General features: G+C 34.1%; 1 protein-coding gene and 1 long non-coding RNA gene across 9 annotated transcripts; one reads left to right on the top strand and one right to left on the bottom strand.

Annotated features, from left to right (window-relative positions):
- Window positions 1-32,458: 32,458 nt before the first annotated feature.
- On the top strand, window positions 32,459-52,606 carry LOC114396394 (chromatin modification-related protein EAF1 B-like). Of its 8 annotated transcripts, XM_028358337.1 has the most exons (25): window positions 32,460-32,976; window positions 33,559-33,616; window positions 33,767-33,815; window positions 34,926-35,114; window positions 35,199-35,253; window positions 35,342-35,439; window positions 35,576-36,977; window positions 37,069-37,188; window positions 37,322-37,594; window positions 38,383-38,574; window positions 39,135-39,215; window positions 39,390-39,447; window positions 39,548-40,059; window positions 40,162-40,215; window positions 41,415-41,472; window positions 41,597-41,793; window positions 41,893-41,946; window positions 42,058-42,138; window positions 43,456-43,593; window positions 43,936-44,055; window positions 46,097-46,188; window positions 46,400-46,612; window positions 46,706-47,081; window positions 47,358-49,097; window positions 52,111-52,606. In XM_028358337.1, the coding sequence occupies exons 4-24, from the start codon at window positions 34,972-34,974 to the stop codon at window positions 49,014-49,016; spliced, it is 5,976 nt and encodes a 1,991-aa protein (XP_028214138.1). In that variant the 5' UTR covers window positions 32,460-32,976; window positions 33,559-33,616; window positions 33,767-33,815; window positions 34,926-34,971; the 3' UTR covers window positions 49,017-49,097; window positions 52,111-52,606. The 8 variants fall into 8 exon arrangements, with proteins under 8 accessions (XP_028214144.1, XP_028214138.1, XP_028214137.1 ...); XM_028358336.1 differs by lacking the exon at window positions 33,767-33,815; XM_028358338.1 differs by lacking the exon at window positions 33,559-33,616.
- A 12,797-nt stretch (window positions 52,607-65,403) lies between these two features.
- Window positions 65,404-69,657, bottom strand: LOC114396245. The gene is made up of 4 exons (XR_003663262.1): window positions 69,094-69,657; window positions 68,299-68,388; window positions 68,111-68,197; window positions 65,404-65,986 (listed from the first exon to the last, which is right to left on the bottom strand). It is a non-coding gene; the product is annotated as an uncharacterized LOC114396245 (long non-coding RNA).
- Between the last annotated feature and the right edge of the window lie 2,432 nt (window positions 69,658-72,089).

Raw genomic sequence — 72,089 nt, forward strand, 5'->3', positions numbered from 1 at the left:
TGTCTGTTTGTGTACTGGGCTGGCTTTATTACAAAAGCAAAGGAGACACTCTCTTGTTTTGTCACTGCCTTTTCTCTCACTCTGGTGTGTTACAGATGAAAATGTATGTTTCTACCATTTTTGTTTGTTTTCAAAATTAATACACTAATTTCAATTGAACCTTTCTCTTTTATATTGGGATATGATTGATGTTTAATAGCTTTGTCACAGCTTAGAGGGCAATGCTGGTGCACTCACAAATTTTTGAGGTCCTTGCTTCAAATTTTGAGAGCATCAATGAGTTCTTGACAAGTGTTAAACAGCATGACCTGGCAAAAGCTGAGGTTCTAAACATATTAAACATTGGGCCAGCTGCTGATTTTGAACTATACCCAGTAAGTATCAAAATTTTGATTTTCCAATTTATGTTACACCTAAGCATTTAGTTAGAAGTTTTAGCTCTGCAATTTTTTAGCTGTGACCACATTGTCAACAAATTATTTAAATAAATACATATGTCTGTATGTCTATCAAATTGTTATTGTGAATGTATGTATACATGATTTTGATGATGTCAAAAGAAGAATCAAACAAGGCTCATTTTGCTTCAAGATTAATACAAGATTGTTTCAACAAACAAAGCTTTGATTCAAGATTTCTTCAAGATCAAGCCTTGCCTCACAATGAAAGGTTTCAAGTCATTCAAGGCACATGTAATCGATTACCAATACATGTAATCGATTACCAATGGTTTGAAAGTGTGTAATCGATTACACATCATATGTAATCAATTACCAGAGACTCTGAACGTTGGGAATTCAAATTTTAAATGAAGGGTCACAACTGTTCAAGAAAAACAACTGTGTAATCGATTACACTAATTTTGTAATCGATTACTAGAGAGGATTTTCAAGGAATATCGCCAACAGTCACATCTTATCATTTGAATTTTGAATGGCCATCAAAGGCCTATATATATGTGTGACTTGGGATGAAATTGAAGAGAGAGTTTTGCTTGGCAAAAATGTCTTATCCTCTCAAAAGACAATGAGAGAGATTCCAAAATAACTTCATTGTCAAATGCTCTCTCAAAAGAAATCCTTGGTCAAACACTTGCAAAATCTATAAGGATTCCTACATGATCTTTATTGTAATATTCTTCTCTTGAAGAGAGAATTCTTCTTCCATTCTTCTTATTCAATGAGATTGGTTAAGAGACTGTGAGTCTCTTGTTGTAAAGGATTCCTGAACACAAGGGATGGGTTGTCCCTGTGTGGTTCAGACTTTGTAATGGATTTTACAAAGATAGTGGAAATCTCAAGTGGGTTGCTTGAGTACTGGATGTAGGCACGGGAAGTGGCCGAACCAGTATAAAACCGTGTTTGCATTCTCTCTTCCCTTATCTTATTTATTTTGTTGCAATCAATTGTGTCTTGCATGTTTATAGAACATTATTAAATTGATTGTTGTTGCTTCTTCTTCATTCTAAGCCTATCCCTCTTAAGATTATTGAGGTATCAAGGTCCAACAAGTGGTATCAGAGCAGGATTCTTGTATAAAGTTTAAAAACTTCAAGAATAGATATGGCCTCATCCAAATTTCCATTTTCTGAGGGAAATTCTATCAATAGGCTCTTATGTTCAATGGTGAGGGTTATCATTATTGGAAAACCCGAATGCAGATCTTTATAGAAGCCATAGATCTAAAGATATGGGAAGCCATTGAATTTGATTCCTTTATTCCTACAATGGTAGAGAGAAATGCAACTATATAAAAAAAAAACTAGAGAAGAAAGAAGATGATGATGAAAGAAGAAAGAAGAAGATTCCTCTTTAGCCCCAAAATGCTAAGTGCGATCAAATTGGGCACATGAGATTCAATTGTCCTGTGTTTAAAAGAAGAATGGAAAAATCCGACAAGATGAATTTCAAAGGGAAGAAAGGATACATCACTTGGGAAGATAATGTCGTAAATTATTCAAGTGATTCAGAGTAGAAAATCATAAGTCTGGGTATCATGATAAAAGACTATGAAAACGGAGAAGAGCAAAGTCAATACATTGATAGCAATTTCTCCAAACACATGGCATGCATCAAAGTTTATTCATATTTCTCCCCAAGATAAATGAATATGTGATTTATGGAGACTACAAACGAAGGCTTCATTTGTCCCTAAGAAAAGTGAATATGCGATTTATGGAGACAACGAACAAAGGCCACTTGATCAACAAGCCCAACAAGTGATATCAAATGATACCAACAAGTCACTTGTCTTTGATTAATTACTTTTGATGCTTGTTTGCTACTTGAGTTTAGATTTTCCTTGATGATTGTGTTTGAAGATTGATTGATTGTGTTTTTTGATTAATGTGTTTGTTTTTGCTTGTTTGATATTTAATGTTTGTTAGTTTAATTGATTGATTATATTTTATATTTGATTAATTGTTTTTGATGATTGTTTGTGATTGAGTTCTTGATGGTTGTTCCTGATTGAGTTATTGATTGTCTTTAAAGAATCTATTGATATTTTCAAATTAGTTTCATATTTTAAGAAAACTATTTCAAATTTAGAAAAGGAAATTTTGAAATTGAAAATTGAAATTTGAAATTTCAATTTGAAAATTGAAATTTGAAAAGTTAAATTTGAAAATTGAAAATTAAAATTTGAAATTTGAAATTTGAAATTAAAATTTGGAAGTTGGAAGTAGAAGTTATTGGAAGTTGAAAGTTAAAAATGGAAATTGGAAGTTGGAAATGAAAGTTATTGGAAGTTGAAAGTTGAAAATACAGGTTGGAAGTTTGGAAGGGGAAGTTACTAAAAGTTGAAGTTGGAAGTTGGAATTTAAAATTTAAAATTTGAAATTTGAATTTTGAATTTTGAATTTTTTTAATAGAAATTATTGTGTATAGTTAGTTGATTGTTAATTTAATTAATTTGATTTGATATATTTGATGATTGATTGTATTTGATTGTGTTTAATTGATGTGTTATTGTACTTGTTTTTGCTTGATTAATATTGAATGATTGTTTTAATGCCTTTTGGTATCACTTGATTCTCATACTAACAAGTGGTAATATCTTTCTCCTCTCTATTCATGATTTGTTTTTGATGTTGACAAAGGGGGAGAGAAAGATAAAAGATAAAATAGTAAGAAAAATTATCTATTGTTTATGAGACAATTTGTTTACATATGAAAAATATGAAATCTTCAACTGTCTCATATAAGCAATCATTGCAAAACCAAGGGGGAGTAAACTATATGCAAATAGATATTTTTTCTTTGTTGTTGTTCCTAACCTACAGGTGGTTGTCATCATCAAAAAGGGGGAGAATGTAAATCATGAAGATTTTGATGATGTCAAGAAGAATTAAGAATTTGCTTGAGAAAGGGGGAGAATGTAAATCATGCAAGCTTTGATGGTGTTGAGAAGAAATCACATGTTTGTCATCATCAAAAAGGGGGAGAATGTGAATGTATGTATACATGATTTTGATGATGTCAAAAGAAGAATCAAACAAGGCTCATTTTGCTTCAAGATTAATACAAGATTGTTTCAACAAACAAAGCTTTGATTCAAGATTTCTTCAAGATCAAGCCTTGCCTCACAATGAAAGGTTTCAGGTCATTCAAGGCACATGTAATCGATTACCAATACATGTAATCGATTACCAATGGTTTGAAAGTGTGTAATCGATTACACATCATATGTAATCGATTACCAGAGAGGATTTTCAAGGAATATCGCCAACAGTCACATCTTATCATTTGAATTTTGAATGGCCATCAAAGGCCTATATATATGTGTGACTTGGGACGAAATTGAAGAGAGAGTTTTGCTTGGCAAAAATGTCTTATCCTCTCAAAAGACAATGAGAGAGATTCCAAAAGAACTTCATTGTCAAATGCTCTCTCAAAAGAAATCTTTGGCCAAACACTTGTAAAATCTATAAGGATTCCTATGTAACATCCCATTTTTTTCATAAATAAATTTAAGAATTTTTTAGTAAAAATAATAAAAATAAATAAATAGAGTAAATAATAGGTCGTAAATGCCCCTAGCTATAAATAACAACATGCTAGGTTTTTCAGACTGACTCCTGAGCCTTCTCTACCTCTCATTTTCGTTTTTCCCCTTCTCCTCTCAAAATCCTTTCTTTTTCCCGCAGCCCACAAAACTTGTCTCAGAAAAATAATGATCTCGGACTCATTCACCGTTGGATCGACGTGAAATTTGAGCACCACATTCGAAACCCAATTTCGAGCATTTTCACCGTTGGGAATTGTAAAATCTTGTCTGAGCTTAGAGGAAAACCCTTCGCATTGTAGCTTTTTATTTTTCCGCAGAAATCCAAAACTATCTCGGTAAAACTACGATCCCGGTTTCTTTAACCGTTGGATTTTCAAGAAATTTGGATATATTTCTCGAAATTCAATTTCGCACACTCTCACCGTTGGTATTTGCGAGATAATATTCGTGGTGGGTGAAAAAGGAATCGCATGAAGACAGTACAAGCGGAGGTTTCAATCTCTTCTCCGTTTCTCTGACGTTCAAGAATTCTATCGGAGCAGTCGGAAGAAAAACTTGAGGAATCTCAGGGAACCGCTATAGATGCCGCTATCGTTGTCGTCGGAAGACACGTTAGTCCGCTTAGAGGTAAGGGATGAGTTATTCACAATTGGGAACTAGTGAGAACATGTGTAGGGATCCTTAGAGATATCAATTGGAATGGGTTTTTGGGTGTTTTTGCAATTTCATTTTATCCTTATAATTATTACAGTGAATTATATATGTTTGACAAACCAATTGTTGTGAAATTGATATGCTATTGTGTTGAGCGTGAACCCTATAAATTGAGTACTTTTTCTAATTAATATGAATTGATAAAATAAAGTAAGGAGAAATTTAGAGAGAGATATTGATTTTGTATTTTCTCTTTTTCTTACTATTTAGGTTTTTATATATAATTAAAAAAATTAATATCATAATTGAAACTGACCAAAATGTTCATATAATTATTTAGAATTTGTGCATTGAAAGCTTACTTTGAAATTTGTGATTTAATATGATGTATGCTTGTTTATATATATAGAGGTAGTTATTTATATTAATAATTTACGTAAATAATATTGTAGAGTGTTATAGTATGATTCCAAAAATTATTAAGTGTTGGAATTTGAGAATATTATGGTTAAATTTTATGAACATGTGTATGTTGTACCTTATGAATATCATTGGGAATGTTATGAGATGGTTGATGTGATGTTATGAGATGTTAAAGTGTGGACATGATATTCGATTGTGAATAAGTGGATGTGTTAACATTTGATGTTACATTAATTATATCGTGAGCTATGAATTATACAATAACCTGACCAGTGTTTATGCGCAGTGTTAAAGAGAAAGTGTAGGTTCCTAGTTAGGAACCAGTGTTAAATTGTAGCGCAAATGCGTTAAACATGTTTGAAACATGAGTGTGAGGTCGTGGTATTGTATAATTCATGAGCAGTGCTCATAAATGAAATATGTGATGAATTGTGGAAGGATATGTTGCCTTGAGATTATAATATTGTTATTGAGATTGAGTAAAAGTGTAAAGTAGAACAGGTGTTGAATTGTGAGATATGTGAAAACATGTGATGGTGGATTGTGACATGAGATGTGAAATTGTGAATGGGTTTTGGTTGTGAATAAGTGTGTGGTTAACTCTTGATGTGACATTATTTGTGTTGTAAGTTGTGAATTGTACAATAACCCGACCAGTGTTATCTTGAGAAAAGTGTAAATGCGCAGTGTTAAAGAGAAAATGTAGGTTTCCTATTTAGGAACCAGTGTTAAAGAGAAAGTGTAGGTTCCTATTTAGGAACCAGTGTTAAATTGTAGCGCAATATGTTGTACGTGCTTAAGACACGAGTGTGAGGTCGTGGGTATTGTATAATTCACTAGCAGTGTCTGTGTGCTAAAATGATTTTAGGGGTTGGACCTGAATCAGGAGGCAGAGGCCCTGACGGACTCTTCGGAGTGTAGGCCTTGGGGGTCACCGGGTTTGAGTGCTCCTTTAAGCCTATGTTGATCCCATATGGTTGGAGCATTCTCGCAAAACATCGTGACCCTGACTGGTCTCCCTATGATCTTACTTAGTGAGAGTGACCTGACAAACCCATTGTGTGGTGTGTCTTGTTATGTACTCCTAAGCGCCCCAGGGTGGTTTTCCACTGACATGGTACCACATTGCATATAGGCTTGAGTCTTAGCATAACTGTCTCATGCGCTTGCTAATTGTTTATTATGAAATTGATGTGTTATTATGTCTTGATCAGAGAATGTGATTTTTGTGTAATGTGATTGATGATTGAAAAGTGTGATTGATGGATGAAAAGTGAACTTTGAATGACAAAGTGGTGGAATTACGTGAATTACGTGTAAGTAAATTTTATTTAGTTTATATGATATGTATATCTAGTTGTCTTGTTTCTCCATTAATTAGGAATGTGATAACTCACTCCCCGTGTGTTGTTTGTGTTTGGATCCTGTGATGATCTTGAACTTTGTGTTCGGGGGAGCAGATGACTAGGTGAATTGATTTAAGGAACCTTGTTCTGAAGGACGTCGAGACACAACACTCTGATAGGATGTGGCATTGGGGTATAGGGTTTTATATTAATTGTATGAAGTCTTAGACGGTCTTGCTTAAACCGAGATAACTTTATTATTTATTTGGACAAGTTTGAATATGTTGTAGAAGAAAGTGAATGTGAGCCTTTTTTCCCTTTGAAAAACTTGTATTTACAAATGTATAAAAAAAATACTATTAATTAATATTGGATTTTTATTCCTTTATCAGTATATATGTGAGGGGTAGAGGGTGTCACATCCTACATGATCTTTATTGTAATATTCTTCTCTTGAAGAGAGAATTCTTCTTCCATTCTTCTTATTCAATGAGATTGGTTAAGAGACTGTGAGTCTCTTGTTGTAAAGGATTCCTGAACACAAGGGATGGGTTGTCCCTGTGTGGTTCAGACTTTGTAATGGATTTTACAAAGATAGTGGAAATCTCAAGTGGGTTGCTTGAGTACTGGATGTAGGCACGGGAAGTGGCCGAACCAGTATAAAACCGTGTTTGCATTCTCTCTTCCCTTATCCTATTTATTTTGTTGCAATCAATTGTGTCTTGCATGTTTATAAAACATTATTAAATTGATTGTTGTTGCTTCTTCTGCATTCTAAGCCTATCCCTCTTAAGATTATTGAGGTATCAAGGTCCAACAGTTATAATGTATCAAACTTTAAAATTCAAAATTCAAATTTAAATTGAGATATACTAAATTTAAACAATAGGGAGAAATAAAAAATTTAAAAATAAATTAGTGTGACATACTTGATATAGGAGAAGTTATGTAGCTTATCATGAAAAAGAGTGAGTAGTTCCTAATATTCTCTTGTTCAAGAGTGCATACTTTTATAAGGGTGAATTTATACATCACAATATAACATGCTGGTCCCGAGTAAAATGTTAAAGTGAAGCTTCATCATCTTTGCATTCCAACATTGAAACGGTTGGGCTGGCCCATGCATTCCAGCTTCAAAATATTTATTATTTCCTATTAAAAATATCTATTATTAAAATTAAAAAATTAATATTTATCATAATTTATGATTTAATAATAATAATAAAATATACTCTCAGTATATATACATATTATTTTCTATTACTTTTTTAATACAAAGCTATATAAAAAGGCATAGATATTGTATTAGTTGGTACTTAGTATTTATATCTTTCCCCGCTATTGTTGGTTTCTATTCAATGTTCTGTTTGTTCCAGCATATCACAAGTAAAGTAAATTATATTGCTTAAAGGTTCTTGTGACAAGTCACTTGCTTCTTTCCCTCGAGGTGAGTTTCTTTTTGTTCCAGCATATCACAATCCTTAGCATTTTGACAACTATTTGTTCCAAGTGATCCCAGATTGGATCATTTCCTCCCTCCCCTTCAAGATGATGATAATTCATAATATGAGGATTTTTACATTGGCGTTGTCTATGTTCTGTTTCTTTTTGTTCCCCATGATTGTAAGTATTCCCTCACTATTGACATTGTTATTCTGTAAATTGTACAAGATGTTTCTACTCTACAACAGTTGGAGGATTGAGATGCTATGAGAATCCAAAGAATAAGATTACTGCAGTACCTGCTTAGGAAGAGGAAATCTGGGGTGGATTCTTCAAGGTAACGAGATGACATGAGTTTAAATATAATTACCGGTGCTGCTCTCAGTTCTCTTTGTAGAATATTCTTTTCATCTGTTTAGAACAGAGAATCAGTGATCAGTCCCAACAGTAATATAAGGTTAATGTTAGTTGAGACTGCATTAGGTACAAAGGGAAAATGTGAGGCCAGAGACAATAGAATAGGAGTTCATAAAAAGCCCACACATACAGCGGAAATTTCACTAAACGGAAAGCGTAGTGTCCAAAATGAATTGGTTAGACTAATTTAAACTTAAATCTTCATATCACTTTTGAAGGTAATCTTAGAGCTTAAGAATTTAGAGTTGAACATCCATTATGTAGCTAGGATTGCCAGTTGCAACTAAATTTCACCGAGGTAATAACATTGTAAGTTCCTAAGAGCAAAATTATAATCTAAGCACACTACTAAGAAAACTGCGTTTTACATTGGTGAAATAAGCATTTTAAAGACAGTGGACGCCCGTCTTTGAAACTAACGACGTTGTATAGCACGGATCCTTCAACGACGGTCGTTACAGGACCGTTTTAGAAAGACGCCCCTAAGCAAGTCGTTGCAAAGAACAGGATCGTAGTAGAAAAACTACTTTCTACATCGGTTGTTTAATAATGTTACATTCTAGATCGGTTATTAAACGACCGATGTAGAAAGTAGTTATTTCTAAAATAATTTTTATATATAAATTTAATATTATAAATTGATAATAAAAATAATTATTTATATTTATTAAGATTATATAAAATGCTGCTTAGTTAGATTAATAATATAATATTAAATTAACTAAAACCTATGTATAAGTTGAAAATTTAAAATTTATTATTGTCAAGTAATTATGATAAGGTCAAAGTTTTAAAATTATATAATAATATTAAATTATATAATAAGCTGAAAATTATGTATATAATATTAAAAATATAAAAATTATGTATAAGCTGAAAGTTATGTATATAATATTAAATTATATAATATAAGAATTATATAATATTAAATATTAAATTATGTATATAATAAAACCATAATATAACCTGAAAATTTAAAAATTATTTGACTTTTAATTTTTTACTAATTATCATAAGTACATATAATTAAGCATCATAAAAATAAATTAATATTATATACTTAAGTACATATGAAGCAAGCAGAACTCACACTAGGAAAACAAGTGAAGATATCGAACAATGATGAGACCACCAACTCTATTATGTAGACCAGCTTCACGGAATAAATCACCTTTTGTCTATATCCTGCAAGAAAATAAATCTCCTTAAAATTCAAGATACCTTTTTGACCAAGTATTAGTCCTTCAAAACAGATGGACATATGAATAGTTTTGCATGAAAAGCATGCTCAGACCAATATTTGGCACATTGTCATGATTGATGGATGAAGTAAATAATTATGTCTAAGTTGCCAAACCCAAATGCAAATTTAAGCACACGGGATTTACCATCTCAAGGTTCATTGTACAACAAGGAAAATTATATCTATTGAGAAGCAAAATTGGTTAGAGTGTGTTTGTTTTAGCCAAATCCTAATTTCCAATGCTCATTGAACTCAATCGTTCTCTCAACTTGGATTGGCGTCCAATAGGAAGGAGTGTTGATTTGTGCAATTCATGCTATAAAATGCAGCCAATTTTGTTACTAGGGTCTTATCTTACCTGTGAACATTCGAGTTTTTATTGAAGATAGATTCTAGAAAGCCATGAGTGCTGATGCCATCACTTTCTTCTTGTGAGTGCAAGCACTCCATGTGTCCAACAACCATGATTTGAAGCCCTCAGCTGCATAACAAAAAAATTCTACTATTAAGCACTAAAAAGTTGACAGACATATGAAGTTTCCAGCAATTAGGTAGCCATACTTCACTCCTAGTAGAAGAAAAGGAACTACCTGAAACAACAAAAAACCAACCACTGTACAAATTCATTCATAGTATATAAATGGTTAAAATAATTAATTAAAAAAAATTCCATTGTGAGACATTGGCTGTTATCAAACAAGGATTCACCAAATTCATGAACATGAAGGCTAGGCAGTGATTAGAATCATCATCATCAGCAGTGATTAGAAACAAAATATGAAAACCACTCCTAAAAGATCATCCAAGATATGATAAGATGTAGTCAATACATTCTCTTTCTTTTTTTAATATTTCTAGTCTATAAATAATTAATGTTAAAATATTTTAAATTGAATCTTATAAAAAATAACAAGTATCATTTTAAATTTGAATCTTATACATAGGAATATAGGAACAAAGGGAGTTTCAGTCATTATATATATTTTTTTTCTTCTCTTTTCTCTCTGAAGATGTTACATGTCTACCTATTATTTTCCATAATTTTCTAACAAACTTGTCATTGCACAAAGCAGAAAAACTGCACCTACATGATCACCATAGAAACCACATGCACAAGGGGAGCTGAAACCTCGAACATTGTGAGCCTAAGGTTTGGGGACACAAACTCAAATGTCATATTGGTGAGGCACCTAAACTCCAAGCACCTAAGGAAAGTTGATCTATTGGAACAAGAGGTTCTCGATGACATGCCAAGAAAACCATTCCAAGCATGCATGGTGGACCAATTTGAGGTCACAGTACCATGTGTAAACTCCCCAATTTGTTACTTGTACCTCAAGCTAATTGGAAACGATGATTGGAGACCAGGTTTTGCACAAATTCAGGTTCTTGAAGGCTCACATCTTAACACCGATTACTTCTATTTTAGAAGATAGATTCCAGAAAGCCATGAGTGCTGATGCCATCACTTTCTTCTTGTGAGTGCAAGCACTCCATGTGTCCAACAACCATGATTTGAAGCCCTCAGCTGCATAACAAAAAATTTCAACTATTAAGCACTAAAAAGTGGACAGACATATTAAGTTTCCAGCAATTAGGTGGCCATACTCCACTCCTAGTAGAAGAAAAGGAACTACCTGAAACAACAAAAAATCAACCACTGTACAAATTCATTCATAGTATATAAATGGTTAAAATAATTAATTAAAAAAATTCCATCGTGAGACATTGGCTGTTATCAAACAAGGATTCACCAAATTCATGAACATGAAGGCTAGGCAATGATTAGAATCATCATCAGCAGCAGTTATTTTTTTATAATAAAGGGAAGATAGAAAGAAAGGTGAAGGCAGAAAGTTCTAGGAATTAACATGTTGGCAGTTTAACTTTATGGAATCGTTATGTGTTTCGAAAGATTAGTGCTCAGTTACTAGTGGCATGGTAAAGATGGCACCATTATCTGACGTGGCCTTTGACTTATTCACCTCTAAAATAAGAGGAAAGAGTTAGAAGAACATGTATGGGCAATAAATGTCTGTTGATAACTACAAGCAAATGGAGCAATTCTCGCGTAAGCATACACACATAATAACAATGTATCAAGTAGGCAAAATGAATTACCTCGAGGATGTACCTTAAAGCCCAGATATGATCACCAGCCTCAATACCTACACTAACCAACTTTGTACTCCCACTGCAATATACATAGCAGGAAAAATGAGGAAAAATGAATATTCATAAGCCTTAAAACAAAGGGAACTGCAAGAGAATTGGTATAATTTGTGTGCAGAGAATTGGTATATTTTAGAATTAACTTTCATTTTTCTTAATCTAGACCTGTCTTGCAAATGAAATCAATTTGCATTGTCACAGTGTTGTTTAGCTTAAATGGGTTGCTCGTGTTATGTCTAATTTATTTGCAGGAACTGACTCAAAGGCCAGAGATTTTAACGCACACTGTCCATGTTTAATTGCCATGGAAATTAAATTCTCACAACTGTATATTACTTTTTTTAAAAGAGCTCTGCATTTCTATTTTTGTAAAAGATATGTATACTATAGATTTGCCACAACTAACAAAGCAAATATTATTATTTAAATTTCATATAAAAACCATATTAATACATAAAATAAGAGTTTGGTGACAATGAGAAAATAATTTACCTGGCAAGGGTTTGGCTGCATCCGTTTCTGTTCTAAAGCAAGTCTTGTCCCTCCATTCACAACTTCTACACCAATGGTAGGATTATACTTCAGCAGTTTATTGGCCTCTGCAGCCACCTGAATGTTTTGTGTTGTCTAAATCTTTGTCTTTTCAGAGTGCTTTAATTTTTCAACTCTTAAGAATCTGGGTGCTTTGTGACTAGACCAATAATCAGTTTACAGGAAAGTTAGCTATAAATTTAATAAGAGAAATTCAAATTCAATAAGTTGATCTTGATCATGCATGCAAAAAGTAAACCAAACCCTGATCCTCTGCCACCAATATCCTACAACATCTAAACCCTTCATTGATCACTGTACAACAATTAAAGAGAATATAATGAATGCTTTTGATTTTAGCTGAAGAGAAAAACTAATGGTATGTTGAAGCCTTCCCTACCATTGTGATCATGTTGAACAATTACTAGCCAACACCTTATTATCACCCCTTCATGCTAGAGGAATCATGAAAGTTGACAAATAGAATAGAACCTGCATAGCCTTATTGAGACTTTCCTCTAATAAAGTAAAATCTTCCAAAGAGAGTCTCACTCATTTAAAGGGAAGAGCTTCCCTTCCATTCTACCTCAAGCCTTCATTTCTATTCACTCCCCTTGAAAATGGCCAATGAAAGTTCTCCCAAGAATTCATGAATAACACTTTGTACTCCAAGTGCAGATTTGGATTCAATTGAAATGCATAATAACAAGAACAATGTATGCATATTATTAAAGAGTAAATCTTTAACTTTCTCAAATCTGCAAGACCTCTAGCTTTTACAAAAACCCCAACCATAGAAGGATAAAACATGCATGGCCACAAGGAATTTAAAATCAACCACCTGTTAACTCTTCTATATGCTCCACCGAGAGAAAAATCCCAGCCATCGAAGTCCTGCCATGTGCACAAATTTATTGGTACCTCATACAAAATTTCCTAATGAGATTCCCCCTAGTCATCAGGGGAGGGTTCAGAACTCTCAACAGCCAATTATATGGTGCATACCCCCAGACAAGTTAAAAAAAAAAAGCAAAAACATTTCAAATCTCAAAACCTAACATATTCGAAATGAACAACACAAGGGAGTACCAAGGTAGAATCTACCCCCACCAGGTTCTTGCCATGGGAGGATGTTGACACAAACTCTGAAAATAAAAACATCCACAAGCTTACCTTTAAGAGTAGTTGTAGGGCGCGAAAACTCTGAAAAGGGCTTTGTAGCTTGCGGAGGAGCGACACACGCGATGCAGAGAAGACGGACGCGCAACAATGTATGCTACCTTCCTTCGATGGAGGACACGGTGGTGTGACGGAGATGCAGGCAAGCACTCGACGAGGGGTTGACAGCACAATTTTCAGACAAACTTGGAGATAGCTCGAGCGAGGTAGCTATTAGCGCGCAAAAGGGGCATATATATTGAAGCTTAATGTTAACAATGGTGGGCGTGCATAAACGTCTTTGATAATCACAATTTCTACCACGATGATTCCAAATACACCGATGTAGATAACCTACGTTGTATCCTACTAAGACGGTCCGCCAAATAAACGTTGTTGTATCAGTCACATGCCATGCACATGACTTTTAAAAGTGTCAAATATTTACGACAATGCCACCGATTACCCTACTACGACGGGTTTATTACGACCAATGTAAAATGTGCGTCGTAAAAGGCTTTTTTTTTAGTAGTGGCAAGTTCGGTTAGGCTCTCAAGTGGTTGACAAGTCTCGTTTAGGTAGTCTTTTTGGCCTTGGTTAACAAGAAAATCGAGTGTTAGGTACAAAAATTGGAAAGCTCCACTACACATAATAGTGGTATTATTTATTTCAATATTTGTTTCTGCATTCATGGTTAGTTTGCTTATTTTGACCGTGTGGCTCTCTCCATTTATGAAATTTGAGACTTATATCTTATGATATATTTTGTCTATTTGATGCGATGAACAATCAGGTGGAAGGGTCAGCAGTCCTTGCAGGCACAGAGTAAAAGATCCATTTTCAAATAGAGTGTTGTGTGATGCATTAATGGAGTAATGTGTTTATGTGCTTGTGACGGTAAGGCTTACATGCGAGGCCATGTAAATAACTTTAATGATAACTATGAGAAGAGTGCGCTGGTAGTAGAGTTTATTATGGTGTTCATTAGCTAGGATTTTCTCTGTTTCTCTTGCATAGTTGCACTTTCTAATGTAATAAAAGATATGCTTCTGGCTTGAGATTCTCTAATATTGATTCTATGCAAAGTGTGTCCGTATATGATGATTGGTAAGCTTCCAGCTAGTAATAATTTAAGGAAAAATAGTACATGGACACTCATGTTATAGCAAGGCAAGGTTGAGGAGGGCAGATTGCAATGCCAAGGTGCATCCCTAGTTACCAAACAGGTCATAGCCTTTCTAGTTAGGCTCTCAAATTGGCACCCTAGAATTGTCTTCTTATTAGAGGTGTTCATGTTAAACATATTTACCTACAGTTGAAGATGATAGGTACATATTAAAGACATTTACCTACAGATAGGAGATGTGAGTAGAAGTTAATGACTTTTACCTACACACTATACATAGTAGGTAAAACCTATAGTGACAGACAATTAGTCGTCATTATACGCCTCCTCAAAGTTGACGGAAGAAACGTCCGTAGGACAAAGTCTATCATGCATTTACCTACGGATTTTTTTAATTTATAGTGACAGTTTTGTCCGTAGGTATTATAGATCATTTTTCTTGTAGTAAGGCAAAATAACAAATAACAAATGTGAAACCAAGGCAATAATGTACCCAAGGCATTAAAAATTACAAGATCATGTCATATTTTCTTTTTAGGCTGAACATTTGTACATGTAATTTTGCTAGTATAAGAAATAAGTAAAACATATTAACAAATGCTAAAGATTTGGTTTATAAGAATAATTTGTTCAACAGTGACCAAATTTTGCTATCTTTATCATTTCTTAGTCACTATCTCCAGTCTATTGATTCTCTATTCAAGATCCATTAACCCCTCAATAAATTGCCTTGATTCATTTTTCCCATTTCCATCTCCAAAGCCTCCATCTCTTGGGTCAGTAGTGTCTTGAGAAGGATTTCCAAATTGAACAGTTTTCAAAGGAGAAAATTCAGGTGCAACATCAGCATCATTACCATTTGTATTTGCTTTTGATACATGAGGTCCATGATGACAGAGTAGCTTTAGACTGCTTTTTTGTCAAGTAATATTGTTTGCAATTTTTTTAAGTAATTTTGGGTATGCAGTAATTTTTAAATGCAATAGCTTTGGTGCCAGAGAATGCAATCACACAATCTAAAACTTCTTGATGCATTCCAAATTGCATAGCCACTCTCTATGTGGTAGACACTTTTGTATAATACATTGTTGCAAACAAGGATCGAAATACTCATGCATATAACAACCAAAACTATTTTCATTTATCCAAATTACTCTCACATGGTAACCAAGTTTCCTTTTTTGGATTAAAAGACCTAAACTTACCAACAAATTGAACATGATTAAGGGTGCCAAGGAAAATTGCCCCTAGTAGAGTCCAGGGAAAATCTCACACCGTTAATTTTCAATTGATTAAGCTTGTTCCACCTCAATAGCATAGGTTCTTCATTGGTAATCAGCCTAGGCTATGGATGCTAATTTGTTAATCTCTTCCACACCCAAGTTTGGACCAAGTAGTAAAAGGGTGACCAAAGAGTCAACTACAATTCCAATTCTTGATTACCAGTCAAACAAATTATTGTTTTCTTCGATAGACCAAAATCATTTTATATGTTGGATAAAACTGTTGGTCACAAAGCTGATTCTCTCCAGCAAGATGAACAACAATAAGGAAAACAAACTTTCTCACCAAGCCACTAGGAGAGAAGCCAATCATTGCTAAGCAAGTTGCAAGGGATGTTTCATGCTCAATTTCACTCCCACTATTGACAAAAATTCATCCATGCTAATGTTTATATAAACCCCACTCTTTTTACTCCTTGGAGATTCTTGTTGTCTCCACTCTTTTTACTCCTTGGAGATTTTGTTGTCCTGTTCTATGTATCAAATTCTTCTCCACCTTCATAATTTCCTAGCTTTGAAATGGGGTCAAGACAGGATCACCAACAATTGCAAAACCCTCCAACACCATCACATCCTCCAAGGTGACATTTTTCTCACCCTAGGAACACAAAAAGGTATTTGTCTTAGGACACAACTTCTCAACAACCCAAAACACATGTTTTCAACCCAAGTGCTTCATAGTAAAAAATGAAAACATGTGTTTTGGGGTTGTTGAGAAGTGGTGTCCTGATACAAATACCTTTTTGTTACCCTAAGGTGAGAAAAAAAACACCTTGGAGGATGTGATGGTGTTGGAGAATTTTCCAATAGTTCATGATCCCGTCTACACCCCATTTCAAAGCTAGGAAACGATAAAAGTGGAGAAGAAATTGATACATACGATAGGAAAACAAACTACAAGGAATAACAAGGATGGGGTTTATACATTAGCAAGGGTGGATATTCGTCGATAATGAGAATGAAATGGAGCATGAAACATTCCTTGCAACTTGGTTGGAAGAGATTGATTTATCTCCCAATGGCTTGGTGAGCAAGTTTATTTTCCTTGATGTAGATAATCAACTTTGCGACCAATATTTTAAGCCAACATATAAAATGATTTAAATCTGTTGATGAAAACAATAGTTAGTTTGGCTGATGATAAGAGGTAACTCTTTAGTCACCCTTTTACTACTTGGTTCATATTTGGGTGTGGGAGAGATTCTCAAATTTGCAACCACAGCCTAAGTTGATCAACCATGAAAAACCTATGCTATGTAGGTGGCACAAGCTTAATCCCTTGAAAATTAAGGGTAGGAGATTTGTCCTGGATTCAGCTAGGGACTACTTTCCTTAGCACCCTTATGTTCAATATGTTGGATAAATAAAAATAGTTTTTTTTTGCTATATGCATGAGAGTTTCAATGCTAGTTGTCACACAAATGTATTACACAAAAGTACCTATCACATAAAGAGTGGCTATGCAATTTAGAATGCATCAAGAAGTTTTAGATTGTGTGGCTACATTCTTTGGAACCAAAGGCATTGCATGGAAAAATTACTACATACCCATATCTAACGGGAATTTCTATTTTCCTGCTTGGCTTTTTTGAGGGAGATGTCACCACACGTTATGCAGGATGGTCGAAGCAGTCAATATTGTATCATCATCGTGATTTTGCAAAGAATATTACTCGGTGAAAGAGCAGTCTATGCAATGATGCTGGTGTTTCCACCTGAATTTTCTCCTTTGAAAACTATTTTATTTGGAAATCCTTCTCAACACACCGTTGAACCACTGATGGAGGCTTTGGAGGAAGATTATAAAGATGGAAATGAGATAAATGAATCAAGGCAGTTTATTGGAGGAGTATTGGATCTTGAAAAGAGAATCAATAGACTAGATACATTGACTTAGAAATTAAATATAACTAAATTTTGTCATTGTTGAACAAATTATTAGCTTATAAACCAAATCTTTACCATTTGTTAATATGTCTTACATATTTTTGATACAAGCATAATTAAATGACATGAATGTTCAAAAAATCAAACTACAATTTGATCTTGTAGGATTTAGCAATATGTTTGTTTATGTATGAAAGGTATGTATTTTGATAATATCTTTAGACATCAACCTATGCTTCAAAATGGTATGCATGGACACATGCACGAGCAAAATTTATATATTATGTTAGTTGAAATTGGAGGTGATGACTCCACAAAAGTTAAGGAATACCAAAGAAAACAACTAGCGATGATAGTTTCCTTATTTCCCTATGTGCATAAGGGAAGAAAGGAAAGGGCACGGTTACAAAGAATCTAGTGATTTTCTGCATTCAAGGCCCTTGGTGAAGAGTCGCATGTCATGACTCTTGGTGAAGAGTCACATCTCATGTTTGTTGCGCATCTATTCATACTTTCACTTCATATGAGTGGACACAAAATCTCATGAAAGGATACAATCTTTAAATAATTTTGAAAATTTCACATAATCACCCACCATTTTCAAAATATATCTGAACCAAATGGTTTTAGATTAAAGATACTCAAGTTAGTGCACAAATCACGTTCATCAATTAATCATTCAACTTAATGAAAAAAATATCTCTCACCTTTTTTAACAAAACAACCAAATCTCATGATTCTGAAAATCACATGGTTTTAGATAAAAGTGAGTATTGGTTAAACAACCAAAACAACAACAAACATACAAATAGAGAATCAAGAAGATGAAAGTATAAAAAAATTGTAGATAGTACAAACTAAATATCTCTCACCACAAGCAACCAATAAACAAACCAAAGATTTAGATTTAAGAATTATGTATCTTGAATTGGCTCACAAAATTCCAACTCAATCCAACATTTAATGAAGTCGTAAATGCAATTTTACTATGGTTGCACGTGAAACTACAGGAATAACAAAATTCCACTTCCTACTCTTAGAGAACTTGTTCAATGTACCTTCCTCCATTACTCACACCATTTGTTGAACATATGTACCTTTGGTATCATTTTATTACCTCAGTTGCTCAAGAGAAATTGGATTGATCTTTTAGATGTTACAACGACGGTTTTTGAACCGTCGTAAAAAGTAACATTTTCTAAGACGGTTATCCAACAACCGTCTTAGAATCTAATTGATACGAAGGTGGTTCTACGTGCTAAACCTGCATAATATAGTGTAGTCAACATGCGAATTCTAAGATGGTTATTGAATAACCGTCTTAGAAAGTTTAACATTCTAAGACGGTTTTAAAAGAATCGTCGTAGTATGTCTTAAAAACTAAGACGATAATTTTTACAACCGCCTTAGTTTCTAAAACATACTACAATGGTTCTTTTAGAATCATCTTAGTTTCTACTTTATTGGAGGATTCACAAACAGACCAAATAAATCAACGATCTAAATTCTCCTATATAGATTTGCAAAAAATTACATAATCAAATAAAGACCAGAAGGGATACTAACTCACTTCTCATTATCTTAAATATAAATAAAAAATGAAAATTTAAAGCAAAATGTCAGCCTTGAATTAAAACTTAGAATGGGATTGTTATCAAAGATGGATGAGAGATAATATAGACAAAGGTAAAGTTTAGAAAAAATAAAATTCACATACCCACCCAAACCAAACGTCCTTGCACAATTGATACAATAACACCATCTTCCAAACCTTAAAAAGTGGTGATCTAAAGGACATACATGCAAAGGAAACAAACTTTCATGGTAAAGCATAAGTTGCATTGATTGTTTAATTGGTATCCCATCCATTCATATATAAATCATACTGTGAATTACTTAGCACCACAATGAAATAACATATTAAGGAAAGTACTATAGCCTCCAACTCTATTTTTGCATGAAAATATGTAGATGTTGCAATAAACATGCCTTTCAATTATGCCAACGAATTAAATTAATAAGCAAACACAAGGCACTCACTATGTGCAAGTGATGTAAATTTCCTTTAATTTTGAGTCTCAACTTCTCGATCCAGTTGCTGCTTCCAGGATTCTAGTAGAGCCTCATCCTATACCAGGAAATATATTATGAATAGCCTCATCTTATACAAGGAAATATACTATGAATACAGTATAAGGAGAGGAAAATACCCTACAAATATTCCCCTGTATATACCTGTGGCATGTGAATTGTAATTTTATTTGGGAAAAACTTAGTCAAAGTTCTATTTTGTTTTCGGGCTTCCTTCCCCCCTGTCATGCAATCGTCCAAAACTATCCTAAAAAGATTGAAGAGAGATAACATTTATTTCACTTAGATAGCTTGAAAGAAATAATATAAGGTTGAATGTAAGAAGCATATTGTAGATATACCATCCAAGAAGCTCAAATGACTACATATGCAAAAAAAAGCCTCATAACTATATATGTAATGTTTTATAATATAATTAAAATGGAATAATGTGTGCATATGCATATATATACTTTGGTGAAATGGAATCATATGCCCATAGACATATGTAATTGTAGCCAACAGACTGCACCAGAAATTGGATAAAATCAGTTCTAGCGGCTACAAAGAGAGAAAAGACACTTTCCATGGGGTGCATGGTCCTTGATGCTAATGCTTTTGCATCATGATCATGAGATAGAAGAGAATATGTTTCGTGTCCCTAGTAAAATCAGCTTGCAACAAGCACGCGCACTGACAACAATGTGTGACGTCATGCAGGTTATGCCCTGAGGTAAAAGCAGTGTGTGATTTTTTTTCACTTCTATTTTACAGCCTTACAAGAAGACTTCAGATAATTTTTTTTTAATGAATGAATGTTAGAAACAGAATGCAGAAAGTGTCACTATCAAATGGATATAATTTGGTTGATTAAGTGGAGCTTATGAGTTATTATAAAAATTTTGATACTTTTTTTTATTTTTTATGCATAAAAAGTGTAGCTAACATTTTTCACATTGTAACATTTTTTTAGTTTCAAAAAAAAAAATATGTTTGCACACTAGGCCATTGGATTGGGTTATACAACCATGTAAAAAAACTCAATCAGGTAAGTAAATATTTATTGCTTATTGCATCTTCCAAAAGCCATGAATGAACACCCAATGGAGAAATTTGAGAAATTCTGCAGAGAGAAAAAACACATAGCAAAGAGAGATAGAAAATGAAGTACCTGAACAACAAATTGTCCAGTTCCTCCTGCCGCAGTAGTAAATCTTTTTCTTGAGTGTTCCTGCGCCTCTCCTCATTAAGCTTCATGATGGTTACCTCAGCCTGCAGAAATTATAACTATATTGATTGCTTCCAACATTAAAGTTTTCTTTAAAGAAAAAATAGGTAAAAAGATGCAACTTTAGGAACTAACTCCAGGTACCATAAGGTGGGATAACATCTTCATATGCTACACCGACATGGCATAAGCAAATTACAACCTTTATTGCCAACTTATGGAACTAGAATGCAGGAAAAAAATGCTAACATGGCCTTTAACGTCAATGATACTGAAGAGGATAGAGTTTGACAATATTCCTTTTTTTTTGGCTCTATGAGAACTAAAACAAAATGGTATTACCGTGGCCTTATTTCTTAAAATTAGTAACATGCTCAGTTAATCAAATATTAGATACCTTGAAAACAAACATTATAATTATTTTCTCCATCAATTCCCATTTAAAATAGTTGAGTAATGACTTTCAGATATTTTGGCAGCAAAGTATAATCTAAATAACAAAGTTGAATTAGCATCTAACGTAAATATAATATTATGTTATAATTTTTATATTATAAATATTTAAACACACTATCAGATTTAAACACACTATCCTACAAATGTAAAAACAGAGACATTCCATTTCTCTATTTTTGAAAGACTAGTATGTATCATGTATTTTATAAGTGAAGTAGCATGTGACCAGTAGGCGTATATATTTAATTATCTTTAATAAAAAATTTAATTTAAATTTTGAGTATAAAAAAACATAAGTGAAAGAAAAAAAACACATTAAAATAATCAGTTAAATTTTTCAATCAAAATTAATTAGCAACAAAATTAATCAATACTCCATATCAATAACATAATAAATAAATAAATAATACCATAGTGTAGGTACCGAAAATAGGAACATGTGAAAGTTGAAATTTGATGTCTTAACGTTTAGACAATACCAAATAAACTACTTTAATTATTACTATGTTATTTAATAACTACTTATTAAATAATTTTATTGTAAAAGCTACAATTTGATTATATATATAATCAAAATTATTATATTATTCTAAACAAACTAGTTGTAAGCTTGTATAGTGTGCAGAAAGATATAGATAAAGGGAAAGCATACCTTTAATGCTAAATAGTATGATGAAATGGTACCACGTACATTTCCTATAATAGCTGTTAAAGTATCCTTGATACTATGTGTGCCACGAATCAATAACAAAAGGCATTTCATCTCGTGATCAGCTATTATTGTAAAAGCTGGTTTCAAAATCTGTACAACAAGTTAATTAAGTGTAATCAAATAAAATTAAAAAGTATTCATTTAAAAGAAGAAATGAGTATATATATATTGTTAATTAAAAAGTATCCATTTTAAATATAAAATGTTTAAAATATTTAGACTAATTAATCTTTTTGGCTAAGAAGTATCCATTTTATATATACTGCATCCCATGTATGAAGTACTGAAGTAGTTAACTTCATTGAACTTGAAGGCCTCTGTTTTGAGTATAGAGATAATAAGACAAGCTATTATCAGCCCAATGCATGAAATAATTTATAATTAGGCAGTTTATTTAATATCACCCGTGATATATAGCTGATTAATAATTTTACTGCTACCAGTGATTTCTTTACTAGAAGACTATTAAGCTTCATAGATTAACAAAGGTTTTGAATGAAAAATAAAAGGCCATAAGCTGAATTAATCTGTTCATTCGTAGAAAACAAAAAAACGTACATGAACCTTACAATTCCACCATTTGTGTTTCTTCCCCCCTTCCAATCCTACATTGGATCTCATGACAACCTTGAGACATCTTACATGACATTCACACCATGTTTCAGAATATAATGCTTCAGCTATATTCAAATTTCGAAAGCATAACTTGTGGATTACCTCTTTGTAAACATCAATTGGAAGAGGCAATCTAAGATATGCAATCCATTCTTTAGTAAATTTTAGCTTCATCTTTTTGGCAACTTTGGCTGCTGACAATACCTATACATGTAAAATGAAAATTAAGTAGACAATAACAAAAAGAAAAACTACACAAACAATTGCAAGAGTTTTTAAATGAGAAGGGCCTTCAATATATAAATTCATTAAAATGAAGATAAGAAGACTACTAGGGAATTGGAGGGCAAAAGTTCCTTAATAATGAAAAAACAAAAATGGAGAGTAATATTTAACTTAATAATTCAGTAACTTAATAAACGTAAAAAGGGACTATGCACTAAGTGGTAATCCACAAGTACCAAGTAACTTAATAATTCAGTAACTTAATAAACTCTTTTTTAGACTTATAAATGTAAAATAACTGCACCATGTAACTTAATAATTCAGTAAACCAACTAAACTCCATAACCAACATGAGCTATGCACTAAACACTCATGGACATAAAATCGTGTCAGTGAAACAAGGAGTAACATATTCATCCTCATAACACTTACTGCATAAATTCAGCCTTTCCAAAAAAGGGGCTAATAGTAAAAAAAAAAATCAGTATATGCCATAAACCGTGATAATACCAAAGATTCCATATAATTACTAGAATAGCCATTTGAAGATCCCTCGTCAAGATACTTCGAATTCGAAGTGGAAAATCTCACATTTTCCATATCAGCTCGTGGCTTTCTCCAAAACCCTTCCATCTCACTTCTCTCTCATTCGGCCAATTAGAGAATTTGGACCCATTCTCACGACCAATTTGAGACTTCGGAGGTTCCTCCTGTTCTCTTCCTATTGTTTTACCTAGTTCATCTTTATTCCTGTCGACATCAACATCATCGTCAATTACCTTTTTCTCACCAGTATCCTTTGGTTGGTTCTGAAACACCTCGCCATGTTATCTACTTTAGCATCAACATCTGAAGCGTCATTGCGATCAACTAAGCCTTTCTCCAAAGAACTTTCTGATTAACCAGAATCTCCTCCTAGTCCAACCTTCCCCTCATCCGACAAGCTACCACTCACATAACCTTTATGCTTCACTGCAAATTAAAAGCAAATGGAAACTAAAATTAGAAACTAAAACAATGCAACAAGATCAAGAGAAGAAAAGAAGGTACCTCAAAGAACGGCACCACAACCACCACATTGATAGACAGAGTAATCAGCGAGATCGAGAAGAATATTTTGACACTTTGGGCAACGCACCAATCGCAACTTGTTGGCTGAGTCCGACATGAAGAAACATTCGTTTGAAGGGAAAGGAGAGGAAAGGAAAGGGAGCAGCGGAGGCGGAGGCGAAGGAGGAAGGGAGCTTGGGGGAGAGGGAGGAAGAAGGAGAGGAGTGACGAGGGGAAGAAGGGGAAACGAAGGTGAAGGTGAGGAGAAGAGGCAGATTATTGATATGCGAGTTGGAAGAGAGAAGTTGAGGTGCGGCATGAAGCTAGGGTTAGTATTATAAAAGAAAGAATAGGAAGGCGGTTCTGTTTTGAAACCCGTCGTCGTTCAAATTTTAAATGATTACAAAAATGTCATCCTATCACATTCTAAGACGGTCTTTCATAACCGCTTTAAAATATATGTCATAAAAACAAAATATAATGATTTTAATTACAAAAATGTCACCACATCACATTCTAAGACAGTTTTCTTATAACCGCCTTAGAATGTGCGTTGTAAAAAACAAGTTTTTTAGTAGTGGAGGCAGCAGTCTCAACCAAATAATCATAAACCTGCTAGATATACAACACATTCATCTACCAATAAAACTTACAAGTATTCCCATTTATTAGAAAAATCAAATCTAACCTTGTATTCAGACTGCGCTACTTTGGCAATAACTTTTGTTGGATCCTTTGAAGCTCCTTTAGCTCGTAAGAAATCAAGGACCTCAAAATTTGTGAGTGCACCGACATTGCCCTCTAAGCTGTGACAAAGCTATTAAACATCAATCATATCCCAATATAAAAGAGAAAGGTTCGATTGAAATTAGTGTATTAATTTTGAAAACAAACAAAAATGGTAGAAACATACATTTTCATCTGTAAGACACTAGAGTGAGAGAAAAGGCAGTAACAAAACAAGAGAGTGTCTCCTTTGCTTCTACAATAAAGCCAGCCCAGTACACAAACAGACAATTACAAAATTAAATTCCCAGTTTTTACAAAATATAACAAGAATAATTGGGTTGGGGTGGACATCAAAAGCAAAACAAAATTGAGTTGGGTGTGTTTTCCCCTAAAAAGAAAAATAGCAATGTTAAAAAATTAGAAAAATGCATTTAATTTGAGCAACCAAACAAGAATAAAATAGTGAAGACAGAAACTAGTTATGAAGCTTCTAGCGGTTGAATTGTGAGTCCAAAGAATCTTTTGGTTTAGCCTTGGAAAAACTGGAATCAGCAATAGGCTTTGCATTGTTATGCTGAGTTAATCCAGCCACTGCCTTCATTCATGTGATTATCAATGTTTACTCCTGCTGCACTCACTTCCTCACCTTCTGGTTTGTGATTCTTGACATCAAGAAAAATTAAATGCTTGATTACAATCAACATCCCTATAATTTAAGTGTGAAATAACTACTATCTTCCATTCATTTCCATAAATTATCATGAAATTCATCCCTCTCTATTCCTTTTAATACATGTTAAAATCAAAAGATAAAGATTAAACCATCCTATAAGATTTAAAAGATAAATTCACTAGAAATTACCCTTACCTTTCGTTAAGTTATCATGTATTAGTCATGAGAGTGAACACTAAATAAAAACGATTGCAATATAAATATATACATGAAGAGTTGGGTCAATAAAAAAAAGTACCTCCATTGAGCCATAAGAGAACGGGTTTTTGTTCTGGTTTGTGAGTGGCCTCGGAAAACCAATAGAACAGTGCTCTTCCTTGAGTTTCATTGACAGTGATATAACCACCATATTGTTGAACTTCACCGGAGGCTGCACAGGTAATCCATGCACTGTATCAGCTTCTTGCTCTGCTAGTATCTCCTGGCTAAGGTAACTAGCTACTGAAGGCTTTGCCACACCTAACGCTTCTATGGTCAAACAAACAAAAAGTAGAAGATGAAGATTGAGAAAAACTTAACACAAAGCCATTACTGATATATATCTCCGGTGTAGGTGTGTTTGTGTAGGTGTGCGATATATATCCACGCATTGAATTGGCTTCCAAGATCAAGTCCAAGATTCTCCACTAAGTGTGCTTAGGTGTCATGAGGCATGTAAAGCATGAAGGACATGCACAAAGTGTGACTATATGATGTGGCAATGGAGTGTAGCAAGCAAATGCTCACCTCCCCCTCTAAAATTTAATTGGATTGGGCTTCTCCCAATTCAATTAAATTTATTTACCAACACACACATCAAATATTCACTCGATGCATATGAAATTACAAAACTACCCATAATACAAAAACTAGTCTAGGTGCTCTAAAATACAAGGGCTGAAAAGTCCTACATTTCAAGGGTACCTTACCTACATTATGGAACCCTAAATACAAGGCCCAAAAATAATGAAACATTAATCTAATATGTACATAGATAAATGGGCTCATACTTAGCCCATGGGCCCAAAATCTACCTTAAGGCTCATGAGAACCCTAGGGCCTTCTCTTGCATCTCTGGCCCAATCTTTTTGGAGTCTTCTATCCAATGCCCTTGGGGGGTAAGATTGCATTAGATCGCCTCACCCCTTCCCTTCCAAGTAAAATTGAGATACAAAAGTTGTTCCATTTTTATTTAGTTTTGTTATATAGCTTGTATTGTGTTCTTTTAGCAACCAACTGCACCATCATATTCGTTGCATATCTTTAATATTTATTTTGTTCTTGAAAGATTTTCAGAGATGGAATCTACACTTGTGGAAATGCTTGTTGATTGGTATTGCCAACATGATCTATGGACCATGAATTCAACACTGAGGGCATTTGGCAACATTAGAGAAGTGTTATGAGAAGTTCCAAACTATTGGAATCCAACCTAATGTTCAGACATTCAACATTCTCTTGGATTCTTATGGCAAGGCTCAGGATTACAAGAAAATAAGTATTGTGATGGAATGCATGCAGAAGTACCATTACTCTTGGACAATTGTGCCCTTCAATATTGTGTTGATGCTTTTGAAAAAGCTAGGGATCTCAAACAGATGGAGTACTTGTTTAGACTAATGCGGTCAGAAAGAATAAAACCTAGTTGTATTACATTGTGCTCACTTGTGAGGGCTTATGCATGTGTAGGTAAACCTAAAAAAATTGGTGGTGTCCTTCATTTTGTTGAGAATTCAGATGTATTATTGGACTTTGTATTCTTCAATTGCTTAGTGGATGCTTATGTGAGGTTAGGGTGTTTAGTTGAGATAAAGGGAATGCTTGAGATGATGAAATAATATGGTTGTAAACTCGATATCATTACTTATAGAACCATGATTAAAGCTTATACATTCAATGGCATGGATAGCCATGCTAAGGAGCTTAGAGAGCTTCTTCCAATAGTGAATAGGTCTTCATTGAAAAGGGATAAGCCTAACTTCTGATAAAAAAATCTACTAATATGTTTGCTCCAATTTTTTTGGTTGTCAATAATATGTTTATTTGTGCATGCTTGTAGTTACCTACTACTTTGGAGCAGGTTGTTTCTAAAAAAGTTCATCTTTTAGAAGGGAATAAATATTAGCAACACATTATTTTTAATATATATATATATATATATATATATATATATAGAGAGAGAGAGAGAGAGAGAGAGAGAGAGAGAGAAAGAAGAGATCAAATTGAATTGATGTAACTTTGATAACTTGTACACCATTCTATAACTTCAATTGAATAATGTTTTCTTAAAACTCATTGTTGGATAGAAAGTTCCTTTCACATAGATAACATAAGCAAAATTTTATATTAATCCAAAATCATTTGTTACGTTGTTCATATAGATTAAAATCTACATAATATAAACATTTCAAAATATATTGAAATATAGATCATTTGATTACCTTCATGTTGGTATTCAATTTTGACAAATTTTGTCACAAACAATCTTGGAAATATGTAAATATAATTCAACAATTATATCAATAAAAATCATAGTCTATATTAAGTTATAAAAATGATGTAACAATTGTCAAAGTTACATCGGTGTAATTTGATCTCTCCTTATATATATATATATATATATATGTATGTATGTATGTATATTATTGTTCGACAAACTATTTTTTAGAAGTGTTAAGAACAAAACAATTTTTTGAAAAATATGTGGGATTTTCTTTGCAAAATTTCATTTGAAGTCCATAAACCATTAGGAAGGTTATTGCCATGGATTTTATTTCTTCTCCTTTTATTAAAAATTTGGGTATGAAAAAAGATGTATTTTTATCTCCTAATTTAACCCATTGTTCTTGTGATTTTTTTATATTAATGAACTTTCTGAAATAAAATATGATTATATTTATGTTGAAAAGTATCTTTTAGATGGATATGAGTTACGAATAAACCTTTTTTAAGGTATGCTAGATTCCCTTGATATTTGCCTTAATTTTTTTTTCTCTCTTCATGAATGATCACAAAAACTTATTTATTAAAATTTAGGGTTAACTAAGTTTTTAGTCCTAAACTTTTTTAAATTCAGTTTTTAGTCCCTAAGCAAAAGTTTGACTGATTAAGGTCCCTTAACTTTTTTCCATTAAGGTTTTTAGTTCCTAAACTTTTATTTGAGGTTCCTAAACTTTTAGAAATTTCAATTTTTAGTCCCTAAATAAAAGTTTGAACTCATTATTTTATTTATTTAATTGAATTTTAGGGACTAAAAATCAAATTTTTCAAAAGTTTAAGGACTAAAAGCTTGAATGAAAAAAGTTGATGGACATTGACTAGTCAAACTTTTGTTTAAGGACTAAAAATCAAATTTTGAAATAGTTGAACGACTTTAATCTGTCAAACTTTTGTTTAAGGACTAAAAATCAATTTCGTAAAACTTTAAGGACTAAAAGCTTAGTTAACCCATAAAATTAAGGAGTTATCCCTAACTTTATTCCTAGCTAGAAGAGGTTGGCCATTTGTCTCCCTCTATGCATTTTTCCTAACCTTATGATAATGGTCATTGACAATCCAGAAAATTTTAACTTTAAAGGGTTTGGGGACTCTTAATTGATGTTAATCCCCAGGTAAAAGATAGATACGGTTATGATAAAAATGATGATGAGTAAGCACTTTAACAAAAACTTCAATGAAAGCTATTCTCTATTACACTTTTTCAAAAGTCATGTTGTGTTTTTTTGTTGCTAGAACACAATTCCTTGATAAAAGATTGAAATTTGAGATCTAGGCACTCTAATTAAAGATAAAATTAGAGCAAAAATTGTCCCAGAATTTTAACAATTCTTATAAAGAAAACCCTATCAAAACAACTTCATAACTACATAATAGTTGCTCCTAAAAGCTTAACAATTGCCTACCATCTTACCATGAATAAAATAACTACTCCTAAAATACATAGTTGACACTAATAAAACAATACACATAATTAATAATAAGTAATCATTTTTAATTCCTGCCAATAATTGTCACAACTACCCCTAATTCCACCAATTACCGCCTCCTAAAAATCAACCTTTTTGCAAGGCTAAATGCATGAAATTGGTTCTTCCTCGTTATTTTTGTTCACTTCAATAGCAATTACATTGTCATCTTTGTTTAGGGTTTCATTATATCCCAAAATTCCCAATCTTAATTGTTTATCTACATATTAATGTAAGGGGTGAAACTTTTCTCCACTCCTAAAATACAACCCTTAATTTATTCTTTCCATCACTTCTTGATATGTTAGATGTTGCAAGCCTTTGTTTTTTTTTTTATTGTAGAATTCAAATCTTTTACTCTTTTTCTCAATGTGGACATTGTAGAAGATAACCCAATTATGGTTCTATAAAGAGTTAACCAAATGTGACCCATAATTGTTTTGATTTAGTCCATTGCTCCAACCTCTGTGCGATTTAGAATAAGCACCTTTGGTATTTGGACTCCCATCCTGATGAAGTGTCACTTTTTTGCAAGCCTTAATGCACCATTTTGTTGCCAATTATTATTTTGGTCTTATATGTGTTGTCTATCTGCAATTGAACCAACTCTCTTCTATGTCTTTTACCAATTGCATGGCTTTAATGTGAGATTGGGGACGAAAAATATGTATCTGACATTTAATCTCCGATTGAAGTCCACCAAGGAAGTACCCTAAATGTTTGTCTTTTGGTAATCATTGTACTTGAGAGGAAACCAATTCAAAGGCTTCAATGTATTCCTCCATGAAACTATCTTCTTTAGTTTTGTTAACCTCTTAAATAGATTCCTTTGTCTTCTTCCTCCAAATCCAGCAACCAAGGCTTCTTAAATTTATCCTAACTGAGACGCTCTTCTATTTCTCTTAGCGGGTGAAACAATTATATAGTTGAACTTTCAATTGACTTGGCTAACTTGATCCTTACACCCTCCATAGTATTTTGCACCTCAAAATAAATTTTTGCTCTTGTAATCTATTCTATGAGATTATCTCCATTAAAGGCAAGTGATTTTTTCCTTTTAATAGTCATTCGACACTCATTCTAGGAATAATGATAGTTTGATTTAGATCCATCTATAATAGTCCATTTATAATGATGATTTGAACTTCCATCTATCTTATCCACACATTTACCCATCATTTTCCTCATTTTTGCGAAAAAATTCTCAGAACTTCACTCCAATCTAGCCATTTTTTCAACCAAATTTTCTATTATGGTTCCAATTTGATCTACTTTTTCTCTGATGTATCCACTCGAACAAACATTTTTGCAATTTGATCTACTTTCTATGGGTGACTACCATTTAATTCCCATGGATGTTTGTTTCCATACTCTTAGAAATTTCCATATTTATAGGTGGATTTGTCTCAATATTAATTATTTGAGTTTAAGCTTTTGTCATCGCACCATGGTCCTCCACTTTTAGTTGAGAGTTTTCCTTCTTCAATGTTAGATAAAGGATAATGGTGTAATAATGCACCAAATGCCCATATCAACCACAAGATGAGTATATTATGTGAATCTCCTCGTAAGAAACTTTATACCAATTTTCATCCAACCACATCTATCCAACCAAGAGTTTCATTAAATTGATCTCCATGTAAATGCTTGCAAACCTACGTCTTTGATTTGTTAAATTATTGTTGTCAACCTTGATAGGTTGACTCACAACCAAGACCATAAGTAGAAGAAAACTTTCATCAGTACACCAAATTAAGACCAAGAAAACTAAATAATGATCTTTGGGATTTAGTGGGTCACTTCTAAATAATGATAAAAACTCATTAAAGAGTCTTACAAAACTTACATTGTCTCTATCCTCTAGCAACTCAAATTTGGCCATGTAAAAACCATGATCAACATCCATAAATAAAACCTATGTTCAAGTGCCATATTTTCTTAAGTTACTCCCTCATGATATTGTAACCAATTTTTTCCTAACAATTTGATCACAAAAGCATCCTTCTGTTGACTACAAAGGTCTTAAAACACTTTCTTATCCTAATACAACTTTTTGAAGTAAGAGATTTTCATCCTCATGCTCTATTTGGATAAACATTTTGCCATAAGATCACTTTTTCCCATCATAGGGATGGCCTTTTGGTTTTCCAATACCTTATCATGAAAAGACATTATTGATGTCGTGTTATTATTGACAAGTACTTTCGCCAAGGGAAAAAACTACGATGAGAGAGTAAAGGAAGAAATCAAGGAGAAATATACCTAATATAAGTTGTAAAAAAAATGATAGCAAATACAACACAATGATAACAAAAGTTATGATATTTGGTGAACAATGAAGGAAACCAGGGAAACTAGTGACGATGATAGTAAAAACAACCATCATGTTTTTTCATTTATTCCCATTTCCATTTTTCCATAGAACATTTGAAAGACTCCAAGTCCTTGATACAATGTCTTCTTTCTATCTTTCTCACTTTAAAAATCCTCACTTTTACACCCATTGTAAGATTGAGAATTTGGTGAAGGCATGGAACATTGTCTCTATCAATGCAAAAGAAGAGGTGACACACAATTAAAGTTTGAGAACCAAAATTTTAAATTGAAAATAAATAACACTTCAATTATTGTTGTACCACCGTACTTTTAAAGAAAATACTGGAAACATTAATTTTTATTTTCTGATTTGACTCATTTGAAATTATTTTTAGAAATATTTTCAAGTTTTAAACCCATGTTTTCATCTTTAATTTCTTCTTTAAATAACATTTTCAGGTTCATAATCAAATAAGTAATAAGTAATGTTATAAAGAAATATCAAAATAATTTGAATTTATTTAAAACATTGTAACATTGTAGTAAATTTTTTTGATTGGACGACAATACGTCAATATTAACAAATTATGTTAGCTTTGGCGTATCACATCGTCTCCTTCCTTGCAATAAAACCAAATCAAAACGTTTCTCCTAATTGCCAACATCCCAATTCACAAGCATAATTAGAGCAATTAAACCAAATTAAATTAAACTCATTTTTCAATCTGATTGAATCACACTCACACACACACATCTTGATGAAAAGGAAGAGGAAGAGTGTATAATAAAAAGCCCAAAATGGACGTCCAATTTCTCACAACAAGCCCTCACCTCTGCGCGTCGTCGTGTTGATGCCCCAAAGCCCACACCACTTCACCAGAGGTCGCTTAGTCCCTTCTCTCTGTCTCTTCGAAACATCACCAACGACAACCCCCAACACCAAAACGACCCTTTTTTCTTCTTCAAATTCTAGAGAGAGAAACGCAACGCAACAACCCCAATTGCTCCATCCACACACACTGAGGGAACAAAACAAAACGAAACAAACCCAACCCTTCTCGTATTCGGTTCCGTACGCGTTAGGTTTTAGGGCAAATTCGCCTTCGTTGTTGTTTGGGGACCCCCCTTTGTCCAAAACCCTAGGAGAGAGGAATTTCGACTCGGGACGCGCTTGAATTGTGCCCTAGGTTTGCATTTTCGCGCTCAGGTGCTCTTCTCTCGCCTTAATTGTTGTTTTATTGACATTCCCTCGAAACCCTAGAATTTTTTAATTGGGGGAATTATGGGGAAATGGTCGCGGTTAGGGTTTTGAATGTTGGGGCGAATTGGGTAATGGTGTTTGTGCTATGCATTGTGTTTGGAATGGAATGGGTTTGTGTCTGTGTCTGTTAATGGGGTGCTGCATTGCTGTGTTACTAAAATCTGAGAGTTTTTGTTTTTGACACTTGCCGGGAATGGAATTAGAATGCTTATGTTTAAGTGGGGGAGCTAGTAATTTGAAGTGTAAATATGTGGTTAGTGATGGCAGTTTGAAATTTTGAAGGGAATCATTGGCGGCAACCTTTTCATGGGATGTAATATGGTTATCGAATATACATGTTAAAATTTTACGTATTAACTACCATAATTTTTAGTTTGTTGCTATTGGTTTAGTTGGTATCCATCTAAATTGATGCGGGTGTGTGCTGCTAACGTGTTAATAACTCTATGTATTAACTACCATAATTTTTAGTTTGTTGCTATTAATTAGTTGGTATCTTTCTAAACTGATGCGTGCATGTGCTGTTAGTGCGTGCTGCTTCTGTCTGGTCAAAGATTCCCTTTCCTGTGCAAACATTTTAAGATTGGTGAGCTTTTGCTTTCAACTTGGACATCATTTTGGCTTTTCCTCTAAATCTGTTGAGTCGTATATATGTTATTTGTATCTTTTAAATGATTGATATAATCTGGTGACTTATGGGAGGATAACCATGATCGTTAATATCATTATGTTGCAGAAATTTTCTAGCATGTATCTCAAAATGTTTTGGGCAATTTGATTATAAGGTGAAGCTTTTGCTCAGTAACTGGTATAGATCAGTGTGTTTTTCTACTTGGGTTACATCTTTTCAAAGTAGTATTTACCTGTGGCTTATCTGGAATGATTATCTCTTATCAATTATCAGTTATCCACTCAGTGGAAGCAGATATCCTTTGTGCTAAAGAAATATCTGAATTTCAACTGTAATGGAAATGAAAAAATCTATTATATAATGTATGTGAAAAACTAGTAGACAGGATCTAAAACTTCTATCACATGCTAGCTTTTCATTACCAAGTGGTGAACAGAGTTTACATTTTGGCATGGACCCCCTTTCATATAATAATAGAAAATTGAAAATTGAAAGATTTTAAATGGTAATGCAGTGCATGATACTTAACCATGAACTGTTCATCATATCATTTTCGGCTTGCACTTTTTGTTCTTGTTTTGGAGTATATTATTAGTTAATAGTCTAATAATATTTAATAAATAAAACAAGGAAAGTACTGAGTTCCCGTGAGAGATTATTTACAAATTACTTGGAAATATAAACATGATTCCTAATATATATAATTTCATAACATACCTATATTTCCTTTGCCTGTTCCCATTTTATATTTAATCATTATGGAACATTGCAACCCATGCTTGTAAGTTGGGCATATAGACATCCTGGATTGAGATGGTTTACAGTTTTAGGAAACTGTATACGATCTCAAACCATCCAAATTTTTTTATAATCAAAATTGATCTTAAATTCAGTTGGAAAAAAAACTTGAGCAGTCTAAACTTTAAACACATACTGCATGATATGCAGTATCTGGAATTTAGGGACCCAAATTCTAGACATCCTGATTTAAAAGTCTTTCATAGAGTAGAGCCACATTTTTAATTTTGGGAATTTTTTGATATGGAGAATTAAATCTTGCTGAAAATTAGTTCACCTATTTCAACTTATTATTTTGAAGTACGTTTCTACATGCATACATGAAGTTACTGTCTGTTCGTAAAGTATTGTTTAATTGTTAACGTTTCTAATGTTTGGTCAGTGAGGAGCTTTCTAGTCCTTACCTGTTTTCTTTGTACTTGGATTTACATCCTAATTTGCTGTCTTTTCTTTACAAAATTTGCAGATTCTTTGGTAGATGAAAAGTGACACTCTTAGATATTAAGAGTGGGATGCATGGATGTAACTCAGGATCTGCTCTCCTTGTAAATGCTGAGGTTGATTCTATGGGAGGTGTTGTTGATGGCGGAGTTGGTATTGGTTTGAAAACCTCTCCACGCCGAGCAGCAATTGAGAAGGCTCAGGCAGTGCTCAGGTGAAGGGGAAACTGTTTGTGTACTTGCATTATTTGTTTGATTGTGTCTTATGCTTGAAGAATAACTCATGAATGTTGATACAGACTGGAGTATGATGCGCGTGAAGAAAGAAGAAGGGAACTAGAATTTCTTGAAAAAGTATGACAGCTTTGTTCTTCTGCAATCTTACATTAAACAAATTTTCAACGTAAATGATGACCAGCTCAGTTGTGCTTTGTAATTGCAGGGAGGGAATCCTTTGGACTTTAAGTTAGGGAATGCTGCTTCAGTTAGTGTTCAGTCTACTTCACTCACTGATCAGCATCAGGAGCAGTTTGTGACCAGGTTGGCTATTATTTTCTTGTCTTTTTTTTTTGGTCTCCAGTATGTGTTACTTGTTTATGAATATCTACTGTGTATTAATTTGTTTAATGATGCCCTATCAATTCTTTCTCTTGTCCTCTCTTCTAATATGATTCAGTGAAGCAAAAGGTAGTTTTGTATTGACTGCCTCCCCTCATGGTGACTCTGTCGACAGTAGTGCTAGACCAGGGGTCCCTTCTCTTAGTGAACCAAATACTGCTGATAACCTCTTGCTTTTTGATGGTGAGAATGAGTTGCTTGAAGGCGAAAAGAGGTCTCTACATCCAAATAAAAGTAATAACATTGCTCCTTCAGAGCAATCTTCTCGAATTGGTGGGAATCAAAATGCAAAGGAGACTGAAGATTCTGCTATTTTCAGGCCATATGCGCGGAGGAATAGGTCCAAACCAAATCATGGTCCTCGTGGGGCTTCAAGGGATGTGAAGGGAATAATATCTGATACAAACAAACAAAAGGACCACAATGTTCTTTCTGTTTCTAAGCCAAAGCCTACAGGTTTAAATGGCGAGGTACTTTCTAAAGATACAACATCTAATAATCCACTGGGCAATGAGTTGGTTGGTGCCCCAGCTTGTCAAACAGCTAGTGGCAATGCCAGTGTTCCTGAAGACAACTTGGATATTGGCATGAATAAAAACTTCAAAGAAGATCAACGAATTATACCTTCTCAAGATGATATTGTACAAAATCCAGTTGTCTTGGCTTCTGGGGAAGCTAAAGCAGTTGGAGAAAGGGACCTGGGAAATTCAGGTGATCTTGAGCCTCCACCTTGTGCAGCTACTAAACAACCTGGAAATGAATCTTGTTCTGGTCAGCCAAATGGATTTGGAAACATAAAATTAGACAGGAAAGGTGTACCGAATGGAGACCAAAATTTCAGTGCTGCATTAAGCATGAAGAATTTTGATTCGGAGTCCTCTTGTGCACAAACTAGTTTAGCTATAGATGTAAATAATAATAATAATATGTGTAGTAATGCAAAGAATATTGATGCAAATAAAAATACAGTGGAACAAACATCAGAATTTGAGCAGAAGCTGTATTTAACTGGCTGTGGAGTTGTAAAAGAAAGGAGTAATACCAATGCTGGTGAAAGTGGTGTTACTTCTAACAATGAACATGCTACTGGTTACGAAAACCATTCTGGTAGTGGTAATATGGTCAAAAGTGAGGAAGGCATCCATACTAATAGTCTTGGCATGCAAAACAAGGTGAAAGATTCTTCCAATATTAAAGGACCGCACCACAATGAAAGTTCCGTATCAAATGCTGATAAAGAGAAAAGTGTTGGCCTGATGGGTCATCCTAATTGTATCAGGGAAGACAACTGTGAAAGACTTAAAGTTCCTATGGATGTGTCAATTTCAACAACTCAAACTGCTCCGGTTGAAAAGGTTGCTACTACTGCCTCTGACTGTCAACCATGTTCTACACACAACTTGAAGTTAGCAGACAAGGCTCATGAAGATTCTATTTTGGAAGAGGCTAAAATTATAGAGGTTTAATTTTTTGTTTCCATTTCTATTGATTGTTCTTGTTTTGTGGGTTTGTCAGCAAACTATAACCTTCTGATATCGTATGTTAACACAGGTCAAGCGGAAGAGGATTGCAGAGTTATCTGTTCGCACATTGTCCTCACAGATCCATAGAAAGTCTCGCTGGGGTTTTGTCCTCGAGGAAATGACATGGTTGGCAAATGATTTTGCACAGGTTTTATTTTCTAGACCTGCTTGTGATTCTCTGCTCTATCATCATTCTAAGGACTTGAAGACTAACCCTTGTTAAATTTAATTGATATTTGATTTTTAATACATCCTTTTGTCCCACCAAAATGTGTTTGTAGGAGCGTCTTTGGAAGATAACTGCTGCCGCACAATTGTCTCATCAGGCAACTTTTACTTCTCGGTTAAGATTTGAAAAACAAAGCAAACATCTTGGGGTGAAAATTTTGTCTCACAACCTGGCAAAGGCAGTCATGCAGTTTTGGAATTCAATTGAGCTCCTTCTAGACAATGATGTTCCTGACTGTAACTGCATTGATGATTCAGTCGAATCTGGGAACATTGATTCAAATGAAGCTTCTGGGGACAAGAGGAGCAATTCGAAGATGGTGCTGGTTATTTACTCTGTCCTTTTATTATCCCATTCTTAAAAAAAGTGATCCTTCTTTGTTGGCCGCCACATTGTCTGGTGTTGTGACAGTACTTAACTTTTATACAAATGCAAATTCATTTACTCTAAAAGGAATATTCTCTCAACAGCAACAAACTAAATTCATTTAGTTTGTGTTTAGAAATGTACTTGGTGATTACATAAACTTGAAAGTGCATCCTAGATGTTATGCTTTGTGGAGTCCTGAATCTAGTGCTTGTATATAAAAATGGCATAGATGGTGTGTGGTTGCTTGTGTTCTGGTTTGTTGTTGATTTGTTTTGTGTATCAGTAATTGGGTTATGGGTGGACTTTATTGTGCTTAATTTAACTAGGTATTCCTATTATTTGTCATTATGCTTAAAAACTAAATTTCATAATGTATTTTGTACTCTTGCTATTTACTTAGCTAAATTTTTTAGACTTGCTTGAAAGTGTAGTTGAAGAATTGTTTGTTATAATGCATTCGTATATTAGTTTTGATTATCATATACTTTGCCTTTTTGGTTTGATTTGGTCATTTTTGTCATGTATGTTTGTGTTCTTTGGAGTTATGCGTTTTACATTATTTAGATGCGTGAGTTTCATTATTATTGATTGATTTGAATGTTTATGCTATGATTATGATCTGGGTGTTTTGAGATACTTCTAAGTTTTCCCTTTTTTGTGGTCAGTTTTAGCTTTCTATTATAATTGCTTTACAATCTTTTAGGTATTTGTTACTGATGCTTGAATGTTGGTGGTTTTGGTCAGGAAACAAGCAAATACCTGGATGGACAAAATCCCAGAAAACAGGTGGCACTTAAGGTGCATAGTTATGCTTTGAGATTTTTAAAGGATAGTAGATCTCAGGGAATTTCCAGTCAAGCAGAAGCACCGACAACTCCCGATAAAATATCTGACTCGGGCATTGTTGGCATGTCATGGGATGATCATCTTACAGAAGTATGGACCGAGTTACCCTATCCTTATTTGATTAGCTTATAAATTTTGTACGTTAGTGGTTCTCTTGTTTATTTTCACCGTTAGTCAAATCAAAATCTTGTTTTGAAGTCCATTGTATGTGGTTGTTTCAATATGATTTAATAGATGACTGTGGTTTACTTTTGCTGTTTGCTTGTTATAAGAAACAATTTTCATTCGACTAGACTGCAGTTTTACATGCTGCATATCACCTGTGCGTTGCACTGTGAAATTAAATTAAATATAGCTAATAATACAAAATATATTAAATTATATTTTATACTTTTAAATTTAGTAGAGAAGATTTTATTATAAAATGATCTAATGAAATATTAGATAAAAATATGTTTGTAAAGATAAAATTATGTTCTACAAATTGATATAAACTGCTTAGATAAAATATGAGTATTAAATATTAACAATTATAACACCATTAATAATTTTTTTATAGTTATTGATTACTTTGATTTACTTTTGCTATTCGTTATGATAAGCATTTTTTTTTACCCAAATATCACTTTTACATGTTTCTTAATTTCCAGGAAAGCCTTTTCTATACAGTTCCTCCTACTGCAATGGAAGCATACAGAAAGTCTATTGAATCTCATTTTCTACAGTATGAGGTAAATTTATGCTCATATATGCTCTAATTTTACTACCTTACATTCCTGGATGGTTTAATGCTCCATGACTGCTTCTTAAGTTTTATTGGTTTGAAGATACTTTGGTGTGACGTGTGAGCCTTGTTCTTTTATCTTTTATGTCTTATACTTTTGATGGCACTGTTTCCCCCTCAGAAAACTGGTAGTAGCATTCAAGAGGAAGTTGAAACATCTATGTATGATGCTGCAACAGGTACTATTGGGAACATGTAGATTATTTGATTTTAATGTATATTGTTGATCAGTCCTGAATCAATCACAATTTATATTTTACTTTTAAAATTTATATTTAGAGTTTGGGCTTGAAGAGATTGCATATGACGAGGATGAAGGAGAAACTAGCACTTATTATTTGCCTGGTGTCTATGAGGCTAGCAGATCATCAAAATCATTTCAGAAAAAACACAAAAACAGGATAAAGTCTTACAGTCATAAGTCCAGTGAAATTGGAACTGATTTGCCTTACGGGCATTATTCAACTGGAGCTCAGCCATCCGTGCTATTTGGAAAAAGGCCAGCTAGTTTAAATGTTGGGACAATTCCAACGAAACGCATGCGTACTGCTTCTAGGCAGAGAGTTGCCAGTCCTTTTGCTGTGATCTCTGGGACGGCACAGGCTCAAGCTAAGACAGATGCTTCTAGTGGAGACACCAATTCCTTTCAGGATGACCAGAGTGCTTTAAATGTTGGATCACTGATCCAGAAAAGTTTGGAGGTGGAGTCAGTTAGAGATTTTGAAAAGCAAGTACCTTATGACTGTGGAGAAACATCAGTTAAAACAAAGAAAAAGAAGCCCAAGAATCTGGTAATCAAAATCTGTATTCATGTAACTATGTCTGCTGACTTTTGAGACTTGTGGATCTTTTTTGTATTTCTGCTGTAGTTTGTTAAACAATTTTGTGTACAGGGTTCTTCATATGATCAAGGATGGCAATTGGATTCTGTTGTCCTGAGTGAACAGGTTATTCTTTTTATATAAAATTTCCTTACCATGATATTCATCTTTCTACTTGTTCATGATGAAACTAAACTCGAGTTCTGATTGTTTAATTTGGTCTAAATATGCTGTATTTAGAAACACTTTATTACATCTGTGAAATTTTATCATTGCATGCGTTATATTTGGTGTAGCAGTTGCTCCATTATATGCTATTTCCACTATAGTGATTTGGTTTTGGCTGCTCCACACTTTTTAGAAGGTTATCTTATTCCTTGTGTGGCATATTTTTGTCCTTTTTGTGTAAGCAGCGATATTTTTATAATTTAGTGTATTTGGTTGGAAGTTGGAACATGTAAGAACAACTCCAAAGATCCTATTCTATTAGGTGAAGTTGGCTACATGGATCACATGATGCCTTTAGGCTCGGCTAGAGACCAAATCCTTTAGAGATATTTTTTACTATGAAATTTCTCTTAATAAGTTTCTCTAATCAGTCTAATGTCCTTGGTTTGCTTTTCCCTTTTCTCACAGGGCCAAACCACCTTAATTTTCTGTTGTGTTTTCCTCCATCAGTGCTCCACCAATATCTCCTCGTATTAGTGTTGGCGTGCTGCATTCTCACTTATGCTTTTTCCACCTTTTCTTTTGTTTTAAAACCCAACATTCACTAGCAAGATTATAGCCGAACATATAGTAGTACGGTAAAACTTTCCTTTGAACTTGATAGGTACTTTGCAATCATGAGTAACACCGTTGTCTTTCTCCATTTTAACAATTCTGCTTGTGTCTTACGTCTGGTGTCCTCATTAATTTCCGTCTTTGTAATATTGATCCTAGATATTTAAACACAAACTTTTGATATGGCATTTTCCCAGAATTTTACTTCCAAGTCATTTTCCTCGTATCTTACTAAAATTGCAATGCATTATGCATATACTTTGTTCTACTCCTACATAAGCGAAAGCTATTTGTTTTCAATTTGGTTGGAAGATAAGTATATACCAGGTTGTTTGCTTTGGTTTGAGCATTTCAAACGTGAAAACAAACATACCTATAGAAGTTAATAATGTTTAGATGGGATATGGAGTTTTGAACTTATAATGCTTAATGTTGCATTGGAGTAGACATTGGAGAACTTTACTTTTATGCTTTTCCTTTTCTTAGTTGTTCACAATATTTTCTTCAGCACTTATCCTATGGTGTTTTAATGTATTTAACAGAGGGATCATTCCAAGAAGAGATTGGATAGTCATTACTTTGAACCTAATGGAAGTAGCGGTAAACTGCCTTGTTTGTTTTTGGTGATCTGCCTTGTTATCTGAAAATATATTTAGATTTTTTTTTCTGTAGTCAGTATTATATTTTTTTCATGCTTGACATTTTTAGCTGTTGTGCTTTGAAGGTTTGTATGGCCCGCATAGTGTGAAGAAGCTGAAGACAACAAAACAATCCTTTGATAATTTTGACAATGTTGCTCCAATAGCTAATTCTATTCCCTCCCCTGCTGCTTCACAAATGAGTAACATGTCCAATCCAAGTAAATTTATTAGAATCATTAGTGGTGGACGAGATAAGGGCAGGAAAGCCAAAGCACTTAAGGTAATTTTGCTGGGAACTTAGATGGTTGTGTGGTAGCAAAGTATCTGTTGTCACCATACTGATCTTTTATTTGCATTTCTGGTTTATTGATTCTTGTAGGTTTCTGCGGGACAGCCTGGTTCTGGAAGTCCTTGGTCACTATTTGAAGACCAGGTTGTTTGTTGTTTGTTAGTTATCTCAACTTAACTTTTATGTTGTTTTTTGGAGTAAATATTTCAACTTCATGACTTGCATAAACTGGTTATCTATTATCCAATGTTGCAGGCTCTTGTTGTCCTGGTGCATGATATGGGTCCGAACTGGGAGCTTGTTAGTGATGCCATCAACAGTACTATACAATTCAAGGTAATGATAATATGATATGCATATATAATTACACATATAGGAAAGGTGCTATGGTTGCAGGACAGAAGGACATCTTCAATGATAGTTGTCACAATCCATCACCAAAAAATCTTCATCTTAAAATATCTTTTTTCTTTTTACTGACGTTCACCAATTGCACCTGCACCATAATAGGAAAACTGAGAGAGTCTCAATGTCTGTCAAATAATGCTGAGTAAGAGTAATGTTGTTAAAAAATGTTTATGGCGCAGCCATGGCGGTATGGCGTGGCATTTTGGAGCTTCCATCATTCGCCATCTGCCATATTGCATTTTATGGCGTTGCCCACCATTTCTGATATGACACCCCCTATTCATTTGTATTGGGAAAAACCCAAGTCTCACATTAGTTAGAGATAATCCCAAGATGGAGTATATAAGTGGGAGGCAACCGTCACCCTATGAGTTAGCTTTTGGGGTTAAGTTAGGCCCAAACCCACATTCTAAAATGGTATTAGAGCCTATCCTAGATCCATTAACGGGCCACCCATCATATTATCCATGCACCAAGCCTAAAAGTACTGGGCGGGGGGGGGGGGGGGTGTTGGGAAAAATCCAAGACGGAGTATATAAGTGGGGGACAACCCTCACCCTATTAGCTAGCTTTTGGGGTTGAGTTAGACCCAAACCTATATTCTAAGAATGTGGCGTCCATGTTGTGTGCTGTGGCTATGGTAGAAATTGCAAGAGATTTGTCAAATAAAAAAGAGAAGGGTTTGGGTCGTATGACCTGACCCATAGGCCCACAACGTTTAAAAACCCTAGGAAAAAAGAAAGTAAGCGTTTGGGCCATGTAATCTGACTAGACCCAAAGCCCAAAATGTTTGTTAAACCGTAAAAAAAGTCCTATATTCTTGAGATATAAAACTCTGACCCATTACAAAACTCAACACTGCACCCCAGCAACGTAAAAATAATATTACCGTTTTCAAATTGGTCATGGTTTTTTTTGAGATTTGTGATTTGGAAAATTGGCCTTCGGATTCACGATTTGTATCCTGATTCAACTACCATGCTTCTGCCATAGGCTGCTATATGTATATGGCGGATTTGTGGATTTTTAGTTCACTGTTGCCATAGGCTGTTATTTGCTATTGATAACCTTGATTGGGAAACTGAGCAGTTGTGGATGGGGAAACCCTTGGAAGGAGTATTCTCCTTTTTTCTGTTTTCCAGTCAGTCAATCATGATAGAACTAGTCTTTCTTTTCTCCTTTGTTTCTCAGCTATCTTTCTCATGGATCTGTATCTGAAGGAATACAATTTTGCAATATTTCCAGTGTATTTTTCGGAAACCAAAAGAGTGCAAGGAGCGTCACAAAATTTTAATGGATAGAACTGCTGGGGATGGTGCAGATAGCGCTGAAGACTCAGGGTCCTCTCAGTCTTATCCGTCTACACTACCTGGAATTCCAAAGGCATGAATACTCTTATTATTTGGTTTAATTACTCATTTGGTCTCTATAGTTGCAAAAACTTTAACTTTTAGTCCCCACACATACAATTTTTAATACTTTTTATTCCCTACACATATCCTCTTAATCCCTTTATGTCCCATGTGGACTAAAAGGGATTAAAAATGGTATGTGTAGGGACTATAAGGGGATGCTAAGTATTGGGACTAAAAGGGAAAGTTTATGTAACTATAGAGACCAAATGATTAATTAAACCTAATTATTTCTTATTTTGTATTATGCTTTCACTCATACATATTAGTAGATCCTCATTGTTTGATTGGTTTTAAATTTTTGTATCTTTAGCAGGGTAGTGCCAGACAGTTGTTTCAACGTTTGCAAGGACCAATGGAGGAGGATACTCTGAAGTCTCATTTTGATAAAATTATCAAGATTGGGCAGAAGCAACGTTACCACAGGAATCAGGTTTTAATCAAAATCATTTATATTAGATGGACTCTAATATGCAATTGCAATGACATTTAAAAATGGTATTTATTACATGTCAATCACTTTTACGACTAGTTAAATCAGATGATTAGTTAATTCAAATATCTGGCGAACTTAATTGATTTACAGTTGAAACTTGAATTTAGTGATGCTTCCAGTTTTACAGATGTCACTTTAAGATAAGATCTGATTATTTTACAATTGCCTGATTGTATTACATTGGGCGTGAGGGGGTGTATTGGAAAAAACCCAAGTTTCATATCGGCTAGAGATAAGGTCGAGGTAAAATATATAAGTAGGGGGCAACCCTCACCCAACGAATTAGCTTTTTAGGGTTGAATTAGGCTCATAATCCTCATTCTAAGACTAAAGAACAGAACAAAGGAAAGAGAACTCTCCTCCAAGGGTTTCCTCTTCACAGGATTTCTCCTTTCACAAAAAACTAATTGTCAACTTACAAATGTTGACAGACCTGAATGAATTCCCTCTCATTCAGTCATATTTATTTGTCACTTACTCTAACTAGTATTCCAACTCTTAGAATTTGCTCTTAAGATCTAACTCAACTCCCGCAAAACCAGCTTGTAAGGTGAGGACTGTCCAAGCTTTATGAGCTCTATTTAAGCCATATCTCTAGTCGATGTGGGACTAAACCACCGCCCTTGGGCTGCAGTTAAGGCAACCCCCAAAGAGGCTGCAACTAAGGTGGGTTAGGGGTAACTGTAATCAAGGCGGCTTTCCAACACTAACTATCCTAACTAACTCCACCTTACCCACAATGCTAAGAATACTGCCCCTTCTAAAAGTCAACCTTGTCTTCAAGGTTGAAAGCAGCCAACTGATAGCAGAGATTTCAGGTTACTATTTCCCCAAAATCTACTTGTGCAGCACCCCTTCTTCATCCCAAGTTGCATCTTTATTGGGCTCAATGCAGTTTGACCTTGAATTGAGCTGGGTGAAGCTGTTTGAATTTAGTTTGAGTGTTGTTTGAGGCCCACTACTGGAGTCCAAAGCAGATCCAATCAAGCCCATGGGGATTTCCGACTTGAGACTGAATGGCCTTGGACAGGGGACTCTTCAACAACCGGCTCCCATTCTGTAGTGCTTTTGACAGCAATGCCTACGCCTATATGAAGGTTCTGTGTTTGGTTGTTCCAATGATAGTGATGGGCTGACTGGCTCTTCCTCCAAGAAAGCAAGCCCTTTCTCTGGCTTCAAGGATTCCAATGATCAGTGATGTTTTGTTTCTGCATTCACCTTGCCAGCACTGTTTAATCTCTCTTTTATTCCCTCAACCTTCTTGATTTCAGAGGGCTGTCTCTTCATCCTTTCTTCATCTTTCACCCTTTTCTCCTCAAGAACATTTCTTTACTCCTCAATAGCTTGTGCAGCCTGTGCTTCAACTCTGAAATGCTGGCCTTTCAAGCATATAAAGGATTGCATTTCTTGATTCATTGCAAAAGAACAGAACAAAGTCCTCCAATGGTTTCCCCCTCAGGATTTTTCCTTTCACAGCAAAACTAATGTTCAATTTACAAATGGTAACTGGCAGATCTGAATGAATTCTCTTACCTTAACTTCCTATTTTTTTTTTATCAGTAACTCTAAAAACTATTATTCTAATTATCCTTAATTAACTCCCCCTTCCTGCAGTCCTAACGGTAACCTTTTGAGGATTGGACTTTTTGCATCTATTGGTTTATTTCCTGGTTGATTTCTAAAGTGCAGTTACCTCTGAAGAAGTTGGACATTTAATCATAATTTGTCATATTTTTTTTATTAATTCTGATTTTGATGTGGTTACCTAGCAAACAGCACAACTTTTTTATTTCCTGTTGGCACTTTTCCTGCTGATTTTTTATGGTAATATCTTACTCATATGAGACATACACTGCTGGTTTGTAATTATTTCTGAAGAATATTATTGATGTGTATCTATGAGCAAGGTGGTAGCTGTAAGAATTTAAAAAACTCCTTTTTATGACAGCTAATTTGAAATTTTTTTGTTTAAATGCAGAATGATAACCAACCATTAGTACCTGTCCATAATTCGCATGTGTTTGCTCTTTCCCAAATCTGCCCAAACAACTTGAATGGAAGTGTTTTGACGTAAGTTCTATTTGATTTGATTTGATTTTTATGTGTGTTGGGTGGTGGTTAGCATTGAAGTTTTAAAGTTATGAATACTATTGCATTAATACTGTCTATTCTCATTTAGCCACAACTAGGCTTACCTTGAAATTTTCACATTCTGGTTGTACATTATTGTTTTGTATGGCACAATCACAAGTATCTTAACCATTTTTGAGTTCTGGTGAAGGCCACTTGATCTTTGTGATACAAATCAAACAAGCCCAGATGTCTTGTCCCTTGGGTATCAAGGCTCTCATGCTGGTGGTTTACCAATGTCAAATCATAGTTCTGTTTCATCTGTTCATCCTTCAGCTGGGCTAAATTCATCAATTTCATCATCTTCTGGTATGGGCCTTAGCCATAACTTATCAACATCTGGTCCATTGGCAGCCCCTGCCAGGTTAGCACATTTTATGACTGGAGATTCTTGCTGTGCAATTATTAAATATACATAATTAGTTATTCAATGCTTGGGGACTGCATGTGTTTTCAGGGATAGTAGATATGGAGTTTCCCGAACTCCAACTTTATCAGTTGACGAACAGAAGAGAATACAACAATATAATCAGATGATATCTAGCAGAAACATGCCACAATCTACCATGTCTGTTCCTGGATCTCTTTCAGGAAGTGACCTTGGTGGTGTGCGAATGTTGCCTGGTGGAAATGGTATGGGGATGTTGGGTGGGACTAACAGAAGCATTAGGCCAGGGTTTCAAGGAGTGCCATCATCATCTACGCTCAGTTCTGGAGGCATGCTTTCTTCTAGTATGGTGGGGATTCCAAGCCCCGTAAATATGCATGCTGGAGTTGGTGCTGGACAAGGAAACTCAATGCTGAGACCTCGGGAGACTGTACATATGATGAGGGTGAGAAGTGCTCTTGTTCTCTCTTAATTTAATTGGTTCTATTGGAAATAATTAACATTTTGGAGTTTGAATTTCTGCTTTTGGCTGTGAAACTTAATATCCATCCAATTTGGCATCCTAGTTTTCACAATGTTTCCAATAGCTTCTCGACTAGGTTGGGCAATAAGTTTATAGCAAGTCAGTTCTATTTTGATTGATCTTGCCTGTGTGCATCAATTAACATTTATGGTGATCCTATTTTATTTAACTAATGATTTTTCTTCCCATTTTCTTTAGCCTGGTCACAACCAAGAGCAGCAAAGACAAATGATGGTTCCGGAACTTCCGATGCAGGTCACACAAGGGAACAGCCAAGGCATTCCTGCTTTTAGTGGGATGAGTTCTTCCTTTAATAATCAGACAATTCCACCACCTGTTCAGTCATACCCAGGACATGCCCAGCAGCCACATCAACTATCTCAACAACAGTCCCATCTCAGCAATCCCCATTCTCTTCAAGGTCCAAATCATGCTACTAATTCACAACAGGCCTATGCGATTCGATTGGCAAAGGAACGGCACCTGCAGCAACAACAACAGCGATATCTGCAGCACCAACAACAGCAACAACTTGCTGCATCGAGTGCTTTGAGTCCACATGCTCAGGCACAGTCCCAGCTTCCTGTATCATCAACTCTGCAAAATAGTTCACAAGCACAACCTCAAAATTCATCGCAGCAAGTATCTCTTTCCCCTGTAACACCAACATCCCCATTGACTCCCTTGTCTTCTCAGCACCAACAACAGCAGAAACATCACCTACCACATGGTTTCAGCAGGAATACTAGTGCTAGTGCATTGCCTAATCAGGCAGCAAAACAACGGCAGCGACAGCCACAGCAGCGGCAGTATCCACAGCCTGGTAGGCAGCATCCTAATCAGCCACAGCATGCACAGTCTCAACAACAGGCAAAACTTCTGAAAGGACTAGGAAGAGGAAACATGTTGATCCATCAGAACAATGCTGTGGATCCATCTCATCTAAATGGATTATCTGTACCTCCAGGAAGCCAGACTGTTGAGAAAGTGGACCAAATCATGCCCATCATGCAAGGTCAAAATTTATATCCTGGATCCAGTAATCCAAATCAACCATCCAAGCCATTGGTTCCTGCCCATCCTTCAAATCATTCCCTGTTGCAGCAAAAGCTACCTTCTGGACCAGCAAACACTACATTGAAACAACTTCAGCCAGTGGTATCTCCTTCTGATAATAGCATTCAAGGACATGTTTTATCCGTTACTGCAGGCCATATGACATCACCTCCACAGCCAACTGTTGCTTCTAACCATCATCAACTTCCACTACAATCTCAGCCACCGTATAAGCAAAGTAATCAAACTCAATCAAATGTTCAGAGAATGTTGCAACAAAATTGTCAGGTGCAGTCTGAGTCATCAAGCATGTCTCAATCTGATTCACCTAAAGTTGATCAAAATCCTTCAAACAGTGCTTCACAAGTCAGTACAAACACTGCAATGTCTCCTGGTTGTATGGATGCAGCTAGTGTAACTGTTGTTCCTCCTAGTGCATCTTCTCAGTGGAAAACGTCAGAATCACCATCTGATTCCAATGTGCCCAATCCAGTTACTCAGGCAAGCTCTCTGGGGAGCACACCTATTGGAAATTCTGCTGGAAATGAGCTACCAACTATTAGTCAAGGGCTGGGCCCACAACAATTATCAACTAGCTTACCTTCCCGTGCACATAATTCTGGGGTGCAGTGGCAGCAGCAGCCACTGGCTCTTCAAAAACAAACTTCATCTCAACCCATCCAATCTCAACAATCATGTCAGCATTCAGAACATCAGCAGCAGCAACAGGAGCAGGAGCAGCATACGCAACCAGGGAAGAGCAGTTTGCTTATCCATCCACCCAATTCTAAAGTGGAATGATGACTTGTAATGGATGAAGCAGCTGAGAGTGCTTGGTTCTGTCGGTTGGAATCTGTATGCCCTTTTGTCACCATTGTACAGGTATTTTATTTTCTATGGCCTTGTTTTTCGAAAATTTATTCATTATTGAAGTACATATTTCATTAAATCTTTTTGATGGAAGGGTGGGATAAAATTGTGAGTTATCACTAGTGGTATATGAACATTGGTACTTTGAAATTTTGTGATTGGTGTTTATTTTTGTGAAAAGTTTTTCCCTCAATGGTAGTCTCAGTAGTATATATTCACTTGGTTGACAGTGGCATTGCGATAGAAACCTGGTATTTTATTAAAACAAATAGGAAAAATCTCTTATGAATACAGCTACAAACTTGGTCAAACATAGAGGGTTTGCACCTCCTAAGCCCAAAGTCCCCAATCCTAACTAATTGTAACTAACTAATGGTGTTAAACACTTTATTATTTGAATTTTGGGGTTGTGTTCTGCAATATGCAAAGTCCCTTCTGATTGGGGCTACAAAAAAGGAATAGAGTTGGGATTAGGTGTCGTTTTAGCGCATAGAAGGCTAGTTTCCCCCAATAGGTAGAAACCCTGGACTTTTACCAGCAAACAAGGGAAATCTTTGCATAAAAACTAGTATGGTACCTGTGCTAATGCATGGGTTGTTTTATATTTTTTTGTATATTATTTAGTTATTAATTTGTATAAATATTTTTCTTTATAATGATTATTTCATTATCTCAAAAAGTAAAAAAATAAAGTGTAAAAAAAAAAAAATCTTTGTACGATTTGCACATGTATTGAAACATACATTTAAATATTTTTTCTCAGGAATAGACTAATTTGACTAATGAATAAACCGCCCCCATACATCCCGTGTTATACATATATTTATAATTATTAATTTAATTATTTAGTTATAAATTTTATATAATATTTGTATTATGTATATTATATATAAATATTAAAATTTAATTATGTAATTATGTTCATACTTTAATTTTATAATTATTAAAAATATAAATGTATCATTTTAACAGTTAAATAATAATAATAACAATAATTGAATAAAAAATTTAAAATTATACATTTAACTTAAAATATAATTTAATTCTTTTTAAGTTCTTTGTTGTTTATTAAATTACATGTGTGTGTAATATATAAAATTTTAAATGATAATTAAGGAAAAATTATAAACTATATTCAATTCGGTACTTTAAAATCAAATGTTAGAGAAATAGTATTTGTTAAAAGTAATTTTCTTATATTTTCAGTACTGAGCTTTCTTATATTTTTAACGTGAACAAAATATTATTATTGTATCATATTTTAAAACATGCCCATGCTGCATATTGTGAACAAATATCTTAAGTGATTAGAAATATGCACTTTTTTATTCTTATATGTAAATAAGAACCGCAAACCAAATCACATTCTCAGCTAGTAAAATGGTTTCTGAAAAGGCATGTAGCTGGTTAATAATATAGAGTATACATAGAAATGCATACCATAATTAATAATGAAAACAGAATATATATTTGATTCTAGTGTAATGATATAATAGCTGTATGGAAAAATAAATAAAAAATTATATACAAAAATGTTACTTTAGACAATAATAAAATATTGATTAATTGAGAGTCAATAATAATTTTATCTTTACTGTAAGCTAATAACAAGTATCAATTATAAAAATCATTACCGAATACAATATATGAAGTATATTTCTCAAACACAGTTTAATAATAATAATAATAACTTTGGAACCAACTCAAAGAAATGGTTAAATTCAAATCAGGTCGCTCTGCAGTGATTTCATAAACAAAACAAAATTTATAATTAAGGAAAAATTATAAAGTATATTCAATTCGAAACATTAAAATTCTTAGAAAGTGAGTTATAAGCCTAACTCAATCCTATAAAATCAACTTGTAAGATGAGGGTTACCCCTCTACTTATACTTTAATTTGGTCATATCTCTAGTGGATGTGGGACTAAACCACTAAATCACCACCCTCATGGTTGCACTTCGTTGCAACCCCAGAGAGGCTACAACTAAGGCAGGCTAAGGGGTGTACACAATGAAGACAACTTATCTAACACTTTGACTTGCACCCAGGAGTTTCAGCCTGGAGCATGTTAAATGCAGGTGAGGGCCCAACAATGAATCTAGAATAGACTTTCATATCATTTTAGAAGGTGGGTTATAGGCCTAACTCAAACCTACTTTAATTCGGCTGTATCTCTAGTTGATGCGGGACTAAACCATTAAACCATCACCCAAAGAAGCCACAACTAAGGCGGGCTAAGGGGTGTCCACAATTAAGATGACTTTTCCAACAAAAATGAAACACAACAAAATTAGTACTGTTTACAAACATAAATGTTAGAGAAATATTTTTTGTTAAAAATAATTTTCTATATTTTTTTATCTTAATATTTTAATATAATATACACTAAATAAAAAAATATTAATGAATGTGAGATCAGTTAAAGTATTTGAGTAATTATTAAATAAGAATATTTATGTTAGTTCAGTTAAAAAACTATTTTAATTTTGTAAAGTGATTAATATTGTGCAATAATTATATATGGTTAGGAGTCAGAACAATTAATATTTAATTAAATATTAATCATGCTATTTTGATTCCGTTTCAACAGCTTTTTGTGAGTACACAAAAAGAAGCCTGTTAGTTGCATACTGAAGGTTTGGAGGGAAAAATTTAACCACTTAATGACATGTGACAGGGAGAGAGAGGTGGGGAAAACTTTTAATATATAGTAATTTATAATAGATAGTAGATAATAGATATCATTGATCATCTTTTTCCGGCCAGGCCCGACCTCTCTGGCCATTGACCAATCACTGATTCCACTGATGTGATTGTTTTCTCCTAGAGAAAATCCACTGATGAAATTTTCTGATTTTTGTAATATGCATAGCTTAAGATCCTAGGTTCCTATTAATTGTGCATCAATTTTATCCGATGTGTGAATCTGGCCTTTGATTTTTCTTTTCCGGTGTATTTATCTATTTTTTGATGGCAGAATGAAAAAAATATATATTTACATTTTGTTATGGTTTTTGTGCAGACGAAGCTGGTCGTCCATGAGGGCTTTAGAATATGGAGATAGATATCCATTGTTTTGTGTAGGCTCTGTCAAAAGATTAGGAAAAATTGTATTGGTAGGCATGATTACTTACTTCATTCGTTTCATAGGTCTTGTATATTACCACTGCTTTTTGAGGGTTTTCTACTATTTTCTTTGGAAAGAGACGAATATAGAGGCATGTGTACAGGGTCGTCTCTTCTTTCCTTGTAGCCCCCTCCTCATTTTCCTTTTATTTTTTCCTCGTTCTCCCTGCCCTTGCAGAGGAGCACTTTATTTTTTGTTCTACTAGATTAGTGAATGTATTATTAACCTGTTAGATAATTGGGATGGGAATCATTTTTATGAGCAAAAGCCAATTCAAGGTTTTGTGAATACAAGATTTCTGGTGTATGCATCTGCCATTGGTGTCTGCAAACAATTTTATTTTACAGGTTTGTAACCATTTTTAAATGGGATTAAGCCAGAGCTTATCTTATTCCTTGTGTATCAAGAAACAATATTTTTTTAGTGCAAATGCAGGTAACTGCTCGGAACCATTGGGCTGGAGATGTGAAATTATTCATGGTAAGGTTTATTTGTTTAATCCTTTCAGAAGGAGCCAGTGGAACTGATGCTTTGTATTCCTATAATGTTGGGGAGTTGGCCTTGATGAAATGCTTATATTTTTGTAGTAGTAGATGATATTGTACAGTGCATTTTTATTTGTCACGGATGAGGAAAGTGTTTTGTATTTTATATTTAGGTTTTGCTTCTGTATCTGCAAGAGAAAAATGTTATAGCCGAGGGTAGAGCTTGTTAAGAAAATTTGAGCCTTAAAATTTATTTTGAAAGTATAACATAATACAGCTTGTCATTTTTATTATATTTTTTCACATTGACTATAAAGGATTGATAGTTTTTTTTTTTGTTTTGGTTATGTCTAGTACTTATTCAATCTATATTTTCAGTATAGTTAATTTTAAAAAAGTGTGTTAATTCTAATTTTAGAAGTCACTTTAAGTAATAATAAAGTTACGAGTATTTGTAATGTTTTAAAAGCAATGCATGCATTTGAATTTTTTAATACAATTTGACATTATAATATTTACTAGATTTTTTTTAAGATTAATATACTTTTGAATTCATCCTCATTTTGAAATAACTTTTTCCCTCCTATATATATTATTCATAACTATTTGATTATATAAATTTTTGTAACACTAATAATATTTGAATTTAACTCCAATTATTCTTCATTTAATTTTTATCATCTTTTGATATTAGAACACTACTTATCATAAGAGATTTACTTATCGTAAGAGATTAATAGGTTCTATATGGGCGCAAAAGTTTTTAATTTGTCAAAAGAAATCATGTTTAATATAACTTTCATGATAATCAAAAGTCAATAAATTTACTGTGTAATTATTTATAATTAATTAATAGTGTAAGTACAAGTATTATATATATATATATATATATTCTTTTTATCATTAAAACCCCAAAATTAAAAATGAATGTTGCATTAAGGATAAAAAATATTATTTTTTGTCACCTTAAGTTTCATTTTCAAAATTGATATTCATACGTCATAGTAAATTTCACGTAATTTTTATTTATTATAATTTAAAAGGACCAAAATATGGGACTACTAAAAGGAAGACCTAGTCTTTTATGTTTTTAATTATATTTAGTTTGATCATTTTATCTTCTATAAAATTTAGTTTAGTTTTATGTTTTTAAAGTGAGTTAGAATAACACTTTTGAATTATCGTTTTCAATTTTGGATATGATTTTGAATAAATTTTTAGTTGATTTAAGACATAAATTTATTCCATTAAATTCACATACATAAAAATTATAAAATGATGTTAGAACAAAAACTGACCTGAATATGATAAAATTGACATGAACAATGATCCAACAAGCAATCATAAAATTGAAAAATCTAATATCAAATTCTTGTTGGATTGTTAGTGGGACTAATTTCTTATACAATTTTTAAATGATCCTTTTAGTTTAAAAATTAGTTGAGTTTTATAATTTTTATGTAAGTAAATATAATGAAAAAAATTTCAAGTCTCGAATTAGTCAAAAAAAAGTGTTTAAGATTGTGTCCCAAAATTGAAAATTATAATTGTTTAAAAGAATTATTTTGATTCACTTTAAAAAGATAAAAATATTAAATTGAATGTTTTAAAAATATTAGACTAAATTGAATATTATAAAAAACATAAAGGATTAAAATATATATTTTAACCTAAAAAAAATTATACTTATACAAGTGAATTAAAATTTTAGTATAAATATTTTTCTAGTTATTCACCTCAAACATTTTATTTGATTACTGCTTACACTTTTCAGGTTCCAAATTCTTAGTCTTTCGCTCAACAGTCAAATGGGCACCACACACAAATCTACATGAGAAATTATAGTTGTATGTACTTGAATATTTCAAATAAATTTTATTTTATAAATGAGAAAGACATATGAAGAGAAAGAGAAAATTGTAGACTAAGATGTTGATTGTAACATCCGGATGTTGACGAGGGTAGGAAGTTATCACCGATGCAAAAGAGATGAGACACAGACGATGGGCATCTCCTAACAGGTTTTCAATGAGAAGGATAATCAATGAATTGAATAACACTTGAATGAGAGAGATTCATATAAGCTTATACAATTAAGGATGATTTAAAGGAACTAATTTGTACTATCTATACCGTGACACCCTTTATCTCAATATACATATTTATATAATAAAATACATGAAAATATGAAATTACATAAAAGAGATTTTATTTTCTGAGTATAAAAGGGTTCAGGTGGATAAAAGGTTCACATCCACGTTAATCATCAAATTAAAACTTTTCAAATAAGGTATGAAAACATCTTCGGCCCAAAATAAAACCGTCCAATTTTTTTTCAAAAGAAAAACAAGTTAAGCAGCAGAACAATATAAAGTAACTTGTTCAGAACATTATGCAAATAATATAGAAACCCATGCCCCAATTCCACATCCTATCAGACACACGCACACACGCACACACACACGCACACACACACACACACACACACACACACAATGATCATTACACAAACATTATGCAACAAATACACTAAGACTTAATCCTATATGCAATGTAGTACCATGTTAGTGAAAATCCTCGTCGGGCACCTAGGAGTACATGACAAGACGGACCACACACTGGAAGTCAGGACGCTATTTTGCGAGAATGCTCTAAGTATGTGGGATCGACACAAACTTAAAGGAGCACTCAAACTGAGTGTATTTACCCCCAAGGCCTAAACTCCGAAGAGTCCGTCAGGGTCTCTCCTTCCTGATTTAGGTTCAATCCAAAAAACATTTTAACATGTAGACTTTATCTATGAACTATACAAAACACACGACTTCTCAATTGTTCTCAAAATAATTTTAACTCGTCACGTCTCGAAGCTATTCAACTCGTCGGGTTCCCACAGTGGATCCCATCACAATACTCATCGCACATTAACTCATCGTCCTTAAAGGGTCTTATAGTCGTGTGATTATATGATTCATAGCTCACAACTCAATGCATATAACATCTCAATACACATGTTATCTCACAATTTAATGCATACTCAACTTATTATATACACCATTCTCAATAACAATGTAATAATCCCAAAGTAACATATTATTACACCTTATGAATCATATACACATCACACAGTATTAATATATACATGGAACAAACACAAACTTTATCTATGAACTATGCAAAACACACAACCACTCAATTTTTTTCAAAATCATTGTAACTCGTTGTGTCTCAAAGTGACTCAACTCATCGGGTTTCCATAGTGGATCCCATTACAATACTCGCCACGCAATAAATTGTCGTCCTTAAAGGGTCTTACAGTTGTGTGATTGTATAGTTCATAGCTCACAACTCATTGCCATCACTTTACACTTCCCAATAACATGTATAATCACATTGAGAAACACATTAATTCCATACTTGTTTACAACACACATCTCATCACACGTTCTCACTAACACATATCCCTTTGAACCGGGCGATGTGAGAAATCACATATTTGAAGGTGTAATTTTATGAAATGGGGATTGGACATCTAAGTGTTACACACTTGAATTGGATCAGAGATTTCCCAGGAAGCCATGACAAGATTTCCCCAGTTAGTTCATCAGGGAGGACTGGTTGTGGTTGCATTGAGTGAAGTGCCACAAAATCAAAATCCAATGTATATACACCTAGAAGAAGTTGCATTGTAACCTTTATCAGGAAAACATTCAATAGCTATAATTACAACTCATAACTCTGCAAAGAAACTAAAGCAGTTTTAACCCCAAGTTTTATCCTAATCAAAATTGATGGATTAATTAATTAAGTCATTAAATTAATTTAAATATAAAATTATTTATGGATATCAAGGTTTGTGTTGTGAATGTTCTTTAGCAACCTAAATTCACGAAAATAATATTTTAAATTTTTAATTTATCACTTAATTATTTGTGTGTGAAATAATTGAAGTTAATATGAATTTTTTAAATTATATGCATATAACCTTGTAAATAAAATTTTCTTCTAGAAATATCTTGTAGATAATATTTCTATAATTTATATAGGTCTAAAGAACACTAGTTGAATTTTACAATTACTTGGGGCATTTTGATCATTTTACATAGGAATTTTCAAATAATTCCTACAAAATGCTGAAATGTATTTGGGGATTTAGGTTAAATTTTATGCCACAACATAGAATAGAAGCACCAATCTTGAAATTTCAATGCTGTAAAATAAAATAAATATTTTGAAAAAAATCTATTTAAATGTCGGGTTTGCTGACACATATAATAAAAAAAAATATTTGAAATAAAACAAATTAAAAACAATGTTGTAAATTCCTTTAGTGTCCGTTCTGTGTCGGGTAAGCCGACGCGATTTGCGTTGGCTTTTGGCCAACATAAAAGCACACACTAATTAGCTGCATTCAATGAAATCAGAACTTTATAAGGAATTAAAGATAAGCCAATTAACTTGCAAAGAAAACTATACCAACGTTAAATATGCTATCACAGAAGGCAAAATAATCATAACACTTCAACTTTGCCTTAATATTAAACACTATAAGAAAAGAGGGAATTAGCATCACTCAGTTAAGTTGGCCATGGCCTCGACATTGACTCCAAATAGCGTTGGTCGATCAACGCTAACTAGTAACTTTTTAAAATTGTTTCTTAATTGGCATGCAAATGTAAAGCTACTCTGCCTCGTTACTATTTTAAAATTTAAAAGAGAGTGACGGACATGGCCAACACTACTAATATTAAAAAAAGAATTATTAGTGTTGATTAGGCTGACACTAACTAATAAATTTTTAAAATAATTTATGAGCACAAAAGTGTAAAGCTACTCTTGCCTCGGACACAACTAATAGTTAAAATAAAAAAGAATTTTAAGGTTGTCGCTCCAATTCTCCCACTATGTGAATCTCCTTGACCCTCTTTCTCTTTCTTTTCACTCTTTTTTTTTCACTTATCGATGGCTTTCTTTACTTTTTGTTGTAGGTGGTTTTAAAGGCAGTGGATATGTACGACAAAGATGAGTGGTGGTGATGATGGGCGATATGAGGTTTTATTTTAGGGGGATAGGGGGGCTTTTATCCCACTAATGGTTTCTTTTTGTAGGTGTTGGAGGCTCTGGGTGGTGAGACTTACAATTTGAGGTTTAGGTTTGGTGGATGTGGGTGGCGGTGTTAGGTGGCAAGGGTTGCTGGACATGGGTGGCTGGTTGTGGTGTGTGGTGGCGGTTTAGGGTTTGGTAGATTTGGGTGGTGGTTTTTGGGGGAAAAAAAGAAAATCACCAAGAACAACAATGAATTTTTTTGTTGACTTTTCACAATTTTGTTTTGGCTTAAGCGACAACCAAGCCAATGCTGGTAAGCGTCAGCCATGAGAACATTGCTTAGCCAATGATAAAAGCGATGACTTTTTGCCATTAGTGTCGATCAACTTTGTGTTGTCACTTTCTCCATTTTCTTGTAGTGAAAGCTGCATTGGGATATGTGCTAGCATTTTATAGATGAATATAAAGATACACAACAACCAGCTGAAAAAGATGGTGGAACTCACAAACTAAAAGGGGTGAATTGATTTTGAAATAAAATCAAACTTAAAAACAAAGTTTTAAAAAACATTCGCTTCCAAGGATCGTATCACAAACTTTTTATTTAAAATCAATATCTAATCAATCACCCTTACACAAAATCATTTTGTTACATTTCTTTAAAAAAAATATATTTAAACTTAGCAAATTGATAAAGAAAGTGAGAGAGATAAGATTCAAGAGAAGATGTACGTACAACAAGATTTTATACTGGTTCACTCTCTATTTATAGAGAAGGTACTCTAGTTATCTAATTCAACTTGAATGAGATATTCACTATGCACTTTTAGTTCTTACAAGTCATCACAATCAATCTTAGTTCCTATCCAAAACAAGAGACTAAGGCTCCCAACCCTAGGATCCTTTGTGAATGAAAGCCTAAAAGACACCTACCCTTGGCCCAAATTAGAAAATCTTATTCTAGCATGCTTTCAGAAACTCATGCATACGCTAAAACAATATGTAAAAACATATGAAAATTGAGTTAAGGAGAGACACAACCTGGTAATTCAAATTCAAGAACCAATGCTTGATTGAATGGATCTCTTCTTGATCTCACAAAGATGTTAACAACTCACTTTTACCACCAATGCTTCAAAAATGAAGACTAGAGTGAGCGAGTCGCAAAAGCTCATTCTAAAACACTTATTTCATGAAAGTGAAAATACAAGGTGACTATTTATAGAGAAAACAATTATAATCACTTGTCATGGATTAAATTGTCAATGTAATCAATTATCTCAAAGAAGTAATCAATTAGATTCTCATTTTAATCGATTTAAGTGTTCGTCCCAAAACCTGGAAAGCTTTCAAGAACAATGTAATCGATTAGATTCTTGATTTAATTCATTAAAGTGTTCTTGATCACTCCAGGGAACACTTTTAAGAACGAAATAATCGATTACGATCACTTGGCGAGCATGACTCGCTTAGCGCATGAATAGAATTTCAGAAAACAAAATTGCCTTGGGCTTAGCAAGACTGACTCGCTTAGCCCAGGCTTATTCAAGCTACAGAGGCATGGCGGCTTAGCGAGACTGACTCGCTTAGCCGCCAACAGAATACCAAAAGCCTCAAACATTCAGACCTAACTAAACTAACTCACTAAGTGCAGCATGCCGGCTTAGCGAGTTCATACAAACTCAGAAAATAAAACTGGAAATAAAAACACTTGCTAAGCCTAAGTGCAGTGGCTTAGCGAGTTCATACAAAAAAACATAAATTCAACAGAAATGATGAACACGCTTAGCGGGACAGGGCCGGCTTAGTGAGTTCATCAGAAAACCCAGAAATTCATCCAAGATTGATGAACTCGCTTAGTGAGTACATCGAAATTTCTAGAAAATAATGGGGCTTTTAAGCCCCTACTAACCACTACTTACAAACCTAAAAACTTTAATCAAAACACAGCAAATGAACCTACACTACATGTGAAATTAAACCCCTAACAACATGCTTTCTAATAACTAACTAATGAACATCAACAACAACACAAAATCAACAATTCACAGAGCAAACAAAATGGTCTTCTACCCAAAGGTTCAAACCGAAATTAAAAATGAAGGTACTTACTTGGATTGTTGAGGAGTGAGTGAAGACGAAGGTAAAAGAAGCAGAAATCGCAAGAAAATATGAGCACAGTGCAGAAGTAGGGTGTCACAACCTACCCTTCAGCGGGAGGGCGACGCGAGGGCTCACGGGTGCGTCTTCCAAGGGAGGAAAATGCACGGAGTCGCCACCAACGTTTATTTGAGGAAAATGTCAGAAAAATCGGAAAGCTGTGGTCTACAAACTTTAATCGTGAAAGATTCGGGAGTTATTTTTACGCACGGGGAAGGTATTAGCACCCCACGCGTCCATCACAAGGGATGACAGCCTTTAATCAAGTGTGCAAATATGACTTCAAAATGTTTTATTTTTCCTTTTTTATGTATTTTTGTGTTTTTATGCTTTTTATATTTTTTATTTTGGTGTGGTCGACAATGGTGTTTCCCTCGCTCCTACGTATCCTCAATTACGATGAAGAAATCAGACCTACGTAGTTCTTTTAAAACTAAACGTTGGTTAAGTTATTTTTATCTTTTTTCGCAAGATAGATTTTAATTGAACAAAGGTCATTTAAGGTGTTGGACCATTTAAACGATCTCTTGTTTTTGAAAGGAGAGAAACGTTAAGGTGTTGGACCATTAACGATCTCTTGGGGTGATCGACAAAAGCGGGGTTTTTGCTCCTACGTATCCTCAATTGCGATGAGGAAATCAGACCTACGTAGTTCTTGCAAAAGCAGTAAAGTTATGGGTTGATTTGTGAGTTGATTTTAGCCTTAGTTTCACTTTGGTTATTAGTCAATTCATTCAAGGAAACTTCCAAAGAAAAACGTCCGATTGATTTTTTTAATTATTTTATTCAAAGATATTTTGATTATTTTATTATTATTTTGCTTTTTTTTAACTGAGGTTACAGTGTGAATGATCAGTTAGATTTTGCTTTAACAATGATTAAACGACATTACAACATAAATGATCGGTTGAAATTCATTTTATCATTTATTAGATGAGATAACGGCTAAAATAAATGGTTAAAGCATGTTAAAAACGGAAGAAAAGAAAACCGAAAGTGAACGAAATAAAGATGAAAGCCAACAAAACAAGAAATGAATTGAAAGTCTCAGATTTGGAAACTTACCGGTTGAAGAATGAAGAACGAACGAAGAACGGCGAAAAACCTTCACGGATTTGCTCATGGAAACATCTCGGAAGCGTTACGGAAGCACCTCGGCTAGGGTTTTCTTCAAGGAAACAATTTTTTTCACCAAAAACAGCTGAAATGCATAGCCAAGGGGGTTAGGGACCCTTTGGAACAACCTCCCTTCGCCTATTTATAGGAAAAAGGGGAGGATGTTGCTGCCCAGCTCACCCAGGCGAGCTGGGTTGCTTCTTCCTTAAGTAACCCAGCTTCCAAAATGTTCTGGAAGGGTCCAGATTCGAAAATTTGAAACTGCTATTTACACCCTATATTGATAAGTTCACCCCCCTTTTCGTAATTTACGGAAAAGTTACGGAAACCTTACGGAAGCATATAGGACTTGATTTTCTTCTTTTTCCTCTTCCCTTTCACCAATATCAAGTGAAATATGCTTACCCAAGGTTTTTGGAAATTTTACAGAAGCATTACGGAAGTCCCGGAAGCCATTTTCTAACAAAACGGGGGAGGTGGTTGCCGCCCAGCTCGCCCAGGCGAGCTAGGTTGCTTCCACCTTAAGCAAGGAAATGCCAAGAATCCTCTAGAAGGGCCCATATTTGATAATTGCTATTTGCACCCCTTATTTTACTAAATACACCCCTTTGTGTTTTTATATCGATTTATTTCTGAAACATCACAGAACTTTACGGATTACGCAAAGATACTCTTTTTGCCCTCCGGAATGTTGCGAAACTTTACGGATTGCACAACAATGCTTGTTTTGACTTCTGGAATATTGCGAGACTTTACGAATTACGCAACAATGCTCGTTTTCCTTCCGGAATATTGCGAAACTTTACGGATTACGCAATGATGCTCGTTTCGAGGGTTCTGAAGGGAGCAAACAAGGTTCAAGGACTGACCGCAAGTTCTCCCGGACAAAATTAGGGTATGACATAGGGAATGCCAATGATGAGGGAAATGCTATGAGTTTTGCACAAAAAGTAACTGCCTAAGGAAGTAATGCTTATTTTTGGCAGTTTCAACTGTCTCGCTTAGCACAAGTGACTCACTAAGCAAGCACTCAGTGACATTTGAATTTTCAAATTTTATTTTCACGTTCTTAGCGGGACAGGCTCGCTCAGCCCAATTCAAAAATTAGAAAACCCGAGAAGAATTTAGGCTTAGCGCAGATGCGTGCTTAGCGAGTTCTGCAGCTCTGATGGTCCGCAATTTTCGCTAAGTGAGATATGGTCGACTTAGCGAATTAAATGCCTCAAGATGGAGTAGTGGGGTCGCGCTTCGCGAGATGGTCTCGCTTAGCGTAATTCCATACCCGAGAGGGAATTGGGCTTAGCGGGTATGACCCGTTGGGCCCAATTAACATGAAGGTCCAGGCAGAGAGATAATTGCGCTTAGCACACGGATGCGCTTAGCAAGACTATGTTGCGCACTTAGCGAGATGACTCATAGTGCAATGGTTTGGGCATAGTGCAATGGTCTCGCTTAGTGAAGCCCCTTCAGCCAATGGTTTGGGGTTGGCGCTCTTAGCGTAGGTGATGACTTGCTCAGCGCATGAAGAATGATTCGCTTAGTGCACAGGGAGCGCTGAGCGAGTGGATGATTGAAAAATTTTCTAAGTTATTCCTCATTCACAGCTTCAGAGAAGCTTTAACAATCCCATTTGTCATACAAAACATGCTGATAACTTACTCTAGCAATCGCAAACAAGTTGAAACCTAACTATATGCAATGATTAAGAAAATAAAGAAAATGAGCTGGGTTGCCTCCTAGTAAGCACTTCTTTAACGTCACTAGCTTGATGCATATTACCTCAAGGGTCTATAGCAAGCTTGGCTCTAGCCATCAGAACCATCTCATTCTCAACTTCATTCATCTTGGAGTAGATATCCCGGTCAAGTGAGTGCTTTGCTGCATCAAACAATTTGAATGTGATCTTCTGATCATCTATTCTCATTTTCAGGTTACCCTTCCCCATATCCACTACACAATTGGCGGTTAGCATGAAGGGATGACCCAAAATTAGTGGGATTTCAACATCCTCTTCAATATCCATGACAACAAAGTCCACAGGGAAGGTAAATTGTTGCACCCTGACTAAAACATCTTCTATCATGCCATACGACCTTGTAATAGAATGATCTGCCAGCTACAGTGTCATTCTTGTTGGCATAATTTCTAGCTCTCTATTCCTTCTGCACATGGAGAGAGGCATCAAGTTTATGTTGGCCCTAAGTCAATGAGGGCTTTACCAACTGACATTGGACCAATAGAGCAAGGGATTGTAACACTCCCTGGATCCTTATGTTTAGGTGAAAGGATTCTTTGGATAACAGCATTGCAGTTTCCTTCCACTATGATATTATCACTATGGATATATTTACTCTTTTTGGTCAGCAAATCTTTCAAAAACTTTGAATAGAGTGGCATTTGCTATGAGGCTTCTCCAAAGGGGATAGTTATCTCCAATTTCTTGAAGATATCAAGGAAATGAGCAAAGTGTCATTCCTTGTCTTTCTTGGATGGCACCAAAGGATATGGTGCTTCCTTCCCTGAGCATGAGACAACCTCTTTCTTCTTTTCTCTGGCCAACTCATTCTTTGTCTTTTTTTCCTCCTCTTTTTCTTTCTTTTCTTCATTTTTTATTTTTTTTCTCTCTCAACTAATCTTCTTCTTCTTCAGCTACTAGTTCTTGCTCATCACTATTCCCCATTTCATCTTCCACCATGATTGCCTTCTTGCCACGGGTTATGACAGCTTTGCATTCTTCTTTTGGATTGTTCTCAGTATTAGTCCCAAAGCTTCCAGAAGAATTATTGGCTATCTGCTTAGCCAGCTGTCCTACTTGAATTTCTAGGTTCTTTATGGTAGACTCTGTGCTCTTGTGATTGGACATAGTAACCTGCATGAACTGAGCCAAAGTCTCCAACAGCTTGGTTGTTCTCTCATAAAGGCTAGACCCTTGATTTTGAGGCATGTTGGATGATCCTCCTTTGTCTTTATTGAATTGGTTTCCAGGATGAGACCTCCATTGCCCTTGATTCTGATTAAAATTGGAACCTTGCTGGTAACTTGTAAATCCTCCTGCATTAAATCCTAGTCTGTGCTGATTCCCCATATAATTCACCTCATTTGCAGCTTCATCAAGAGATATACAACAACCAGATTCATGAGCTCCTCCACATATGCTACAACCTCCAACCTGTAGAATTGTTGAATATGAAGGTTGAGTCGCTTGCAATTGGGTTGACAACTTACTAAATGTCTCTGTCAATGATTCTAGCTGGTTAGCTAGCAGCTTGTTCTGTGCCAATAGTGCATCTTGTGAGGAAAGCTCTAGTAGACTCCTCTTTGTAGGCACATGAGCCCGATCACGCAAAATAGCATGATCACTAGCAGCCATATTTTCTATCAGTTCCATAGCTTCTTCAGGGGTCTTCAATTTAATTTTCCCTCCAACAGAAGCATCCAATAACTGCTTGGACTGTGGCCTCAACCCATCTATAAAAATGTTTAGCTGAATTGGCTCGAAGAATCCATGAGTTGGTGTTTTCCGCAGCAAGCTACAGAATCTCTCAAGCGCTTCACTCAAGGATTCATTTGGGAATTGATGGAATGAAGAGATAGCTGCCTTGCCTTCAGCTGTCTTAGACTTAGGAAAATACTTCTTCAGAAACTTCTCTACAACCTCCTCCCAAGTCTACAAACTGTTTCCCTTAAAAGAGTGCAGCCACCTCTTGACTTCTCCATCCAAGGAAAATGAAAATAAACTAAGCCTCACTACATCTTCTGGCACACCGGCAATCTTCACTGTGTTGAAAATATTCACTTTGTTCGCTCTTCGACAAGCCTAATTGGAAAGTATACCGAGTCATGTAAGTAATATAAAACGGTAAGAATCGAGTATCGAATCACAGGGAACTTGTTTCATTTAGAAAATATGTGTTCAATGAGCAAACATTTGTTTAAAGCAAGTAAATATTAAATGGGGTTTTTATATGAAAATCTAATTAACTACAAACTAAAATATCTAGAAGTTAAGAAGTAAAAATAGTCAATTAAAAAGCATTGGGTCATTCTACTGAAATTGCTTTGATATTGCTAAAGGCTTTTCTCTATTTAACGTTGTTTTAGTGTTCTTATGCTGAAAAATTACCCAAACCAAGATCTCTTAAGTGAATGAGCCTAACTCTATTTAAACCTCGTCCTTGATCCCTCAACAAACTTAGTTTAAATGAGTTGCATTAAGATTTCAACATAATAAAGACTAAATTACTGCATTCCATTCCTAGACATACAATTTTCTAGCTTGCTCTATCAAGTTCTAAGGCTTTAAAGCACTTCCCAATGCTAAAAATTGTAACTATACATACAAATGGGTGATCAAGCCACAAACATGTAAAATTAAGCATAGATAGAAGCAATGAACACATAAGAACATCATTAAATAGATTGTAAAAGAGTATTACATCAAAGGTTCAGCAGAACTCCCCAACAAGAGATTTAGCCTTCCATTACAAGCAATGGACTGTTTAGCACAAAGTACATATTTTTAGGGAAAAAATGGTTGAGAATGGTTAAGGATGTCTCCTTCAACCTCTAGAACCCTAATCTCACCCCTCTAACCTAGACTCTCTTGGAGGCTGGTGGTTTGTCGCTCTAACTTCTTCTCTTGCTCTGTTTTTTGACTCCCCTCTTTAGTTTCCGCCAACTTCAGTGTTTTAAAGGCTCCTTGACGTTTTAGATTCTAAAGGCTCGCTTAGTGTGATTGGCTTGCTAAGCGCGAGTTAGTGAAATTTGACTTAGCGAGCTGAGGGCGCTGAGCGCGAGAAGAGACAAACGACTCGCTGGGCGAGCACATCTCTGGTTGATCCTCTTCTAGGGTTTCTCATCATGCTAATCGAGCTGAGTGTCTCGCTTAGCGGATGACACTCGCTAAGCGCATATGCCACGCTTAGCGAGACACCAACTGCTTGACCTTCTCTTCTTTTGGCCTTAAACTGAAATGGGTTCAACATTAATTCACAAAATGGGAGTATCTACTGTGTAAAATCAAAATAAACATGAAAATATGCACAATTCCTACAAAAAGAACCATAAATTGGGAGAAAGATGCTAATTTCATGCAACTATTGAATACAAAAGTTAGTCGTAAATAACGACTAACATGTATTGTACATGATAGACAATTCAATCATTTGGTAGAGCAACAGAAACACCAAGCCAAGCATAAATAGAAAACCAAAGCTGATAAGATTTTGGGCAAGAAAAAAAAACAAGTGATCTGATTTCTCTGCCTTTCTTCCTAATTCCATACCTATGCATACCATGAAAATCCCAAGATGTGCTTGAAGCACTACAAGCTAGGGTTGCAGATCTATAATTTAAAAAAAAACCTTATTTTTCACTCAGCTACAATATACCCACCCAACGACTTCACAATTCTATAACTATATGGATTATTCTACCAGTACCCACTTGTCTTGATAAAAAAAAATTATCTCATTTTCACTACTACAAAAAGTAGCTTCTCCGTCGGTTGATTTGGGCATTCTACCATGGTTATTAACAATCGTTGTAGCCAACGTCGTACAAAGTCATCACTTTCTACGGCAGTTTCATAGAAAACTGTCTTAAAAAATATATCATTCTATGATGGTTCTTAGTTAAAAATCGTTTAGAATTGTACATTTTTAAGACGATTTTCTAAAAACCGTCTTAGAATGTATTTTTTTTTAAATGAAATATATTGAGAATTCTAAGAAGGATTTTTGAGAAACTTAGAAACTCAAAAACCCGTCTTAGAATGTATTTTTTAAAAAAAATATATTTTAAGGATTCTAAGATAGTTTTCTCAAAAAACCAACTTAGAATGTAGACATTCTAAGACGATTTTTCAGAGAACCGTCTTAAAATGTGTTTTTTTTATAAAAAAAATTAAAAATTTCATATACATTTTTTTTACCATCAATCTCAAATTTCTATTGTAACCACATGTTATTTCATATACTGTGTGCATGCTAATAGATACGAAAAAAAAAGGAACAAAAAATATTGTCCCTGAAACAAGCATAATAGAAAGTCTTAAACAATATAGTTATAATTATGTAGGCATGTTATCTAATAAAATTGTATCAAATATAAATAAAGAAGGTAGAAGTTATAATTTGAAATTTCCTTCTAGGTGGAACTTCCCTCACATGCACTAAAAGTGATAGGAAATAGTTTTTGTTTTGAGTTAAAAATTTATATTAATTTTTATAACAATTTTTTTAGTTTAAAAGCATCTAAATATAAATTATTTCACTTAAAATAAATTTTAATTAAAATCTATTTTACAAACACTCATCCAAACATAAAATATTATTAGTAAAAAAAATAAGATGTTCTTAGACGTAGTGTTATATCATGTATGAATTTTAAATTAAATAATTAATATAAAAAATTAATAAATTTATCATGATAACTTATTATAAAATAACTATAAAATTATTTTATATTATTAATGTGTTAAGTATTTTACCTTCATATTATTGTACTATCTTTCATTTAATATATTATGTGGTAAAAAAATATTAAATTGTATTTTATTCTTTTTTATTAGTTGAAAATATAATTAAAAAATAATATACAAATATCATTAATGTTGACTATTATTTGCATATATACCACTGCAAAGTTGGACAAGACACGCTGTAATGCATGTGTATCATATTAATATACATGAATAGCTATTCACCTAATATATATTGACGCGATGCATTACTACTAACTAGGTACCATATCAAGCAAGAATTGATCTGTCTATGATCAGACCTCTGTATAATTTTGTAACAATGTTTCCCTTTCCTATGCTCCTAGCAAAACTTTGGATTCCATCTGTTTTAAGGAATCATGTATCTTAGTCCAAAGCTCAAGTATCAAAAAACTTAAATCTATTAAAGGAATTAATTTCTTTTTATATATATTTTTGATTTAAATACATTTTTCATTCTTGCAATTTAACATTCTTTTTATTTTTTTCTTGTAATTTTCTTTTCGTTTTACTGTGTTGCATAATAGATACAATATCAGAATATGTGATTATGTAACTGCATTGTAAGTAGGAGCAACTGAAGGCATACCCAATTGTGCAGGGCTTAATCTCATCTTGACTTAGGCATATAGGTTTCGTAGGACCTGCTTCATCTCCACATGGTAATAAAATCCACCTATAAATCAGAGAAGGAAGGACATAATAGTTATGTGATATATAGATATGGAATGCAATATCCTATGGATGATATTCGTTCATATTGGGTCACAGACATACTCCCTATTAATGGCACACTCAAATGCATTGTTGTCTTCAAACCATCTGTGTAACTGGTCGTTTGCCTTCATAAAATATCAAGCCCAATATCTAGATCAAAAGAAAATCTAAATTTGTCAACTATTAAAAATAATTTAGAAACTAGCTAAGAAAACTTTACTTTTAATTCAACAAAACTAGCTTATCACTTTTTAGTTACTAGCTAAGTTTTTAACTTTCAACTAAATTTTAAACTTTTAGTTACTTTTACCCAAAATAATCATATAATATAAACTAATCTCAATTTCCATATAATTCAATGGTGGTTGGTTTTCTTAATTAAATGTGAAGTTTACATTTGCCTATTCTATAAATCAAGTAACAATGGAAATGCATGCTCTGATTTCCTAGCAAAGAAAGACAACTCCTTGGACTATGGTTGGCATATCTTACAAGCTGCCCTACACCCTGCTGATATGTTTTTCTTTGTTACTGACGGATGATTAAGGAATCCATCACGTAACAAGCTAGTTCTTTGTCTCCGTCCTTAGTTTTTTTTGTCTCTGTCCTTAGTTTTATTCTGGGTGATAAAAAAATATCAAGTAACAGTTCTAATAGGTCATTGTTTATCCACTTACAACTCTCCTTAGTTGCTCCATAACAGACTCCATCAAGGAATGTTGTCAGACACTTTCACATAACATACACTTTGACATATGATTGACCTCATGTACTACAATGTTAGGGAATGTTGTTAGAGTGCAAAAAAATTTACATTAACAAGCATAAGGGTAGAAGGACATTATTCAGACTCACACATATACAAGTTCAATATTCAAATTCCGGTGGTTTCCTTGGCTTTGTGATAATGTCACTTTTCCTTCAATAAGTTGATATTGTTCCAGTTCTATTGGCTCATAAAAGTATATCAAAGTCTGCAAAACATAATTATCAAACCGAGAGACCAAAATAATATAAAAAGAAGATGCAACTTGGAGTATGTGATAGTATAGACATTCAACATAGACCAGTAGTCCAGCATAGTAAATAACCATAATGAATGACAACCTAGCACAAAGAAAATCAAGACAGAAGGGAAATTATACCAAACATAAGATGCACTCCCCCTCCAGGTATTACAGGCATGAGAAAGTGAAGAAGAATTATTTAGTAAATTGGTAGAGAAACTAAAAAATATAAATTCGAAGGCTTTAGAGTTGTGTCGTGAACAAAAGGAAGTTGCCAAGTGAAGGACTTACTTTAAAGAGTAAAGTGATGAGTTATTTGATTGAAAAAATCAATTGCCAGATCATGATTAAATGCATACAAATGTTTAATAAAATACGTAGCTATTTAAATCTCTCAAGTCTTAACCTTTGATTTTCTAATCAATGGGTATAACTTTCACTTTAGTCTTTAAAGGAGCAAAATCAGAACAAGGCAATCTGGGTTGGACCCACAGAATTTGAGATGAGCAAGGGGAAAAGGAAAAACTAGCATCATTGATCTGAACAAGGGAGAGGTGGCACGTTAGCTATAAACAAAAATTGTAGCAGCAAGAGATGAGATGCTCAAGGAATGACAACTCTTTCTCATGATCTAAATTATCCCAAACCGTTTTGTCTTTCCATTGCATTGTCCATTTTATTTCACATACCTCTCTATTTTCTTCCTATTTTTATCCTTGTTCAAAGGATGTTGTGAGAAATTAACGTTGATATATAATTACTCTACTTCAAAAACATAAAAAAAGTCTAAATCGCACGTTCCCGAATAGACATGTTGCACCACTTTATTTTCAAAAAAGAAAAGAAAAAAGAGTAGCCAAAAATAAGAAAGAATGACATGCGATGCTAGCAGAATTAATTAGCAGCTAAGGAAATCCCTCTTTAAGCACTTAATTTTGTTAGCTTAAATTATACGTTAGAGAATCAACCAAAAAAAAAAAAAAAAACTTGCCTTAGGAACACCAGCATACAGATCTTCTCCCTCAAGGTGGTTGATGATGACTCCATGTGTAGGATTCAACTCGTTGGTAGCTATGTCATCGTACATAAACACCACTATGTTCTCTTCTTTTAGTCCATCTTTTATTAGCAACTAGTACGCATGGCACACATTTGCCTGTTTTTAATTTAATTCAATTCATCACAACATCCATAAACCAAACCTTTAATAAAAAACACAGAGCAACTCAAAACATAAAACTAATTAATTAATTTTAGAAAATAAATAAAAGGAGACACCTTGGTCTTTGAACCAATCCAAAAAAATAAAAACACCGGCACCAAATTAACTTACTTGATGCCTGTAGTTTCCATAGCCGTTTGAACCAGCCACGAGAATCGCCCATCATGTTCCCACTTCATCCGAGTCAGCATCCACCGGTTCGGTCGGTAACTTTATGACTGAGTCCCACTCCTTCTGGTTTGGTCTTGTGGCTGCACCGTGCATTCTCACCAGCAACACCATCATCCATAATATGACGTTGTACCACATCGTTTTGCTTATAATGGAGTGATCAAGCGCCATATATATCAGCTGAGAAAAACAAACTCCCTCCGTCATACACACAAGAACAAGGGTTGGGTTGGTAAAGCAGAGGAATGAAGAAAGGGTTTATTATGCAAAATTGACTCAGTTAAAGAAAATATGCCATGCAAACTTAGAGCGTGACACGTTCAAAATCAAAACATTTTGGGAAAAATGATAACAAATTCAAAACCATTTCTTAAATTGAACTTTTATACTATGAATAAATTAATCTGAAACAATAATTTCCAACTAAACAATAACTTATTGTCATTTCTCTATAGCTTCCAAGAGATGAAAAAAGAAGCTCGACAGAAGAAACCAATTAGAGATGTTAGTTACCAGAGAGCTGAGCGGTTAGATTTGCTAGAAAAGATGTTAGACAAGTAGTCTCAGATATCTTAAGAAGGGGGGTTGAATTAAGATATCAAAGACTATTTCCTCAATTAAAATTTTAACTCTCCTTTTCAAAATTTTCAATGTACCCTTATTATGAATTACTAAAAAGACAATTCAAAATAAACTTCTTTAATGCAAAAGACAAATAACAATAACTAAAAGAAGTTTAAGGGAAGAGAAAGTGCAAACTCAATTTATACTGGTTCGGCCATGCCTTGTGCCTGCATCCAGTCCCCAAGCAACCCGTTTGAGGTTTTCACTATCTTATAAAATTTCTTTTACAATGTCTGAATCACACAAGGACAACCCTTCCTTTGTGTTCAGATAACCTTACAACAAGAGACTTTCGGTCCCTTAACTAATTCTCTTTGAATAAGAAAAGGAAGAAGAAGAGTTCTCTCTTTTAAGAGAAAGATAATACAATGAAGATCACTCAATGATTCTTTATTGAATTTGCAAGTGTTTTGGCCAAGGAATTTTTTAGAGGGTAAGACAATTTAATTTTTGAGAGGATAAGACTTTTTTCTGTTCAGTAAAAACTCTGAGGAAATTCGTGTCCCAAGTCACCTATATATAGGCCTTTGATGGCCATTCAAAATCATTTGAAAAGATGTGACTGTTGAGAGTTATTTTCAAAAATTCCTCACTGGTAATCAATTACCAAAATGGTGTAATCGATTACACAGTTGTTTTCTGAAGAGTTGTGACTCTTCACATTTGAAATTTGAATTTTAACTCTAGTAATCGATTACATACACTCTGTAATCGATTACAGACTTTGAAATTTAAATTCAAATTTCTAAAGACTATTTTAAAACATTAAAAACTTATAGTAATCGATTACAAGCCTTGTGTAATCGATTACAAGCTTTCAAAAATAT

This window comes from Glycine soja, chromosome 18 (assembly GCF_004193775.1).
Source record: "Glycine soja cultivar W05 chromosome 18, ASM419377v2, whole genome shotgun sequence".
Classification (NCBI taxonomy): Eukaryota; Viridiplantae; Streptophyta; class Magnoliopsida; order Fabales; family Fabaceae; genus Glycine; species Glycine soja.

Bases quoted from the DNA above. Each gene is read 5' to 3' on its own strand.
- LOC114396394 (XM_028358337.1), top strand. From the start codon at position 34,972: ATGCATGGATGTAACTCAGGATCTGCTCTCCTTGTAAATGCTGAGGTT. The intron at 40,216-41,414 runs GTTATTCTTTTT...TGTATTTAACAG, and splicing joins CTGTTGTCCTGAGTGAACAG to AGGGATCATTCCAAGAAGAG. The intron at 41,473-41,596 runs GTAAACTGCCTT...TGTGCTTTGAAG, and splicing joins TGAACCTAATGGAAGTAGCG to GTTTGTATGGCCCGCATAGT.